The 59,009-nt window shown below is 43.8% G+C and overlaps 3 protein-coding genes and 1 long non-coding RNA gene across 5 annotated transcripts; 2 read left to right on the top strand and 2 right to left on the bottom strand.

Moving 5' to 3' along the window:
• The first annotated feature begins 453 nt into the window (after window positions 1-453).
• Window positions 454-12,140, top strand: LOC110984427 (steroid 17-alpha-hydroxylase/17,20 lyase-like). Its single transcript, XM_022244626.2, has 9 exons — window positions 454-1,062; window positions 3,466-3,645; window positions 3,883-3,976; window positions 6,037-6,195; window positions 6,374-6,585; window positions 7,101-7,226; window positions 8,101-8,340; window positions 8,498-8,596; window positions 9,503-12,140. The coding sequence occupies exons 1-9, from the start codon at window positions 912-914 to the stop codon at window positions 9,757-9,759; spliced, it is 1,518 nt and encodes a 505-aa protein (XP_022100318.2). The 5' UTR covers window positions 454-911; the 3' UTR covers window positions 9,760-12,140.
• Window positions 12,141-12,769: 629 nt separating this feature from the next.
• LOC110984428 (monocarboxylate transporter 12-like) lies at window positions 12,770-33,905 on the bottom strand. Of its 2 annotated transcripts, none has more exons than XM_087133348.1 (4): window positions 33,500-33,905; window positions 17,562-17,705; window positions 16,343-17,158; window positions 12,770-13,784 (listed from the first exon to the last, which is right to left on the bottom strand). In XM_087133348.1, the coding sequence occupies exons 1-4, from the start codon at window positions 33,750-33,752 to the stop codon at window positions 13,651-13,653; spliced, it is 1,347 nt and encodes a 448-aa protein (XP_086989474.1). In that variant the 5' UTR covers window positions 33,753-33,905; the 3' UTR covers window positions 12,770-13,650. The 2 variants fall into 2 exon arrangements, with proteins under 2 accessions (XP_086989474.1, XP_086989475.1); XM_087133349.1 differs by having other exon boundaries at window positions 17,063-17,158; window positions 33,500-33,904.
• On the top strand, window positions 30,657-31,688 carry LOC110990357 (uncharacterized). Its single transcript, XR_015424536.1, has 2 exons — window positions 30,657-31,337; window positions 31,585-31,688. It is a non-coding gene; the product is annotated as an uncharacterized LOC110990357 (long non-coding RNA).
• A 4,480-nt stretch (window positions 33,906-38,385) lies between the features above and the next one.
• Window positions 38,386-40,311, bottom strand: LOC110990356 (monocarboxylate transporter 12-like). The gene is made up of 3 exons (XM_087148697.1): window positions 40,246-40,311; window positions 39,581-39,725; window positions 38,386-39,242 (listed from the first exon to the last, which is right to left on the bottom strand). The coding sequence occupies exons 1-3, from the start codon at window positions 40,309-40,311 to the stop codon at window positions 38,386-38,388; spliced, it is 1,068 nt and encodes a 355-aa protein (XP_087004823.1).
• Between the last annotated feature and the right edge of the window lie 18,698 nt (window positions 40,312-59,009).

The following is a 59,009-nucleotide window of genomic DNA, read 5'->3' as shown; positions in this document are numbered from 1 at the left end:
CTATAAACACCATGAAGCAAAGGGCGACAGCACACGACGCATTGCGTCGCGTCGCGTTGTGCGTCGTGTCGTGCGTCGCAACTTGCCTCAGGCGACGTGATGCACGACACGACGTACGACGCGACGCACGACAGCACGACGCGACGGGCGACGGAAGGGGCGACGTTTAGGCAGAAAAAATGTAACAAGGAAAGGACCTAATTAAGACGGCACGACGTGACGGGAAAGGGAGCCGTCGTGCCGTCAGGTCGTCTGGTTGCGTCGCCTGGAGGGAGGCAATAGAGAGAGAGAAATGTTTGTCGTAAATAGTACACCATACGACGCAAGGGAGCCGTCGTGCCGTCGCGTTGTGTAGTTGCGTCGCCTGGATGGATGCTAAAGAGAGAGAGAAATGTTTGTCGTTAATAGTACACCATACACCGTAGTTCATACTCCAGCGACATTCAATGGAGTTGAACGTGTTCGACTTTTGCGCAACTTTCAACCTGCATGACGTTATAAAATCGTTTTCTTGTTCGCTTTGAACCGGTCTTTACAGAAAATGATTATACCGTGAGTTGCGAAATCCGCAATGAAAAAGGTGGCGCAAACCTCACAAACAGTTTGTGTCAATCGTATTGGTGCGTTCACCCTGTCCTTTCCTACAGGAGGATTGTCATTCTGTACAAAACTCCCGAGCTTTCTTTTGTAACAGACGCATGGGGTAAATATTGATCTTTGTGTTGAGCTTTGGTAGAGGACAAGGACGATGGTTTCAGATTGTGTAAGCTAGTTCAGTTAGTCAGATAAGGTCGTTCCCGTGTTGGGCGCTGCTGCAGGCACACTAGAGTGCAGACGGTTCCCGTCGACAGCTTCGTCAGTAGTGAAACCATATAGGAAAAGACTCAAGGCCTACGACGTGCGGTGCGGAGATGGCTGTCTTGGAGCTTATAACAGAAAACACAGGCACGGTTTTGCTGTTCGTAGTCACCTTAGTGGTTCTTCTGCTGTACCAGAACGCAAGGAGGCCGGCTGGGTTTCCCCCAGGACCCCCTGCACTCCCCATCATTGGCAACGTACTCAGTAAGTATAGTGATCGACGCTCACTAAGAAATCAGCTGAAACTCCGTACGTACGTTTCCGACCCCTTTCCTCGATTCCTTAGGGCCCCCAAGCGGGCTTTCTTGTCGACACGTAATTCAACCTATTTTTTTTCTGGATGTCATTTTGATCACCTGTGTGGGGGCCGTTGTTTTCTTTGTTCTGTGTAATTTGTCTTGTTAACGTTATATGCGGGGCTGCATACCTGCGGGTATATATAATAGTAGTTTATTTTACTTTTGCAGTCCCTGACCTACATAACTGTTATTTGTCTTGTTATGTATTCGGATTTTCCTCCCTGGTCCCTGCTACTGCTTATATTTTCTTGTGCGTGTGTGTGTTTTTGTTGTTTTTTAATATACTTTTTGCTCAATTTTGCTCTGTCTGTTCTTCTGATGGTCAAATAAATAATAATAATTGTTATGCCCTTTGCACAGTTGTTTTTCCCAAACTGCCTGAGTTGTTCTCCCTTTACACTTCAAATTCCCAAATATTTAAAGGAAGTTATCTGACAGCCACGGGTGGGCCCGCAAAATGTATGGTAACAGTCATTACAAAGTAACATACGAGTAACCGCGGAAGAACCGTTATCTTGCCCTTAGCTGCCCGCACATTGAGCGGAAAAATGTCGGCATCCGTGGCTGCTTGGTAATTTCCCGCAAATAGGGACCTGTTTATAGTGAATACTAACAACTAAGGCTAGATAAACATTTTTTACTTGTTATTTCATTTTATCAGGACCTATTTATTTATTTATTTATTCTGGTTTATTGAACTTTCTCATCGCAGCCCAAGGGCTGAATTGAGGGCAGGTTTAAAAAGAGAAGTAAAAACGTTAGTAAGGAAAACAGAGGAAATTAAAGTAATTAAAAATCACATAGAATTAAGAAATTAAATGACAAAACGCTTAGATAAAAACGAACAGACTAATACTTCACAATTACAAACAGAAAACAAAAACTTGCAAATTTAAAAAAATTCCAACAATCAAAGTTAAAACCGGAGTTAAAAAACTATCAACAATTCAACCCATGCGTGACGGCACTCTTGGGAAGAAAATTAGGGACAACATATCTTGCACGCTATCGATGATTGCGTGCCAGTTCGACAGGCCCTACACGGGTGCAATGACCTTTCAATTGTGGCGCATAATGGTGCTATGTAATACCTGGAGTAATTGGGGCAAGGTTCTCAGGTCAATCGTCAGCGAGGCATATTCAGTTGCGTGCGGAAACCGTGGATGTATATTAAAAAACCTGGACTTGCAACGCCTTTGTATGAAATAGTAGCCAAACAGGTGCCATTTTACCGAGCCAAATACAAATGCGCGGGTTGGCTCACGTCTGTTGACGCCAGGGAGAACAAAAGCGGGCATTGCCGAGCAAGCTTTGTATTCGGTTCGGTAAAATGGCCGCTAGTGGATTCAATGATCTCTATAAGCTGATTAAGGGCATTGCAAGTCCAGATTTTTTTTATAAACGTCTGTGGCTGAAACTCAAGGCATGTCACGCGATGACAGGAGTAAAATTAAAGGCAAAAACAGAAATGGCCTTGTCGTGTTACCATTTTTGTTGGAAAAGTGTCATGAAAGACTCAGGGGAATTTTGCGTTCAAATAACTTTTCCTGCATCATCAAAAACTAAAGACGGCAAGAACTCTGGCAACTCACACGTAGGGCCTAAAACCAGAAATGTAACAAAAGCAAAGACCAAGCATGCACAAACACCCCCTCCCCACTTACCAATCGGATGCACGATAAGCGCAACAGTATCAGACACACTCTAGACATCCACTGCATTTCATCGAATAACGACACCGTGATCGTCAAATTGGTGAGGCCATAACAGAAACTAAATTCTGGAATACGATATATCATATTTATATTCCGGTTTGAATCTTGCTTGCCTTGATGGGCCCCTTCAGGCTTGTAGGCCCTAATATTCTTATAAAGAGTAGGGTTTTTTGGGGGGGGGCAAGAAACAAGTCGACTTTCTGATTACTTTTATGCCTTTAATGTCAATCTTTAGGGTCTTTGTTCTGTCTGCCTCTCTGCAGTGAGTGACTAAAAGGATTACGAATGACGTTCACAAACAGACCTTTGCGTAAACCCAGTAATCCTGTCATATATGTTGCCTGTCTTTTCGTCATTCCCTCATCATTTCCTCCCGGGCCCCCATCATTTCCTCCCCCACAATCCCAATAAAACTTATACTGCCATGTAACATTTCTTGAACCTGGGGCAAATTTTATGGCATCTTAAAAACAAAGGTTGTTAATTTTTCTTAATTGTTGTTAGATGCCAAACTGTCAATTATGTCTTTCATACGGTAGCCTATAGGCCTTCTTGAAAGCACTGAATGCTCTTGTTCTTTCTCTTGTTAAAAGCTTTTCGGTCTTCAGAGCAAATCTACAAGATATTCCAACGGCTAGCGGAGCAGTATGGACGCATATTTTCCCTGAAGCTCGGCAGCTTCTGGGTGATTGTCTTAAACGATGTGGAAGACATCCGTGAGGCTCTCATCAAGCAGCCGATTGCCTTTGCTGGAAGGCCTAATCTCTACACAAGTAACAACATGTTCAATATCCTTAACCTCCAGGGTGTATGTAAAATTGTATAAAGCTTTGAGGCTTGGGGACTGTTAGGGATATTGTATGATATACCTATCGTGTTTTGTCACCCACTTGATTTGAAAAGGAACGTGTTATATGTTTGCCCTTAAATCCCCCGTTAAAATATTCGATTTTAGTCTGGTGCTCTGACGACTGAGTGACTTTTAGTTACATTGTGTTGCACTTGTACAGCAAGCATAGTGACCGATGGATTTCAAGACATTGCGTTCAGCGACTACAGTCCCGACTGGCAACTTCACCGGAAGATCGGCCACGCCGCGCTCAGGTTAGAACGACAAATAGAGGTGGATATGCTATCAGATTATGCATGTGGAACCATATTGTGTCATGTCCCATTATCCCTTAACATGCAGTGTGCAGTGTAGGAAAAATACTCCGAAATTACAGATTCCTTTTAAAGAACAGTATCAAGGTGTCAAACCGTCCGAAAGATAATCACACACCCTCAAGTCGTGTCGAAAATACAGACGTGATGCACAAAAGGCGCTAATGGGTTAAAACAAGAGGAAACGCCGTGTTGAGAGAAGACTGTTAAATGTTGCCGTTTTGGAGGAGCTTGAAAGAAGTAAGGTTAACATAACTGTCAATAGTAATGGCGTATTCCTCATGTTATTTTCTGATGGCAAATACATAATCTTCCTTTACTGCACAGCAAATTTATTGGTCAATGATGATGTTGGGCAAATCCTATTTACCATTTGTTGGTCTAAAATATTGAAAGTTGGGCAATTTATTTATTACTCAACACAGATGGGCACATGCCCATTTCTTTCTGCTCAATCATTGGTCAAAGAATAGTCTTCGGTGCCATTACGCAAATATTGGTCATTGCAAAGGCAAGTGTTGGGCATTGGAATAAACTTGCTCTCAAGTCTCTCTTTCACAAGGAAGTTTAAACACATTTTGCCACTCACAAATCGTCGTATATGTTCATCCAGGGTACTCTTAAGATTGCATGTATTTTAGGGGTGATCATAGATTTCTTTGCTGTTGCATAACTTAAAGTCGGCGCTTACATCACTACCTGCGTGACTTGAATCAAGTCTAGTAATTTTTGACCAACGCTGTGTAGCAAAGTTCCCGCTGACATGGCGCGCCCGCGTGCTGTAAGTATTGCATGACAGGTGTTTTTCGACGGCACGAAGGCGGTCACGGAGTCGACGGAACTCTCAAAACCCCTTCGAATATGAGATCTGGAAAACATTCTCAGGTAATGTGTTTACTGTGAATGTTGTTTCTGGTTACCACAGAGCTGTCTGGGCAAGGGTTGGTTTTCAGTGTTATTGGTTGTGATGACAAAAACCGTATTACATTTCCCCATTCTGTTGCCGAGTTACTCTACATGCTGCATTGCACATGATGCACATCGTAATCACATAGGGCCTAATAATTATAGGCCGACTACTTTACTCTTTTGTGCGACGAAATGTTGGTGAAGACCATCCATACGTATAAGTCTTATGAATGCATTTTGCCTATTCACGGTATATGCATCGTGTTAACGGTATAAGCATGGACTAACTGAAATACACTCCACTTGTAATCCAAGGCCACATTTTCTAAAACATCAGATAGTCTAGGCGTACAGAACTCATACTTATCAAGTATGCTTTATAAATCATGCATGTACAGGCTATATCAGGTTTACATACCATGGCAGGCGCAAGTCCAAAACTTGAAAAAAAATTAACAAAACCAAACATTATATAGCCATTCAAGACAAAGTATATTTTACCCAACAAATTCACCAATTCCTGGTCAATCACATATTAAACAGACTTTTCAAAACCTTCATCGTTTTTTGGTTTCAATTTTTTTCAGTTTTTTTCAGTCAACATTTTTCAGTTTCCTTAAAATTGACATTTTTTCTCGAACTAGCTAGGAATCAATGGGCCCATCAGTGTAAGGACTAGCTTTACTTGGATTTGGATCAATGTAACTGCACATCTAGGCTGTTTCACAGTCCACGATACATTCAATTCATACCTCAAGTAAAACATAAAATCATGAGGACTTGTGCGATTTTAACACCAATGATGGGCCCATGATGAATGATCAAAATGTCACAAGTTAGGTTTTAACTAACAGTCGTACCCAAGCTTGCTCAAGATTGCTAAGGATCATCTGAATCTTGCATAAATTCTTAAACAGTATTCAAAGGTATACATTCAACATGTCAATCAGACTGGCTTTACATCAATGTTAATAAATGATTTCGTTGTACAAACTTTGACCACTTCGATTTGCAGTGTGCAAATACTTTTCTGCCGTGATTATTGCTGCAATATAGCGAGGGTTTCTGATTTTGTTTTGTTGATTCCTCAGACACTTTGCAAGTGGTGAAAAGCTCAACAAGCTTGTGCACAGTGTGCTGCCTGGCTTCGCCAAGGTACTAGACCAATCGGCGGGCAAGCCTTTGGATCTGAAGGATGTCATTGATCGGAGCATCTACATAGTTCTGGCTAACATGTGCTATGGGAAAAGGTAGTGCAAACAAAACGTATTATTACCACTGCTGGCTATCCTATGGCTGCTCGTCTGCCCGTCCGAGCTTTAGGATGCCTGAGACTTATGCAGATACTCATGTTGGCAACATTGTGATGACAGATTTATTAATAAGCTTCGTTTCCCTGAACCTTTTTTCCCCACTGGTGCCGTGCAGTCACGATTTTGATGACCCATTCCTCACCAAATGGTTTGCCCTGAACAAGCGAGCACAGGAACTCGTAGGGGGCGGACTTCCACGTGACTACATCCATAGTCTTAGGTATCTGCCTCTCTCTTCACGGGAGAAACGAGTGAAGGAGCTTTCCAAAGAAAGCTTGGATTACATATACGACGAATTCAAAGGTCATCGTGACTCTTTCAGTTCAGGTATGACATCAAGCACTACATGTACTATTAAATAATCTTGATATACTATTACTACGGTCCGAGTAAGGTGGAGAAAATCATCACGGCACGCCATGTATTTCGCAAATACTGGCTCTAACATGCAAACAAATATGATTAAATTAAAAGCATAACGGCATATGTTGAATGGCACTTTCGTAAATTTATTTCAAACTTATAACTGATATATTACAAGCAAACTATCATTGATACATTGAATTTCAATCAGAGCTTATTTCATTATTTAACCGGTGGGCGTTTAGATATTAAGTCATATTATTTCACAATTGACTCTTCGTCAGCCACGCTCGTCCGCAGTAAGATATCCCCGTGCCAAATTAGCTCATAACTATAACGCACTTTGTTCAGTTTGAAGTTTGCTAGTGACATCCATAAGCCTCGTTTGTGTGCCGCCATATACCAATGTGAAAACACTTCAGCACGATTGTGGAAATTTGACTGTGGGTTCTTTTGTGTCATTGCTTTTATCCAACAAGATAACATAAGAGATTTGTTCGATTCGCTGATCGCCGCCCAGCAGGAAGACGCAGCGGAGACTGGATCAAACGCTAATTTCCTGACAGACACAAGGGTTATTCAAACAGTTGCAGATTTGTTTGGAGGTAAATGCATGGTTCTGTATATTCCTGCTTGCTATGATGACCTGACCAAGTGCGATCCCTGACTCGCGGTTAATGTTCGATTCATGACGTCACATGGCTGGCGTGCTTAGCAGTAAAGTGAAAATGTCTCATTCAGACCAAACGTGATTCCAGCGAAATCACGCTCCTCGCCCCCTCCTTATTATGGGGGAGGGAGGGTACATTACTGAACAGCGATGCAACAAAACCTTTTTAGTTTTTTTGTCTTTTCAGTCGAACGGATTGGGGCAAATTATATTGTGCATTATGCCCAGCACCCAGTGCCCAAACCAGGGCAACCCAAGCACGTTTACATTTGTGTACATTCGAGCGAACTTTATCGTATGCGCCAAACAGTGCGCGCTGTGCACCCCAGACATTCAGCAGTGCCTTCTGTTCCTTCGTGAAATTAAAACAGCCCGGCCGTGTTTCATTCCTTTGCTCAATCGAGTTTTACAAATGTCCAAACCAGTTCTCAATGGCGCATAATTCAGTAACATGAATTCCAATATTTGTGTATGGTGGGTGTTTATGCAAAAATACCGAGTTGCGAACTGGAAACGGATAGAGTTTGACACTTTCTGATGAGAATTTCATGTGTGGTGTAGTAGACGCAAATTTTCAGCTGTATTACTGTATTTAAGCTGTAATTGTTCATAAGCAGTTTGAAATCTCATCCCACATCAACAGCCGCGTAGGTATTATATACTAGATCTGACCAAAAATATGCACCATCGTAAAGGTGTATGGGAAATGTCCGGCATGAGATGCCCTCCTTTCAAGATGATATGAATACAGTGAACTAGGGCAAAGCTGTCGAATAAATTTCCTTTTGTCGATGTCTTTGTCTGAGAAGCTGGTACTGGCACGACGATTCCAGCGCTGTACTGGGCAGTCGCCGTCATGATTGAACATCCTCAAATTTTGGAGCGTGTTACCAAAGAGATAGATACAGTCATAGGTCCAGACCGTCTACCGTGCTTGTCAGACCGAAGCTCTATGCCCTACACCGAGGCAACCTTGATGGAAATCAACCGATACGGGGTGGTGTCGCCCATTGGATTGCCCAAATCGGTTACCAAAGATACAGTCTTTCGTGAGTATGCAATACTTTATTAATCGATGAATAGATAAACGCTTCTTTTCCCTGCACAAATTCGAAAAGCAATACGTTTAACTTACGACAGGTCTTAGTTGGAAACTTTTAATCTTCATTTTCTTTACTACTGCTACTTTATTTTTGTTGCTGGTAGGTGGCTTTACCATCCCTAAGGATACCATGGTTGTGCTCAATGTGTGGGCAGTGCATTATGACCATAAGCACTGGGACGAACCGAATAAGTTCAAACCAGGTGAGAGTATAGAATTCAGACTTGGAATGCCTGTAATCTTTGTTTGCTGCATTAATTTCTCATTTGACCACTTATTCACTCTCGTAGTATCCTCATAGCTTTGTTACAACTCTTTTTTGTTTTAGTTAAGCCAAATTTTCCGTGTTTGGTTTTGTGCACATCCGTTTTCAATACTTGCCCGGTACCGTGTCTGCCATCTTGTTCAACACCGTGTTCAGTACATTTTCTCTGGTAGCCAGGCAAAATACCCAAAAGTTCGTTTATATCCGAGCTTGGCCGTTGCTGTATCTGAGAATAAAGGACAATGACGCATCATTTTTAGTGATTTCATGGTTTTGTTCTATGAGTCTACATGCACATACCTGGCTTATGCCGCAGCCGCCAGTCAATGACCCAAATTACTATTCCCGTTTTGTGCCTTCAAATGTTGGCAACCACGTGTGCCACGTCGCAGCATGCAGACTGGGCAGAGTCTAGCACTCGATTTGATGTCCATTATCAGCCATGTGTTGTATTAGTGTGGGTGTCCTGTGGAATTATATTACCATGCAGAGATATCCCGGAGTTTTTGTCTGGTGACCATGCATAGTGACAAGCCTCTGTAAATGTGCAGATGTACTGAAGTTAGGTCATCATGTTCCGACGAAGTGTATATCCCTGGACATTCTAAGCCAACCTCGGACTAGAAAATGTGAAACCCTTTTCGAATCATGAGCTTATGACGGATGACGTCTGCTTTCTTACATGTACACTTTCCTCCCAATTCCTCTAGAAAAGTGCACTGTAAACAAAGTGTGACATTGCCAGTTAACGTGCAAGTTGAAATAATGTATATACCACTGAGATTGCTCAACGTTGGCTTCAGGATGCATGTCACGGCATTGTTATATGGTACATTTTCACCAGAGCGCTTCCTGGACGAGAGCGGGACCAAGCTGGTCAAGCCGCCAGCCAGCTTTATGCCCTTCGGTGTCGGCCGTCGCTCCTGCATCGGGGAGAACTTCGCTAGGGGTGAGATCTTCATCCTCTTCTGCTGGCTAGTCGGCCGCTATTCCTTGTCCAAGGTGCCAGGAAGGGAGGACGAGTCGTTACTCACACTCGACCTAAAAGGACCGCTTAACCATGAACCCCGCCCGTTTGAAATCATCGTCAGGAAAAAGTGAGCGATGGAAAATTTGTTCTTAGGTACGTAAGTTAATGAACGCTCAACACCGTGAATCAGTATCACCGCTTATTAAATCTAGTCAAAAACTTAAAATGTGTAATTTTTAAAATTATATTGTACATTGTGTCCGCTAAATTCACATTTTCCAAAGGTTTATACTTCGTCTGAAAGTTTGTTTCGTCCTCATCCATATGTTACTAGCAAATCGTATTGTGGTCATACATGACTGATCAGAGTCAGTCTGAATTGATGGTGCCAAGTCTGCTTTTCTTACGAGACGTGGTGAGCTCTGTTGCACATTTTTAGGCTTTTCAAATTTCGATCTGTTGAAAAACATTGTTTTCAAGCTCCATTTACATATTCGCTGGGGAATAAACATATTAGCAGAATAAGCCCTCTGTGCCCAGTCTTGTCATTAAATACGTCCTTCATTTCTTGTTCCACTGCCTTCACTGCATTACCAATCATTCCCCTCTGCAGTTGCTTCATCTTCCATAACCATTCTAACGTGCAGGTCGTCAATATTCCCAGGTGGAGAGGTATAACATGGACAGAAAATACAACATAGGTACCTAGTTTGGCGACTCAACGGTGTCTAAACGTAGGAACTCTGTCATTTAGAGTTCCTTAGCCAAGTGTCTCACTTCATGAGAGGACGCCCAACGTTTGGCCCATCATACTCCATTCTCTCCCTCCAAGTTTATTTTTGGAACAGCGTACACTGAAAATCTCCTTTGGGTTAGCTAAAAGTGTACAGCATAGCCTACTCCACATGTGTTCTGCTTATCGTGCTCGAACAAAGTAAGCTTCAGCATCACTAAATCGAATTATTTGTGATCAACTGGAAAGAAGACGCCAAGAGCTAGGGCTTGGAGACGAAGATTACACTTTTGGAAAATGTTCATTAGTTACTGAGCAATTTACCAGTTTCTTTTTATCATGACGCTCTGTACAAGTCGACTAGCTACAGCACTTGTACGTATCCACCACGTAGCACAGTGCCAATGCCGCCTTTAAAGCACTACATTATAGTCTGGTTCTTATTGATAGGTCAACACAAAAAGTAGTGATATTATATATTTGACATAATTTGCACAGACTGTTACGATAACCTTTATTCCATTTATTTTCACTCTTTGAGAATATAGGTTATTTGGCAGATGTCGAGAGGCACTCCTCTCAGCGATGGAGATGATTTTATCGTTTTAAAACCGTTCATACATGTACACGAAACAATAAAGTAAATTTTATATCTGTATCTTTACATATACAATTATATTTTCTCATATGACACGAGTGTGCTTCATGACTTGAAAACGTCATTTCTGGCGCATCACTCAACAGTCTGATAATTTCATGACAATTACTAACAATTCGCTTCTGGTTACGTCCTCAAACTTTCAAGTCAGTCTGACTTGAAATTTAGTCTGACTTCAGTCTCTGGGCATGTGAATACTTAACGCTTTATATTAGTCTTTAAGATAATTTCTTATTCGCATTAAATCGTATAGTAGGTGTAGGGGTATGTAGGCCGTGTCCGAAACGGGCTTCCAGGGCTACGGCTAGGTCTATTGTCTACACGTCTCCACGTATTTCCAATGAAGTGAAGACCTAGACCTAGCTCTAGACAAGAGATTCGGATGCAGCCTTAGATTGTGTCCTTTAATTTGTATAAATTGTAGACAGAGTGTGCCTTGGCTGCAACCATGGTGACCGAACGAGTGTCTGAAAGACCTAACTTTCTGGGGGGGGGACTCGTATACACTTTTTAATTACAAGATTACGTTAGTTCTGTGTAGTGTAAACACAGAGCTGACATGTTATATTTGTACCATGGTGAAAACACTTTTAAGAGCCCTGGGGTTATCTTATCTCATCTGGGGTTAAAACTTGAACGTGTTCTGCGAATAGTTGCGCACGCGCACTCACTCTCTCTTTCCACGTTTCTTCGAGACAACTTGACCGAGAGTTTGCTCCGAAATTGCCATAGATTTTCAGGGGTTTTGGACCTTCGAAAGTGTTATCTGGAGGCGGTGGCTCATCTGCATTTATTCAGGTTTAGCCTGGTGAAGGTTGCACGTACATGAACATGTGTACTGGTACGGAGCCCATCGCTGCATGCACCGGGTGGAGGCTGTCTAGCTGAACAGCTATAGTTGGCCTGAGAGAGGGAGCTGCGTGCTGAGAACTTATTTATCCGGTCCGGGGGAATAAGAATTGGATTTGACTTGGATTTGTTTGATTTGATTTGAACCTGGTTTTGAGCCTTATTTTAACGGATTTGAAGGGGATTTGGCTAGAGTTTGCAAGATTTGCACCTGGGTTTGATTGGGATCTTAACAGAACTTAAACAGGAATAAAACTTGGACTGGGGCGGCACATCTTTGTAATTATTGTCGTCATTTATTTTGGGGTCTTTCAACTGTCTGAATATAAAACCGGGTACACACCCAACATCAGCTTGATAGCACACACTCAAGCTACCCCTGAGGGATGCACCACAAGGCGTGCCTCGATATAGTGTAACACATGCAGTGACTGTTGTGATGTAGGATATGTTTTTACACCTAAGAGACTCATAGCACTATATTTTCTCCACACGGTTCTTGATTTTATAGCTGATTACCTTGCTCTGTTGCTGCGCAGGAAGCTGCGCCAAGTGCACGAACTCACGTCTTGATCGATAGCAATTATATCTCCACTTCCAAAACAAACAAACACAAAACAAAACACATGTGGTAACTTTTCGAAGACACAACCTTCACGTCAATGGCTCTGATGTAGATCTGTCTCGGCTAACAGCTGACTATATCGCTCGTATGCCAGTTCACTGTTCTCATAAGCTCAAGTACCAATGAATGTACGAGTGGTCCAGTTTGTGGAACCTGCATTATAGCTCGCACTTTTGGTGGGGACTGCTCTATGATAACACGATGTTAGATACACAAGGGTAAGGGTAGCACGTGATCGTTCTAGACAAATGAAAATACAGTTAAGACAGAACACAGTCCAGATTAAAATATGCGAGTAACACTTTATTGTGGTATGTCTCATTTTTGTATGCGGATTCATCTAGATAGTACTGGATATATTACGAGTTCGTTGTTATTGTTTTGAACATGTACATTGTACATCTTGTTTGCAACATAATGCGATAAATGGCAGTAGTCATTTAGACACCATCACAAAGCATGCAAAAGGCTTATGTTAAAATATTAAAATGCATTTTACAGGAAACTATGGAGGAAATAATGGGCAGGCAAAAGGAGTGCAGATGTATTAAAATGACTATAATTGCCAAAATGAAGGTGTGTGTGCATCTCAGTACACCAAAGGTCACAGTAAACATAGTAAAGATAAACATTACAAGCAAGAAAATGGAATTAATACTATTTTACTATTATAAAATTAACACAGTTGTTGAAAATTACTGGTGTCAATCCTTAAGGTAAGCTTACAATGATGTTTGAATAATGTTTAAAAGAATTTTTGATTTTCGTTCTCCTACCAAGCTGACAAGCATGTATACTGAAAACCAGCATACATCCGTTGGAAAAAATAAATAAAACTTTCGTGAGACTTCATCTACATTCTCAAACCGAACAATCTAGTCCCAAACCTCAAACATTTAACATACAGGGGAGCACTTGATGTAGGCACCAACAGAAATGCCAGGCATCTGGGCGCCATCTTTCCTTGTATTGTATGGGCTACGCTAGTTATTTTAATACATGTACATGCAAAGACGGTGAACAATGTGCGCTGGCCAGCGAAGGATCTCTCATAGTGTTGTCGTTCTGGTAAGTAAGCCGTTAATCTCTGTTCAGTTGCTTGGGCCAAGTTTCATGTAGCCGAGTAGCAGCCATAATCCAGGTGGATACTGCCCCATTCAGGAGTGTTGGCCTTCATTGCCCGTCCGGGACATATACACCAGCACAGCGAGGCCTATTAAAGTCAACGACTGCATGCAGCCAATCATGACGAAAGCAGCATCGTAGCTACCTGTCTGGTCGTAGATCCAACCTGTGTAGTGAGACAGTAAAGAATGCTTTACATTCTAGAAAGTTTCAAAGCCGATATTGCACGCTGGTGTGAATTGCCGTGGGGTTGAGCGGAGAATAGAAAAGCATTTGACAAGATCGGTGATGTACATGGGCGTCGCCAGGAGTTTTGTTGAGGGGCAGCAAAGCAAAGTCCATGATAATTTAACACAGATTGGTGATTTTCACCTCCTTTCCTCAGTTTGTTTCCAATACAAAGAGCCCCTACACGATTGAACCGTTTAGCTTGTTTCTTGCCAAGTAACAAACATAACTACAAATGAAGTTATGAATATATAAACATTTTCCAGCAACCTTTGAGGTCGAAGCTCTGGTGGTTTCATTTTTTTGGTATGGATGTCGCTTGTATCATCTTGAGAGATTCACCAATTGTGAACTGGGACCGTTTTGCCATTTATCAGATATTAAGCCAAAAATGATACCCTTTTTCTAGTCAGGTGAGTAGGCTGAAAAACCAATTATTAATTTGTTCCACGAAGCCTTCAGCTGTAGGACTCAGACGAAGCACTTCGTGACCCACAGCAACAAAACCTCGCAGTTGCTTGAACTCGCTGTGAAGTCCATAAAACTTTCGACATTCTCTTTTTATGACATTGGTAACACAAAAGCCATACACATTATGCAAGTTCTTACTGGAAGTAATCAGCAGTCAAACTTAAGTATAATTGTTCCTCAAAATATATATTTCTTATGAATCTGGCCATCGAGACACAAATGCATGAACAGCACAAAAAGATTCTGAAGGGAAAAGGTAGTTGCCTAAAAGTCTGAGGCAAAAATCCTCCTCGTAAGCACCATTTGAGGTACAATGAACGTGAGTGGTGAATTTGAGATGAATGACCTACAAGCCCTCATTGGCCTATATCAGCGCATTACACTCACGGTCATGATTCAAGACAAAACTAACTTATATTTGTGAAGGGGGTTCTCCACATTTTCCATATAACGTGAAAAGTGGGTGGCTTGATTTCAAGGGTTTAATAAGTTGATGCATCTGATACAGGCCCAGTAAGCGGGCTTCCTTAGTGATCTGCGTTCTGGCGGACCACTATCCGCAAAGTAACGGCTGGCCATACCAGTGGGCTTCCAGCGGGCAGCTATTGGACAGTGCACATGCATGTATTTCTATAAGACAGTTATCAACAATGTTAACAAGCCAATGTGTTTTAAAGTCATGTAATAAAGTCACGAACTGGAAAACGATTAGATTTAGTCATCGTTGGTGATCTCGGATCATACCTGAAAAATAAGTTAGTATGATTATTAATGTATAATCAGGCTACATCCAATGTCGATAATCTCGATTCTCTTAACCGGTGATCATAAGTTGCGATCACGATCATTACCAAATACCCAGGCTTGAAAAAGCACTGCACTTTGCATTGCTTCGCTCCTCAACTACTACTTACAGTTGATCCAAATAAAATTGTTTCCAATGCAGTTTTTTGACAAGCTGAGAAAAAATGCAAAGTAACACCGTTTCCGTCTGTCCGTCTGCATTTTATATTATAATGTTAAAGTTTTTGCTTATGGGTATATGCATTATACTGTGTATCATTTTTGCTTAGTTTTGTTTATTCAAATCTGATATTAAAATCAATTTCATTGACAGAATATTAATAATGTAGGAGTATTGCTTAAAGTGATTAATAATAAAAAAGAACCCCCGATTGTTAAAGTTGTCAACTCTTCAATGTGCATTTGTAAAGGTATACTGTGTAGTATATACGCCTGCAAGTCTTTTATTCTAGAATTAATCAGCATCAGAAATTTAGTGGAGTGGAAGGGGTGGGATAATTTCTGTACATGTACGTTCTATATTTGCCTTGGATTTGATAAAAAATTTATTTTCAATTCATTTATTGCTGCCATGTTTTATGAAAATCACAAACTCGTCATCACAAAATACTGTAGGTAAATTAAGTACAGATTTACTGCCAGCAAAGTGCAAAGTTTCACATGTTTCTTTGCATGAATTGTTGCATGCAGCTGCAGCCATATATGACAGTTGTGCTCATTAGTTGTGATTATGGATGGCTTGTAATAGAATATTTTATCCACGAGAGCATTAAAAAAAACCTTGCGTTAAGAGTGAAAAAATAGCAAAATTACTCCCACAATGAGCTACATTCCTGTGGAACCAAAGCACTTGCCTCCAAAATGGCAGCCAAGGAAACCGTCTGTTTCTTGTTTAGTATACGTAAAACATTCATTCTAGATGAGCTATTCTGATGTCAGATGGTTGAAAACACAGAGTAAAGTTGACTTGTTTGGCACTTTGCCATGTTAGACAAAGAAAAAAAACAATTAACGTGAATGGGCATATTACAGTGCTAGTCGCATGTAACGTGAAGACACGTAAATTAAACCTGATCCTAAAGTTTTCTTTTCCATATTCAGTAATGGAGTACGATATGTAATAGACATGCAGGAAATTGTTGACAATCTTCTGGGGCAATTTGAAATAGCTCCTCCAAAAGTGCTATTTTTACATCAACACGTTACTGTATATTGTCGCACCTGGAACGAAACCCAATGCAATTCGGACTAATCCCGACTTCAGTCCGATCCAGCCGAAAACATTGTCCAGTTGATCTGTTCCCAGTAACTCTTTTGTTATGACGTCAGACAGGTTAAAGCAAATGCCCGTGAATGGGAGAACCATGACCCCGCAGCATGCGATCTGCCAGTCTGAATTCATCCACGGGTCAATGATCAGGCCTGTGGTGGCAATGAACGCTGCGACACCCAGCAACGGCCGAGAGCTCATCAGACCCCTATCCACGATGGGGCCATGCAGGATTTTCAGGATCAAAGTGGTAGAGCCCGCCAGTGTGACATAAAGAGCCGCATCTTGTAGGGCCACACCTTTGGCAATAGCGTGGGGCACAAAGTAGATGCGCCATAGGCCTGAAGTTACGTGCGTCCCTGTGGAAATAACCACTGCTATCCAATAGAAAGGATTGGTGAATAGGTCCATAGTGGAACTTGTAGTCTTGTTTTCACAAAGCGGTTTCAACTCGCTAGACCGTTTGCAACCCGGGGGATTTTTGGCGAGAGTTAGAAGTGGTGACGTTTCAGGCTCTCCTTCATCAGTATGCTTGTACCTTTTTAGAAGGACACCGCATGGGGCAAGATGAAGGCAGACAGCGCCTATGATCAGCAGGTTGCCTCTCCAACCGTAGGTGGTCAGACATAGTTCAGTTAACGGTGGGATGACCACGAAAGCAAAAGAGTCACCTGTCTGGGCCCAGCCGCTGGCCATCACGTACCGCTTACTGAAGCTTGCCCCGATGACTTTCCGCGCTAAAGTGCTAACTACACTGATACCGAGACCTAAAGAGGGACAAAGAGTAAAATGTGTCGGTTGTCATTGATGAAGTATTGAAATTTACCTTAAGAATATATTTGGTTGCTGAATGTAATGAAATTTCTTTCAGTGAATAAAATGGGTAATATGGGTAATATTCAGTTCATCTTTTTTCAGACTCAAATGACTAGAGATTTTGCTGTTTCAATTCAATACAAAACTTGTGCATTAATGCCACAGCCACTTTCGGCTGTCAGTTTTATTTGGGTTGTCAATACTTATCCTATGCCGATTACCAATGATTAGGCAAACTGGCCAAATCACTTGACCAACACACTAATTAACACTTAGCACACAGTCGTGCACTGTTTCGGATATGAGATAAATTTTGTTGAAGATTGTCTCGTGAATATATCTGCATAACCTCACCTGCAGTAATCGGTAAAATAAAGGCGAGTTGGATAGCGCTGGTGGCAAAGGAAGAAGCGATGATTCCACTGCCGATTAAGAGTCCACATGCCACCACGATACAACCAGAGCCAAAGCATTTAGACAGAGGATACGTAAAGGTTCCTAAATTAAAAAAGAAAAAGAAATCAGTGATATTGTCTTCAATGTCAAGTTTGAGGCTAAGGTTAACGGTGTCTGTGTGGAGTTTTACATTTCATTAGACCTACCGGTATATGAGGATAATGGAAAAGTTCCTTGAAGTCAGTGTGCAAACGAAATTATCGGCGACAAAGATAGAGGGGGGGATGAAACTTGAATGCTGTTGCCATATTGAGTACATTTCCAGGTCTAGTTCGATTGTCATCGGTTGCCAAAAGGTAGACATAGGCTGTCTCTTGACCTAGTCATAACCCACTGAAGCCCTTTTTTCAAGATGTATTTTTTGGTGACTTTTTGAGTCGACTTTTTGTGACTTTTTCGCAAGCTCTCTGACAAGCACTGAGCATACAGTGTTTATTAATATATACGTTGCGTAAGGGCAAAACCCGTTATATAAATCACTGAAGCCCGCTCTCCGACACCAATGCGTGCGCGTAATGTGTTGGCGCTAATTAATGGACAGCGGGCTGGATGAATGATTTTTCCTGTTAACGGAAAGACCAGAGCTCACAAAGAGGTTGGCAGGAAACGCATTCATGCTTGTCTTTTGGTTTAATAACGCTGCCTTAAAGAGGACATCGTTGAGAGTCACATGTTGCGTCAGACATTGCTAAAACTGGGGCTTATTGTTGCTAAATGCAACAATTAGCATTGGTGCCAGTTTTAGCAATGCCGGTGTAAAATACCAGCATAATAACGCACACGTCATTCAATAGCACTAATAAACCAACACTCACGTGTCGTTTTAATCCAAAACACCTGTTTCCAATCAATAGGACTCGTTTCAAACTGGCACCAATGACCAAAGTTTGATCTCAACTCAGTAATTATTAAATGACGTGTAACTTTCAGTGTTCAGGTCTTGTATTCTTTGTTTAATTGTTTGGTGTCTGTGAAGCACCACAGCAGAGCCTAAAATTCAAGCAGACGTGAATCTCAGCAAATTTGGATTTTTAATGTTAAGAAATAAAAGAACAGTTGTCAGGGTTTTTACCAGTTTCTGGTCCAGTTTCTTAATATTTACCGCAGGTTAAAGGAAAAAGCCCATATTATCCGAGATGATCCAAGGAGAATTGTAGTTTCCCAAAGCGAAGCAGGAAAATGGAATGCTCCTTGGATCCCTATTTAAGGCTATAGTTTTACTAAACCACGAGATAAGGCAGTTAATATTTGGTTTATAACACCTTTCCCACAATTCTGCTTCATTAACTTGTTTTTACTACATATCAAAATATGTGTTAATAGTAAATTTTTTGAAAATTTAAAAGTACATGTACTTTTCCAAACTACCTTCTTACACAATAGGCCTATGCTAACCCAGCTCTTAGCGCCAGCGCTTCAGAATATGCGTGACGCGCAACGGGCACACTAGTACGCATTTGCACCCATCCTCGACTCCATGGCTGCGTGCGCGTTCATTTACTAGCCCCTGGTCGTGTAGAACACGTAAATGACGCTGACTGGCTATTCAGGATGAATATATATGATGTAAAGTCGGTCGCAAGCGAGTTTCAAAAATTGCACGCTTGCGCCCACGTATTTTCTTGCACGTCACGCACGCGTACATCTGCGTCGCTCGTAAACACGCTAACTAAGGTCCTAATTCATATATCCCCTATAATAGGGTGCGTTCGATTAGCTTACACGTCTAAGTCAAACTTAAGCTGCATCCGAATCTCTTGTCTAGAGCTAGGTCTTGGTATTCACTCCATTGGAAATGAATGGAGACGCGCAGAGAATAGACCTAGCCGGAGCTCTGAAAGCTCGTTTCGGGCACGGCCTTAATTACACGAGAGCGTTCATTTAGCCACCACACGATCTTCCTGCCTTTTCCCAGAATGCCTTGGCGAATACACTGTAGCGTTCAATTAGCCTCATTCGGGGCTTCCCTTGGTGTAACACTGGTGTATTCAGGGAAGCCAATCGAACGCACGCGTAGCAGGATATTTAAATTATAGGCCTACACTACCAGGGGTTAGATCGCGCAAGGCATGATGGGAACCAACATGGCACGGCAAGATCGTTCCAGTGGGAACGATGTTAATTTGCACCCAATGCCAGTGGTCATATGCGTGGAGTTCTTTTGTTGCAAAGGGTATAGTTCTTTTGGCTGTGCATAAGGAGACAGCTAAAATTGTGTAGTGCCCTGTGGTTACGTGACCGCCCTGATGGGATGAGAGCTAATTAATTATGCAGCCCACATGCCACATTGTACCTTATGCGGACAGAACCTCAACATCCACTGTAACAAATAGTCCCTCTGAGTCCACATTTCATTCCTTCAGTTAGGTTATACTGCTTTATTGATCCTTGAGTGTAAATTACTTATTTATAAAAACTGTTTCGTTGATAATCAATGCTGATTCCAGTGTATGCAATGGTTGAGGGTAATTACACTGGGCGTTTTTATGTATGGCGGAGTAATACGGCTTTGTGGCTGTGGGCGTTCGGCGCTCTCGAACTTTCCAGAGTGCTGTCTTTCATCCCCACTGCGAACTGAACAACGCCCAGGTAAGAAAGTTGCCCCCGAATTCCTTGCTCTCTGTACCTTTTCCAGGTTATGTACCCTCACTAGACTTCTATCATTGTGACCACTGATCGCCATAGGGCATATTAGTTAGTGTTATACTTGAGGCTAATGACATTTTAATTCATTTTGGGAATATTTTCTTAATTTGTGGGATTCCTTCACAATAGATTTCTGTGCCTCACACGTTACGCATAAACAATTCATGTCACGTTGCGTCAATGCGGTAGACCTCGTGTGTAACGTACGCGCTGTTCATTATAACACAGCGCATACGTGGGACTGCTCTTTATCGGCGGGGCATGACAACATCTCCGTGGTTAACTTTTTAAGTTGAGTGGGCTTTCTAGAATTATACTGTGTGCATTCCAATGCAACTATATACAGTATGCTGATGGTATATAGGCGCCGTTTATATACCCGTACTTGTACTGTTTGTCTTTTGACAGCAGCTCGAGACTTTGGGGGCTTAATTGTATGCATGCTCAGGCCGTCCCCAGTAAACCTAGCTCTAGAACTCATCACTGTCTGAGCATGGAGCTATCAAACACAAGGAGTTAGAACGAAGTCCCTACAGACCGTAATCCGATTAACTACTCCGGTCGGCTCCATAGAGAAAGCACGGTTACCAGCCCCAGTGTTTGAGACCCTAGACATTCTTTGCATACAGTGATCGCCACCGCTAGGTAGCTGGTTAGGGTGCACCCTCGTATTTAGGCCAGAAATGTGTCCGCCGAGCTCATGAATAAAAGTCATTCACTCAAAATATTCTATATTAGAGTGTCCTGAGAGCCATGGAACTGAGGAATTGAAGAAATATGAGACTGGACCTCTGGGCCGGACTCAGGGCTTCCAATTCTGAGCATTTGGATGCAATCGGGTCCGAAAGTGGCACTATTTGAGCCATTTTGCAGAGGGATGGTTTTTCAAAATGGCTACTTTTCTGGACAGGGACATTTTCTGCATTTTAGGGGTGGTCTGCTTCTGGTGAAAATTTCTCAAAAATTCATTGGGCAACCCCCCCCCAACGATTGAAAGGAAAATGAAAGAGGACACATGGAACATCCTTTTCCTGTGTAGCCTGAACACCTGTGAGAGTTGTATTTTTTTAAATACTTGTGAAGTATGGGGATTTATCACTGCTGTCTATGGGAATTTATTTCTAGTGGTGCACCCGTAACCCACAGACACACCGTGTTTCGCTTCGGCATACTGGAGTAAATAAATGGCGCAAAAGATGCACGAAGAAGATGCGCAGTTAATTCTCTGCAGAAGTCCTCGGGAGTCAGCAAATGATCTTCGCAGATGCGCTCGAAAATTCCTATAATGAGCGGTGCTTATATGGCAAAAGTCCGACGTTTTTAAAGTCAGTTATGACATTTTGCGTTTCCGACGGTAGAGAACCAATACCCAATATATGAACTGCAAAGTTTATATCATAAGTCGCAATCCTAGTGGTTCCTACGGTTAAAAGAAGGTGGAAACATGCTGAAGGAATGCATTTGGCAACGTGGTGAGGTTTCATGCCGAGACAGTTTTGGACAATGACAGAAAGGACAACGAATGTGTGTTTTTTATTTTACTCTGGATCAGCTACATTCTCTCAGTTTTCTTGTGCGTATTTGTGGAGAATTTGTATTAGTTAGTAGTTCTGTTTATTGTTAAAAGAGACGTTTTGGGGATGTAAACACGTAACCAGACTTTCATTGTCATTGGAATATCACAACAATCACTAAAATTATCGAAATTTAAGTCTCCAATTACGGTGGTTTCCGTCCCAAGGCGGCCATGTTGAACACGTGGGAAGTGTTACGGATACGCATGCGCGGTACCCATGCTCTTTTGCAAACGCAACTCCGAGCATTCCTTATAGCCCGCAAGCGGCGCGGAATTCGTTTGGTCCTTGCAACACGTGCAGTGCTGGCGGTGACTATCATTGACCCTTTTGATCTTTGTATGCACTGACTCCTTGTGTTCAATAGCGCCATGGTCTTAGCTACCACACCGGGGTAATTTATCAAAGTGCATATGTTATATTTCAGTTACATGTTTTGCAAGACCACAAATTTTGTAACTCTGAGAATAATAACTATTTTGTGACCTTATTGTACGTGTACTTTGTATGCAACATTTCTTTAGTTTAAACAGTGCTGAAATGAGACTGATGAGCAGTGTTGGAGTCGAGTACTCAAATCTGAGTACAGAGTACTCCAAGTACGTGTACTTCAGGGGCCGACGGTCCTGGGCCGAGTCCAAGTACACTGGTGACAAGTCCGAGTCCAAATCTCCGAGTCCGAGTACAATTACAAAGCAGTACAATAAGCGAATAAGTAAATAATTAAAACTGAATGACACAGGCACGTGGTCTTCATGCAACACAAATCTGCAATATTATGTGGATATTCACACCTTTTATTCATGTGAAAATGGCGATGTGTGACAGGCAATGATTATTTTTACCGTTTCTAAACAAACAATATGGCTTATGAATTCCTGTGCAGAAACCTTTACCAAAGACTTAATTAAGTACATAAGGAAACCCCGAGATATCAAAAGTGAGCAAAAAAGCAATAAACCTTAAAAAAGATATGTAATGAAACAGGAGCCTTACCCAGTCACCTGATAACCTGCTATTAAAACCCCAATGACCAAGACAGAGACCCAAACCTTAACCATCGATGCCAAGACTAAGATCAGACTAAAACCTTGTAGCTGAATCACAGAAAAAAAAACATGAGCTTTGAAGAAATGGCTTGAAAGAAATCTGAATGCACCTCAGGTTCAATTATAACTACCGGACACTTATTTTCATGTCAATGGTAACAGTGCCCTCTGAACTGGAATGATAAAAGAATGTTTACTGATACAGGAAACGCTTCACTCTATGGTCTTATAAACTAATAAGAAATCAATTTTTCTGAAGTTACGCTTCAAGAAAACAGGACTGGAAAGCACCTTGCTCGTGAGGCGGCTGCGATGGGGCCGCAGGAAAATACCACCTGTGCTGAATACCTGCTCTGGAGGCGTGATGCAACCACTGCGAGAGCTTGCTTTGCCAAAATGAACAGCCTTGGCAGAGATTTCTGATGACAATGCCAAAGGGCAGGAGGGTCGTCAGTGAAATCTTGGTCTTGGCACAGATCCAAGTAGCGGTCAAACTCAGCAGCAGTACTTGATGAGCCTCGCCCACTCCGATTTCTTCTCCTGGTCAGTCCAGCAAGCAGGCGTGGCACTTTCGCTGTGTATGGACCTTGGTCGCCTCCTTCGCTGTCAGTCTAGAATCATGGATGTCTGCCACTGGAAGTGTCTCTATGTCTGCAAATGAACATAACTTGAAACAATTTTACAGTGAGAGAAAAGAAAGTATTTCCTGCTTTTAAAATATCTGAAATAAAAGTGCTAAATGTTCTTGTGTGACAAGTTTAAAAGCCGGGCAAATTTTGGAGTAGGCTTGCCATATCAACCATGTCAGTTAACCAAAAGTGACCAGGCCCCGTATGGGACTCTTTCCAAAGTAAAGAATATCATCACCATGGAGCTATACATGAAGCTTTGGCCTGTCAGTGTACATGTACTTACGCAGTTGGATGCTTGCGACGGAGATACTTGTTGAAGTTGGACATTGTCCCACTTTGATCTGATATTCTTGATTTGCAGATCTTGCACACTGCACTGTGTTACTTTTTCCCGCTGATCTTCTCATAGTCCCATTTAATTATATATGAAATCGGCGACATATTCTGTTGCAGCAGTGCCGAGTTTTCATGGCCGTCTCGTGAGGGCACGCTTCATAAAAAGGCCACGCTTAGCGCTAACGCCTCGGTGTATACAAGTTAACAGAATTCAGAACAGGGTTTCAAATCAGCAATCATCATACATCCTAGGGGGTTCAGAAGTATTCAGTTGGGTAAGTTATCATTTGAAATCTTTATTCAGTCAAGGCCATCTTTCAAACAAATAATGTTGCCGTTTATATGGGTTATTTATCTAAAATTTACTATAGGTTATTACGCACAAATCATTGCTGGAATACCAACTCATCCCCCGGCGTGCCTTTTCATTCTATTTAGATTGAAGTCATTAGGAGAGTGTAATGATAAAAAGATCTTTATTAAACGTGCTGTTAATTATCTTTGTTTTCTCTTTACTTGAAGCTCACATATATTCAAGGGAGGGACAGCAACTACATACCGGGAGGGTTTTTTCTTGAATTTCTTCTTAAATGCAATAATAGTCTACAGAAAATTGGTCCTTCGAGCCGGATGACATCCAGCTAACTAAGAACTGTCAAGTTCAACATGTCTGTCACTACTGAAACCCAAGCTGAAGAAACCCTACATGTTCGTCGGGGGCGTTATCCGCCACATGTTCCGGATCCCCAGGGACATTATCCACATGTACCAGAAGCCCAAGAGCATTATCCGCCACATGTTCCAGAAACCCAAGGGCGTTATCCGCGACATGTTCCCGAGGCCCATGACCACCATGTCATACAGCCTTCAAGTTTTCCTCATCAACCAAGTGTTTCTCTGCCCAGGCAACCTGCGGATGCTGATGTGCCCGATACAGGACGACCTCCCTCCATGTACAGCGGGACCTCACGCAACTCCTCAGCAAGATCATCCAAGTCAAAGATCACAAGACGTCTTGCTGAACAGGAATCACGCAGGAAACTGGAGGAGCTCAGGAGGAAGGCGGAAGAGGAAAGAGCGAAAGTCCAGTTCCAAGCCAAGCAGATGGAAATTCAAATCAACTCAGATTTGAGGCGGGCAGAGATAGAACTAGAAACTGAGAGACTGAGACATGAAATTGATGTAATTTATCAGGAAGAAAAAGACCAAACAAACGTGGGTGGTCACTTACCAGGGCAGGTTGAGTCAGTTAAAGATAGAACCTTTGCTTGGGTAAATGAAGGGGTAAGTACTTCTAAGCCCTCTGTATCCATGTTGGCTGATATTGGTATGAATACCTCTGTCAATCTTAACGCGCGCATGCCCGAGCCTGTACCGTTAATGCAGCACAGCATGGCCATCCCCATGACAAGTGTTAACCCTCGTGAGGCAGCAAGTCAACACACTTCACATGTCATGTCAAGTGCATACGTTTCGCACGGGGCGGCAAGCACCTACCTTCCTGGGCCAGCAAGCGTGCACATTTCGCATGTCATGTCAGGCGCATACATTTCACACGGGGCAGCAAGCACTCATCCTCCTGGGGTAATAAATGCGCCGGTTTCGTGTGTTATGGCAGACTCGTATGTTTCTCACCAGGCAGCAGGCGTACAAGTGGCCAGTTCCTTGCCACAAGTCTTTAACCCAAATGCCTCCGTATTTCTTCCTAACACCATGTTAGTTCAGTCTTTGCCCACAGTTCGTTTGTTCAATGACATGCCAGTTTCCAAGTTCTCACCAACCAGTGGTGCATCCGCCATGGAAGGAGTGGGCAGTCAATCCCCAACCCAGCATGGTGCCCCCAGGCAGCAGTCCACCAAGAATGGCAAGGTTCCAGAGCCATCGACCTCAAGAGAGGACACAGACACTTCCAGTGGTGAAGAACAGGGCGAATCAAGTTCCTCCAATGGTGACGACCCATCAGAGAGTGATAAAGGTAGCAAACATTCACACTGTTCTAAGGGATCTTCCAAGGCTAAGGACAAATCCCCAACTCCTGCTGCCAATGCCAGTAAAGGCCCTGTGACGACTTTCGCAGGCCCGTTTGGCTATGGCTTTGGAATTTGGGATAGCCTCCCCAAGTTGGACATCCCTAAGTTCGACAGTGAGCATGATGTTAGGCAGTATGTAACCTTTAGATCTCTGTGGGACAGCATCATGAAAGGCCCCATGCATCAACTGCCAGAGGCCACCATATTCACCTACCTACGAAGTCATCTCGGAGGTCGTCCTCTAGCCATTGCTGACCGTAATCTCATCTTGGGAGATGGAGCATATGCGGCGACAATGAAGCAGTTGCATAAGGCATATGGGGATCCAGCACGAATAGTCCAAGGCCTACTCAATCGGCTAGAGGCCCGTCCTGTCCTTGCGTAGAATGATTGGTCTGGACTCCGTGACTTCTCAGATGAGCTGGCCACAGCAGTAGAAACAGCTGAAAAATTGGACTTTAGTGATGAGCGTAAGCACCACCGCTATGCCACTGAGCTTGTCAAAAAATTGCCTGAGAGGCTTCACTCAGAATTCAAGGCCATGGTATGAGATACACAGTACATGATCTTAATCGATGGTTAAAGAAGAAGACTGGCCCAGCTAGTTTGATCCTCCTAGAAAAGGCAAGCAAGTCAAAGTCCCCTAGGGAGTCTTCACAATGGCGGAGTCAGGGGCAAAAGAAGTCTCCATCCAACCAACCGTATCCATCCAGATCTTACATGGCCAAAGCCAGTCCTCAGTCAGCAGCGACTGCATCAGCAGTCAGAAAGAAGATTGCTACTGAGACCAAGGCCCCGAGTGAAAGCAATGCATCTGCAATGACTCCAGAGAGGATTAGCTGTTTGTATTGCAAAGTCAGAGAATCGGGCCACTACCTCGAAACTTGTCAAAAATTTCAGGGCCTGACAAGAGAACAGAAGTTGCAGTGGTTGAAGACAAACCAACGATGTAAAAAATGTGCAAAGAAACATGAAAAGGAATGTGTGTATCCTAAAAAGTGTAAAGAATGCGAAGGTGACCACCGCACCAGCCTCCACGAACTTTCTGAACCCATAGCTAAGGAAGCAGTAATGTGTTCAGGGGTGGGGCCTAGCCCTAGAGTGGACTACAAGCGTGATGTTTTGATTAAAGTTGTGCCACTTACATTGCATGGGCCTTCAGGTCGCATTGACACCTTTGGCGTGTTGGATGAATGTGCGGAGAGGACAATGGTCCTGCAGTCTGTTGTTGACAAGTTGAATATTCCTGGCCATGAAGAACAACTTTGTATAAGCACTGTGATGGGTGACACCAGCTGGAAGGGAAAATGTGTTGACTTCAAAGTCTCTGCTCGTGGAGACAGTGAAAGGTACGGCATACAGCGCCCCAGATGTTCAGCTAGTTGATTACAGTGTGTCTGCAGAGGATCTACAAAACAAGTGGCCTCACTTACGAGGGCTAGCATTGTTTTCGGCCCACAGGGTTCAACCGTCTGTGCTCATCGGTGCGGACCATGTCGAACTCACGCTTTCGTCTGAAGTCCGCTGTGGTCCAAAGTGTAGTTCCCCCGTGGCAGTAAACACCTTGTTTGGCTGGACTGTCCTTGGTCACCAAGGTCTCCAAATCCCTGGTAAAACTTTGGAGGGCCGAGGCATTCTGTTCACATCATGTGCTACACAGCAACCCGACCAGCAGCTGCACCAATTGATTGAGCAATTTATGACAGTTAATAAATTACCACAGGTAAATGAAAAGCAGGTAACCCGCTCGAGGATTGACAAGCTTGCCATCAACATGCTGGAAGAGAACACCAGGGAAGTTGAAGTTGATGGGGTGAAGCGGCTTGAAACTCCACTCTTGTGGAAGCCTAACCACAAGAAACCTTCCAGTCTCCCACAAGCAGTATTGGCATTGGCCCGCTCAAACCAGAGGAAGATTGAGGGAAACTCAGAGTTGGCAGATTATTGTCGCACGTACATCCGGAAACTCCAAGACCAGAAACAGGTCAGGGTTCTTGGACCGGTGGATGACTTGACGGCAGACCAACTACGAGGTTGGTATATTCCATGTCATGTTGTACAAAGTAGTGGGAAAAACCGTCTCGTTTTCAATTGCTCATTTGAGTTTGGAGGCCAGAGCCTCAATCATGAACTGGTTGCCGGCCCCACCTTGGGTCCATCTCTGTTGGATGTTCTCTTACGATTTCGTCAGGGTCGAGTGGCGGTTTCAGGAGATATAACCGCCATGTTTCATCAAGTTAGACTCCGACCGGAAGAGCGACCAATGTTTCGGTTCCTTTGGAAAGATGAGCATCTTGACAAATGGGTTGTCATAGAGTGGTTGGTGCTTCCATTCGGGGCTGCATGTAGTCCGTGCTGTGCAACATTTGCCCTTCAGAAAGCTGCTGTGGACCGGGTAGACCAGTATCCACGAGTCCAGTCTACAATAGAGAAAGAGACCTACGTAGACAACCTGCTGGCCAGTCGAGACACTGAAGAAGAGGCTATCCAACTTGTCCAGAGCACACGCAAATGTTTACAAGAAGTAGGATTCCAGATGGTGAAGTATGCGAGTAGTCACCCCACAGTACTCGAGAGTCTTCCCAATGAGGCTTGTTCGACTCGTCGGGTACAATCGTTGTCACTGGACCCACAGGGGGGCGATCCAGAGCCAGATCTTGGGCTATGCTGGGACTGGAAGAGTGATGAGCTGTATCACTCAGCCAAGGTTCCAGAACACAATTTGCTGACTAAGCGCATAGCCCTCAGGGCCCTTGCAAGTCAATTTGAACCGTTGGGGGACATTGCACCCTTCACAGCTAGAGCCAAGTTGCTTGTTCGTGATTTGTGGTTAGAAAAGCTGGATTGGGACCAGAGGGTAACTGATCCTGGTTTAACTCAGAGATGGGAAGAGTGGTGCACGGAGTTGGAGTATATCCCACAGATACGGTTGTCGCGGTGTTATACCCCACCGTCTGTTGAGACAGCCACGGCGAAGAGGTCCTTACATGTCTTTTGTGATGCTTCAGAGAAGTTGTATGGGGCAGTTGCCTACTTACGTACCACTGACAGCGTTGGGGAGATCCACACAAGCTTTGTGTTAGCCAAATGTCGGGTAGCACCAAAGCGTCTGCTATCTATGCCACGCCTTGAGCTAATGGCGGCTCTCCTTGGTGCCCAACTCGCGCAAGTCGTCCTAGAGGCTCTTACAGTTGATGTTGAGTATACTCTGATGTGGAGCGACTCCACCACTGTACTCAGTTGGGTTCAGTCAGAGTCATGCAGGTTCAAGGTTTTCGTTGGAACTCGTGTTGCCGAGATACAAGCATTGTCTGAGGGTATGGAGTGGCGCTATGTTCGAAGTGAGGATAACCCTGCTGACGATGTCACCCGCGGCTTACCAGTTTCCAAATTAGGGAAAGGCTCCAGATGGACTGATGGCCCAGGGTGGCTTCATGACCCTCAAGAGGAGTGGCAGAAGGACAGTGCATGTATCTTGGCACAAACTCGTGTCAATTCTATCGTTGAACAAAATGAAATCAAGAGTGTCTTCTGTGGTCTCACAGTGCCTACCTCAGAGGTTGATGTTGACTTTACAGCCTTTTCAAGTTGGACAGAATTGGTCGGTGCAGTTGGAAGGCAGCTGTACCCAGATGATCAGTTGCTGGATGGTATTCTAACTCCAGAACAAACCCAGGAGGTGGAGATTTTGTTGCTTCTAAAGGCACAGAGCGAGACCTTTAAGGAGGAAGTCGGTGCTCTTTTGTTCAATAGGGAGCTGTCTCGAAATAGTCGTCTTCTTGAGTTGGCACCGGAACTTGACCCAGTTAACAAGCTGATTAGAGTTGGAGGTCGCCTAAGGAAGGCTTCCTCAACAGACACTGCTTTGGTTGAGCCCCATCCAGTTGTTCTTGACCCACACCATCCTGTCACAAAACTCCTGATAAAGGATGCTGATGCCTATTTTAGTCATCAGGCTGGTACTGATCAAGTGTTCGCCCATTTGCGGCGCCGGTTTTGGATCTTGCGGGGGCGCAGTATAGTAAAGGGAATCTTGCATGCTTGCCCAGAATGCCGTCGCTGGCGAGGGACGCCCAGGGTGCCCTGCATGGGAGATCTTCCAGAATGCAAGCTGCGGCTGGAACAGCCACCCTTCTACTCTACAGGAGTAGACTGTTTTGGGCCCCTGACAGTTAAAATTGGGCGGCGACAGGAAAAACGATGGGGGCTACTCTTCAAATGCATGACCACCCGAGCAGTGCACCTCGATATTCTAGAAAGTCTGGATGCCGATCACTTCTTGATGGCCTACAGGCGCTTCGCCTCTCGCAGAGGAGTTCCCTTTGAACTTCTTAGTGACTGTGGAACAAATTTCAAGGGGGCCAATACAGAAATCAAGCAGACTTTAAAGTCAATGGAGCTGGATATTGTGCAGCGACTTGCCAAGTACAAGGTCAAATTCAAATTTAACCCCCCCAATGCGCCCCATTTTGGGGGTACTTGGGAGCGGGAAGTCAGATCAGCCAAAGGAGCTTTAAAGGCAGTACTTGGAGATAGGACCGTAACTGACGCAGTTTTTCGCACAGTGCTAGTGGAGGTTGAGGGTATCCTCAATTCAAAACCTCTGGGATACGCCTCCTCTGAGATTGCTGACGTGGATCCAGTAACTCCAAACATGCTCCTTATGGGGCGACGGGATCCAGCACTTCCGATGGTGGTCTATGACGAGAGAGAGCTGAAAGGTCGCAGGAATTGGCGGCACAGTCAAGTACTAGCCGATCAGTTTTGGCGTCACTTTGTTAGGTCCTATCTTCCTAACCTGCAAACCCGCCAGAAATGGCAAAGGGAAGAGGAAAACCTGTCGGAGGGAGATGTTGTGATGATAGCAGATCCCCAGCTCCCAAGGTCTCAGTGGCCAGTGGGGACGATTACACAAGTGTTTCCTGGTGATGACCAGAGAGTGAGGGTAGTCAGTGTTCGAGTCAACGACCGAGAGTACAAACGCCCAGTGGCCCGGCTTGTGCGACTGGCAAAGTATGATGAGGGTGATACTCCTGGTTTGGCCAATCTGTTACTAACCCAAACTCTCATTCCCTTTAGACTTTGTGGCACGAGGAACTGCTTGCTTGAGTAAGAATAAAAAAAAACTGTGTTCTCATTGCAACTGCGTTCTTCAACTTTTTATCGTTTCAACTGAAGTGTTACGTTTTTGCCATTGCCTTAACAGTTAGCAAATTTCTTGGTGAAATTTGGGGGCGGCCATGTTGCAGCAGTGCCGAGTTTTCACGGCCGTCTCGTGAGGGCGCGCTTCATAAAAAGGCCACGCTTAGCGCTAGCGCCTCGGTGTATACAAGTTAACAGAATTCAGAACAGGGTTTCAAATCAGCAATCATCATACATCCTAGGGGGTTCAGAAGTATTCAGTTGGGTAAGTTATCATTTGAAATCTTTATTCAGTAAAGGCCATTTTTTAAACAAATAATGGAGCCGTTTATATGGGTTATTTATCTAAAATTTACTATGGGTTATTACGCACAAATCATTGCTGGAATACCAACTCATCCCCCGGCGTGCCTTTTCATTCTATTTAGATTGAAGTCATTAGGAGAGTGTAATGATAAAAAGATCTTTATTAAACGTGCTGTTAATTATCTTTGTTTTCTCTTTACTTGAAGCTCACATATATTCAAGGGAGGGACAGCAACTACATACCGGGAGGGTTTTTTCTTGAATTTCTTCTTAAATGCAATAAACCAGATTGCCAACTAAACTTGGAAAATAGTCTACATATTCAATGATTGAAGAGGCAAAGAGAAGTGAAATGTCTGTCACCGTTGTGCTCACGAACTTCGGCAATGGTCTCTGCACGGCCCGTACAAAATGGGTCATCCTCACGTGTATATACACAACGTAGCGGTGCCGCTAAAACGTGGCATGAACATATTGACTCTAGCCCGACTCCGGATTTACAAATCAGTACTACATCCGCGACGTGGAGACGGGAACTAGAAAAAAATTTAAAGTTCAATCCTTGTACCCAGCGCACGTGAAGCCGCTGCGCCCAACACTGTCGATACATTCTAGAGGAATCAATTAAGCGCAAGTTCATATTATACCCATGAGTACTGGGGCCGAGTACAGAGTACTTGACGTTCGAGTACATGCAAAATTCGTGTACAAAGAATAGAGTACGGGTCAAGTCCAAATAAATTCCGAGTACTGATAGTCGAGTACGGGCCGAGTACTTGCATGTACTCGAGTTGTACACGAGTACTCCGACACTGCTGATGAGTCATTTAGAATAAATACTTCATAGCATATCCGGTGTCCGACTCATCCTTAGAGGAGTATTCTTGGTGCCTCATTATCATACACAGGAGGATGGACCTACCACCCCACCACCTGCACGGGTGACCTAGAAATCCACGTCTGGTCACAATAGAAAATGCCATGTGAATGGCTCTGGGCCAATCAAGATATAGAAGCTGTGGGTGAGGTGCTATAATGGTAACTTTCATCTGGCAAATGAGTGTTGTTGTTGTCGTCGTCGTCGTCGTCGTTGTTGTTGTTGTTGTTGAGGAGATTAGGGAAGCGGTTAATTGAAATATCCAGAATCTTTTAACCGGCCCAGTACGGAAATTGTTTCAGACAAAGCAACGTGCCATTTCATTTTATGGATCACCAATACTTGATTTAAATTTTAAATTTATTTGTACATTTTCATATAAAAAGTTTTCACTATTTATTCTTAAACAAATTAGCTTTTGGATGAGTGTATTCGACGATATTGCCAATCATTTCTTTTAATCAATTAAATTTAATCAAGTTATTTATTGTAATAAACTGAGTATTTACAGTTCTCCCCGCAAAAATTGCATTGCACATTTCGGATTTTTCACACTTAAAAAATAAGGATTTTTGCTTTAGTTCTCAACTACTGTCCTGATCTTATTTAAACCTTAAAGGTACAAGGCATCGTTGACTTTTATTTCACAAGACTGGCCGATTTGGGGTTTTGGAATTTATTGCAGCCACGATTCCACAGATTCGTTTCGTGTTTTGAGATCACTTAAGAAATATCACCGGAAAACCGTTTTTAAATGTCTTTTACGGTCAACATGATCGCAATTTGTCTTGACCACAATCCATGGATTGTAGGGCATTACGAGATATCATTTTTGTGAAGAAAATTCTCTTTTCATAAAGTCAAACGTAGAACTTTGATTAGTATTTTCCAGTTTATAATCCCCTTTTATTTCAGTTAAATAATACGCTTGGGGCATACTGGCGGCATGTTTTTACGATTTCAGTGTAGAAGTACCCATTCATTTAGACTCCAACATACAATTACAACAGCAGCACCTCACACACAAAAAAACGGACGCGATAGTTAGAAAACAAATTCCCAACAATTATTAAAAAACAAAACAGAAACGGTTCTGTTTTCTTAAAAACAATTAGCATTCTGAGCGAAATGTTAAGATATTTAGGCCTGAATTGCAAATACCATTTCCGTGATTTTACCAGTGGAGCTTTACCTATAATACAAATTACCGGGAGTTTTCACAACAAAGGTGGTTAAAATCTTACCCAACCCCTCTGCACAGCTGTCCACTATAGCGACTATCCATCCGAGCACCCAGGTTTGAGTTTGCAGCTGTACCGTGAGAGTAGGCAGCATGATGGCCAGACATTTGATTAAGGTGTCCCAGGTGAACCATGTCACCCACAAGGTAAGCACCGCCGACCAGCCGATTCGACCACCATCTTGCAGACACCAATACCCGCGCCGCTTCCTCCACCGACTCTTCTGTAGATCATGCGCCATTTCCAGAACTGTCATGCCCGACTCCAGGTTTTTATGGTTATAAAAATAATCTACAACGTGGGACTATAATATTATGCCTAGAACATATGCAAAAATAAATTCAAAGAAGCTGCGTCAACCGATTCTTTATGACAATGCTGTAAGCTGAAAAGCTCGTCATGTCACTAACGCTGGGAGGCTGACAATATTGCTAAAAATAAATTGACATTTTTTAGACTCTGGTAGAGTGATTGGGACTGGTAGTTTCTGGGAAGCTTAATTTTGACATTTACTGTATTATCGGATTGTTGGGCACATCTGACATCCCTCTGGCGTAAACTAAGCATTTCCAACGTGGTCTGGTCCAATTACGATTGAGCAAGTTGAAATATTGTTAATTTTGTATTGGACCAATGCAGCCAATAAGAAATTGGACCGATACGCGATTATTGTGCCATTAAAAATAAGTGTTACTAGATTATTCTGCAAATATCAAACTATATACATGTACAACATTAATTTGACTGAAAAAGAAGACTGTTTAAATCGCAAAATATCAGTGTGTCATTCCATGAGAGTGTTAATTAGCTTGGTATATGGAGTTTCAGCCATCTGGTAAAGGTGGTATGCTAATGTAGATTTACTGCTGGCGTTATTGCAACTCAGGACACTAATTTGGGGAAAGGACAAATTGGCAGTCAGAATGGAGTGAGTAGTTGACCGTAAGACTTCTCATATTTCGAGCGCTGGTTTCTCGAGAAATGAAACGTTGGCAATATCTTTGCCAATTCAAAGGTTTAATACACTCCTTTATGATTTAAAACAGCATTCTAAAATTACAAGTTAAAATGTGCATGAGTGGAAATGTCGATACGTGGGAGGTCAGAATTAGTATTCTGCTTTATTTCTAACGGCTATGCTTTTTCGGAGGTTAGTTTTTGTATTCGATTGGTTTTGCTTGGCTTGCTGTTTTTTCTGTGGTTGTTTGTTGATCCTTGTGTGTTTCTGTTGTTAATTTGACACTTTATAACATTTTGTGTCTGCATTTTAAGGTTCTCCATATTCAAACCGTTTCCATGTTTTTCCTGTCTCTCTCTTTTTTCACATACAGTGGTAAGAACTTTGTTCATTGTACCACTACTTTGTAAGCACGGGAACCTTTTGTCATCTGTCAGCTGTACGCCACTGTCCATTTCGGGAAACGGGAAGGTTTAGCCGTCCTGATTGGCTGGTTCAAAAGTGGCATTCCCGTTCACTTTATAGTGCTCGCCATGCATGCATACAGGTGTCTCGTTCTTTTGACGTTTTCAACTATCCATAAAATACGCCGGAGCTCTTTTATAAATAAGATCTGCAGTGATCTGTATATCTGCAGTTGATCTCAAAGCGTCAGAAAATGACAGTCACCATTGCACATGCTTGTTTTCGGTGTGCCTGGAGCCCATTTGTCTAAGTTCGCGGGAGTGTTAATTGAAATCGTGCAGGAGTGAAAAGCGACAAACGCATGCAGATGCAGGACAGAATATTCAATTTTGGAAGGCACAGCTTTGAAAACACTGAATTAGCGTGGTCCTAACATTGACAGCGATAGGTATACACTGTAGTTTTTACACTTTTACAGCACACTCTTTGTGAAACTTAAATGAACTCGAAACTTGAATGGAGAGCATTAATATCCGTTTCTATTTTCTCTGACCTAAAGTCTGGTACAAAAAAGGAGATATTTTCAAGAGTTTATGCGAAGCAGATACCAATGGCATTCTCAAAAATGGACTGAATGGTGGCTTCTAACGTTGACGTTTCTCCTTTTATAGTGACCAAACATTTTGATTATACTCTATCTAGCGCCATATTCCAACGCATAAAGCGTGAAATGTAAAAGAAACTGGTTTAATTTTGTTTTTATTCACAGGAGTGATCAAGAGAAGGGTATTCCTCAATCAAATTGTAAGTTCACTTAGATTGACAGCAGGGAGCTACCTCGTACCGCCATTGATCGTTCACACAAAGTTGGTTCCTCAAAATCGTCCACAGTGGTTCAAAAGGTTGTGGCCGGTTCGTATTTCAAAATTATCGTGGCTTTTTGACTCATGAGGGAATGAGAAAGAAGAGCGATATTTCACGACAGACGTACTTCGCGAAATTACCAGCTGTACCTAAAACTCAACAAACTTGGGTTCCGAAAATTTCAGAATGGCTAGGATCTGCCAGGTTAAGTCACGTGACTGATGAGAGTAACAGCTACCTGACACTAGGATTCGTATATTTTTTTATCAGGGTGTTGAGCATCGCTTGATATAGGAGTATGAGTTCACGATGAACTGTTAGCACGAACGGGGGAAGGTGCATTCACACACTCTTAATCCTTTGTTAGATAACACACTGCTGAAGTTTTCACGAGACAGTTTTCGATATTTACTTACTCTCGCATCACGCATACAGAGATGGCATTGTATATTGAATATGTTTCAGATAAATAGTTGATACTCGACATCTTCTCAGGTCTTGTACAGCAAATGCGTGGTTTGGTCAGACGTTCGACATTCGTATTGGTGTGTAGAGCAAATGCGTAGATTCAGCTAGACATTCGTTATGCCATAGATATATGTGAACAGCAGATGTGGGTGTTTAGTTGGACTTTTGACATTCACGCTCTGTACAGTAAATGTTAATCATCACTCATCAAAGTGTACAATATTTCTGCTTATTTTCACAGTCTTCAACTCTTTACTTCTGTTTTGGAGGTTCAGTCTAGTCTTCACTGTTTCTATCTTTTCAAGTTTCCTCTTTTTTCTCTTATTACATTACATTGTATTCATAGCTCGTGTTTATTTTACGTGTATTCTTGATTCGTATTTTAATGAAAGTATGGAAAGAAATGTTGTTTTGAATTTGAATTTCGCTAGATATGAAAGCATGTAAATACAAAAAATCGAGTAACTGTCACTTTGTCATAATTTATGATCACTGCATGTACAAAGAAACTTCTGTACTACCACTGCGTTCACGGCCGCTCTAGTCGGATTGAAGTCGGACTGAAGTCGGATTGCATAATACTGGGCAGGCAAATTCTTGGCTTTATAGAAAAGCAATAGTAATAGCAAAAGTAATAAAGCAGCCTGATATTTCATGTGGGTCATTGGCAGTTCCAGGTTTGGAATCACGTATCGGGAGCAGATATAATGACAACTATTTAAACATACTTGTCTATAACATTTGTTTTCTTTCTGTGAAAAAAATCTTTACCAACCAAATACAGAGGCAGTAGCCAGCGCATTCAGTTTCTTATAAATGGTAATATGTCTTCAGGGGAAATATGCCCCTTCCCTTTGCCAGTTACGCCAGTGTATTTGATGTTTTTACGCTTACATCAGAGCTCCTTTCCAGATACAAGGAATCCCAACTGGATCAAAGCGTTTACTTGCATTTTAATTGAATGTTTATTTTGTATATTATTGTGTAAGGTGTCTAGACGAAGCTAGTTCTGGAGGTCATTGCTCATAGTATACATCCAGTAGCCGGGTGCCAGATTCTTTTTAAAGTTGACTTTGGTCGGTCGTGCCTGTGCCTCAACGAATTTGATATAGCAGCTGTTTAACTCAGCCTACGCATTCAGCTCAGAAAACTGATAAAGAAGACGGCAAAGACTTGTTAGAAATAACATTACTATAGATGGCCTACTGCCTTTGACGTCAGAGATATCATTTTTAAGCTGTAAATCAGCGGAATTGGATCACATGCAGTCAGACATGTCTGCCATATTTTGATAGACCGTGCAAATGTTTAGTATGAATCATTATGTCACTGCTCCATGTTGGTTCCCATCATGATTTACGTGGATAGTGGATAATATGTTGTTCACTGGTGGTAGCCAAGAATGGCTTTCAGTGGGCCATCTTTTACACAGGACTTGCGAGGATATACACATGATCGTGAATAAACAGGAATACAATAAGGAATGTAAATTTTAGGAGGCTGTAGGTCAGGGGCGTAGCCACGGGGGGGGGTTGGCTGAAGAACGTGCCCAAAAATTCCTGGTGCCCCCAAGGACGACCCCCCCACTAAAAGACGAGATAATGGATGAATGGATATTGAACAAGGCTAACAAAAGATTGCCCCAAAAACCATACCACTGAAAGCTGGTGCCCTCCATAAGATGCTGGTGCCCCTAGGGTCTTGCCCCCCCTCCCACTAGTAAAGTCCTACCTACGCCACTATGGTAGGTAAACCCAAGACAAATATCCCATGGAAAATAAACTCGGGGTCTGCATGGTAGGAACAGAAAACCAAATTCCACGTGTCAGTCGCAGTGGAATTCGAGCCTGGGTTGCAGAAGTGGAAGATGAGAAATGTAAACGAACCACTTAGGCAACCGTAACTCCCTTGATGAAATAGGCATGCATGCATGTGTGGGCACCGTGTAATCACTTGTCTGGGATAACTGACATACTTTGCTTGGCGGTATCTGCTTGCCCATGATTAGCCCCCGAGAGATTCACCGGGACATCAAATTCATTCAAGTATTGGAGCGCACACCAAAATGGTTCCAATTCATTTCTTAAGCAATTGAATAATTTCCTTACCTGTAATGATATACATCACAAGGAACAAAATCATGGTGGTAGTATAAATATGCTTGCTTTCAGTAGATATAGTCAATGGCCTGTGATTAAATGTGAACGCTACTGCTGATCCACATTGTAATCATGTTTCTTGCCTTACCTGGAGCGAAGCCTATAGCAACTCGTAATGCTGCAGTTTTTAATCCTACACAGCCAAAGGCATTGACCAGTTGGTCTGCTCCTAGTAACTCCTTCGTTATGACGTCAGACAGGTTACAGGAAATTCCCTGAAAGGGGAGAACCATTATCCCGCAGAACACTATCTGCCAGTAGGAATTCATCCATGGGTCGATTATCAGGCCCGTGGTTGCGATGAGCGACGTGATGCTCAGCAAAGTCCGACTGCTCATGATATCTCTGTCCACGATGGGGCCATGTAGAATTTTCAGGACAAGGGTGGCAGTGCCTACCAGGGTAACAACCAGAGCCGCGTCTTGTTCAGCCACGCCTTTGACAATAGCGTGGGGCACAAAGTATATGCGCCACAGACACATGGCAATGTGGGTGCCTCCAGCAATTAACGTCGTGACCCAGTACAAGTGGTTTTTAAGTAGCTTCATGTTCGAACTCTTGAGTTCATCCAGCGGTTTCGACTCAGTGCGATCAGGGGGATTCCTCGCGAAAGGCAACAGCGGCAGTGATTCGGGCTCGCCTTCGTCAACTGGTTCCTCGTATCTTTTTAAAAGGACCCCACACGCGGCAAGGTGTAGACAGATAGCGCCTATGATCTGCAGGTTGCCTCTCCAGCCGAAGGTGGTGAGGCAAAGTTGGGTAAATGGTGGGATGCAAATTAACGCAAAGGAGTCACCTGTCTGGGCCCAGCCGTTGGCCATCACGTACTGCTTGCTGAAGTTTGCCCCGATCATTTTCCGAGTCAGATTGCTGGCTACACTAATGCCGAGACCTAAAAGGCAACAGAGAGTAAAGTGTTACCATGATGCCAATTAAGACAGTGAGCTCCAAAGTTACTTTCAGGTATTTGACAGTCCAAAGCAGATGAAATAATAAGGTTGCATTGGGTAGATTTGTATTGGCTTAGCTTGAGCTTTTATTTCAGATCAAACCATCATGTAGTGATAACTCAGGAACTTGTATTCAGTAATCGTATTTTTGGTATAATGTTGGTAAAAGGTTAACAGCACTGTCGTAGGCATTTTCGTAGCTTGCAGTGAGAATATCTGTTGTTGATGACATCGTCTCATGAAATGCTTTCAATTTTGGGAGAGGTTCATGTAGGCTTACTTGCGGTTATCAGTAAAATGATACCAAGCTGGATCGGACTTGTGACAAATGAGGAAGCGATGATTCCACCTCCAACCATAAGTCCCACATACCAGAAGAATACAACCAGAGCTAAAGCATCTAGACAGGGGATACGCAAGGGTTCCTATAAGGGAGGAAGAAACAAACAAAACACTGTAGTTCTTCTTGAACAGATTAGTAGAAGTTATATCCAGGCCTGCTGCATGTGATGAACGGAAGGGCTCAGAAATTTGGCCTTATTTCAAAGCCTCAATTGCAGAATTAACTCTGACGATTAAATAGAGTACGTCATTGGTTTTTGTCGTAATTTTACAAGATTGGCTGATTACGGTGATATTGAACACTGCAACTTACATTCCACTGACTCGCATGCTCGAATCAACTGCTTTGCGAAAAATAGAGAAAAATAGCGCAGCATTTCACTTATAAATCGCAGATCTTGTAATTTATCAATATTGTAACGTGTGCCCACTATAGATAGGTTCTTACACACCTGAAAAAAAATGAAGGTAACACAGGATTTTCTGGTTACAGGGGCGTCTTCTGCCGTTTATTTAACCAAGAACACACTTAGCCTTACTCTTTCCAAACACGAACTGACTTGTCCTCAGCAACGTCACCCAAAAGAAAGAAAACAAACCTACTGCACCAGCGCCGCAGGCTACGAGTTTCCAGGGCCAACCAGCAGGAGCTTCACTGCACAGCTCCATCGTGGTTCCATGCTGGTGCCTTCTACCGGCCGGTCGGTCGGTGCCAACGCTACACTGCCCCCCTAGAGGACTCTTGTTGGTCCCCGAACAACGGAGCGAGCGTCAACGACTAGTCTGGGAGAACTCCGGGGTTCCGCGGCGCCGACAGTCTCTGTGCGTTGGAGCAGTTCCTCCCAGAATCGACAAGGCACATTCTCTGGGTAGAGTGGCGGGGGGCACCCAAGGAGGCAGCAGTCCCCATGGACGGCTGGGCAGATGCAGACGGATTGACGAAGTACTGCCCGTACGGTTGCCCCTGGTAGCTCGTCCGAAGCCGCCCAGGTACTTTGTAGATGTGGGTAACTCGCGTCCGCCACAGCTGGTGTCCGTCAGCGTCGACCCCAGTGTGTGTGGTCTCCAGCCTCCACTCGTCCCTCAGGTGCTCGCACAGTGGCACTCCCTGTGAGTGCTGGCGTCTCTTGTCGAACTGGGCAGTCGTACCAAGGTGGTGGTGCCCAACTTAACCCGGGTGCCATCTGACCATCAAGCTGAGAGCCAACTGGCAGGAGGAGGGGCCTCTCATCCCATGGCAAAGCTGGAGTCACCTGAGGCACTTGGGGGCTCCGTTTGGGTCCCCCCGTCTGCCAGCACTGGACTGGTTGGGACCTCACACCCCTCGGAGTGGCTGGCCCGAGCCCTCTAACGCTGGCTGCCACTCCAATGGCGTGGCTGGGTTGTAGCCGGGCGAGGTGACAACAATGGGGCCGCTTCGGATGGCGACGGCCCCCCACCGGTTGTGACCTGGCTGCAGGGCAGGAGTCCTGCCTGGACAACTACAGTGGGGAATACGACACCTCCGCCACCCCAGGGTTGCCATGCTCCCCAGCCAATTCTGGCTCGGCATGCTCGTCATTCAGCTTGTCTCCACTGGCGTGGGAATCCAGGATGTCCTCCTCTACACCCACTGTCCCCACAAACACCCCTTTACAGTAGCGGTGATGGCGCTCTCTGACGTCCTACCGGTAGAACTGAAGGCCGCAAGCCTTGATGAAAGCGTAGGGGCGTTCCGGATGGGGCTCTGCACACACCGTCTGCAGGTGCCTGCGCAGGTTCTTCCTCTGGTTGAATGTCTTTCTGAAGTGGAGGCACTCGATCGGAGCAATCCTGCAAGCAGAGGAAGGGATAGAGAAGTTAGTAAGTTGGAGGCAATACGGGCTGGGCCGATTAGCCTTCCAACCCCCCTGGGTAACCTTACAGGGGGCGTCTGCAGCGGCCTCTGTGGCTTCTGTTGGTCCGAAATTGACGTCGAGTCCACCTTGGCCTCACTAGCTCCTGCACCGGGCCCTGGACCTGTAGTACTCTGCCTATCCGGAGAAGTCTCCGTGGGCGTGTCTGATGACAATCTCTCTGATTCACCTGGGGCCGGCTGGGGCTGGGCAGTCCCCGCTCGCCCGGTTACCCTCATTGTCTGGCAGGTTGTCTATGATAGGTGTTGGAAAGGGGCTGGGCAGCGAAGGCCCTGATGCTCCAATGCCGGCCGCTGTCCTCCTGACGCAAAGTAGTCCTTTTACGGCTCAGACTGCCGCGCCACTCGCTCCCACCAGCCCACTTCCCCGTCAGCCAAGTATGGTTTCAGCCTGTTGTAGTGGACCACTTTGGCTTGAGACTGAGGGAACTTCTGTGTCCTATATGTTGACATCATCGATCTTCTTTGCCACCACGGAGGGACCTTCCCACCAGCATTGGAGCTTGGGCAAGCGGCTCACCTTTTGGGCGGGGGTGTATAACCATACCGGCTGCCCCGGCTCATATCCGGCCCCTGCCGCCTTGCTGTATGCCGTTTCAGATACACTTGACTCTTCTGTACGTGGCGACGGGCGAACTCATGGGCACCTTCAATCCTTACCCGCAGCCAATATACGTAGTCGTGTACTGCCACTCCTGCTTGCTCCTCCAGCTGGCCCACTACCAGATCCAGTGGAAGTTCCACCTCCCGGCCAAGAGTCAGCATATTCGGTGTGAGTTTAGTGCTGCTGTGCTGGGAGGAACGGTAGGCCATCATCACATAGGGAAGGTGTTCATCCCAACCATGTTGGTTCTCGTCAACGAACAGGCTCAGCATCGTCCTCACCGTACGGTTGAACCGATCCACCATTCCAACTGGCTAGGGGTGGAAAGGTGTAGTGTGGGTTTTGTGGATGCCAAGTACTTTACAAACGCCTTGGAATGGGTTTGCCTCGAATTCCTTCCCCTGATCCGTGTGGATTTCGAGGGGGGTACCGAAGCGTGTTATGACCTGCTCGACGAGCACCCTGGCAATGGTCTATGAAGTCTGGTCAGGAATTGGAAAGGCCTCAACTCACTTGGGGAAGTAATCAGCCAAACCATAATGCTTGTATTCCCTGCGCTTGTTCATGGGAACCTACCCGTGAGGTCGGTTGCCAAGCGTTCCATCGGAGCACTCACCAGATAATGTTGAAGGTGAGCCTTCCGAGGCTGTGGAGGTGGCTTCTTGGACCCACACTTGTGGCACTTCCTGTACCATTCCCTGCCTGACGTCTCATGCCCCTCCAATACACGGGGCCTGCCTAAGCCTTGCAACCATCCAGGATACCCCTAAGTGACTCGAAGTCTTGTTGTCATGACCCAAGTGTAAGACGTACTTGACTCTAACTTGTGGAACCACGATCTTCCAGGCCGGTGGTTGGTTGTTGGGCTGCTCCCATCTGATTTTCAAGACCCTCCAAAACAGTCTCAGTGTCTCCCACGTAGCCCACCAGAACTTAGCATCTTCGTCCAGTGCAGAAACATCTCGCCAGCTAGGTTTGGGGCCCCCATCCATGAGCCATTGCACAATCCTTCCCAGTTTTGGGTCTTCATGCTGTTCCCTCTTTAACTGTTCTTGGTCCCAGGCCTCTAGGAGTTCTTCCGGTCCATTGGTCTTACGTGGGCTACCACCTGCGACCATTCCCAACAACGGCTCCTCCCTGCTACTGCGAGACTGGCCCGGTGGCGAGTCCCCCTGATCATGTCGGTCACCAGAAACTCCTCCAGTGTAGCATTCTTGGTCCAGTTCCCTTGGTTTGCCCTTCCGGGTTATGCGCCTGAGACTCTAGGAACGCCTCCATCTCAGTTGCAAGGGTGATAGCTTCGGTCAGCGTGGTCGCTCTCCTCGAAAATATGTGTCGCTGCAACTGCCCATCTCCAAGGGCATTGCGGAAGGCCTCCACCGCCAAATCTTCGCGAGCCTGAGCAAGTAGTTTCAGATAGGTCTTAGCGACTAGACGTCGGATGGATTGCCCCAGACTACTTAAGGCCAGAGCTTCTTGGGTCGTACCTTTTAGATGAGATGCCAGAAACATCGCTTTTTCCGCATCATTCCAATGGTTGATCGCTGCGGCGCTTTCAAAATGGAACAGGTAGTCAGACCATGTAGTGCTCCCGTCAAACTTCTCTGTAAGCATCATTGGTCTCCACCCCTTTGTCTTTCGAAGGTTAGCTTCTGGGGCAACTTGTTGCACGATTACTGCCCCCCAGCACAGGTGCGGCCCAATTAACAGATGTGGTACAGCCCCAATAACTTCAGTACCTGGTAGCTGCACAACTTTGACATGCTGGCCAGGCAACGCTGACTGCCCCGCCCCCTTGACCTGTGTGAGGAGCCGTTAGGCCCCATTGACTTGTGAGCGGAGCAGCTCTGGCGACTCCGCACCATTGACTTGTGTGAGGAGCCGTTATAGCTGCTCCCCTTGTATTATTTGGGAAAACTGGCGGGCACCCGTGGGTGACTGAAAGTATAGCCCCTCCCCGGCCGCTTCGACAGGCATATCTTGACAACATTCTGGGTGGAACGGAGCTGCTGTTGCGGTACTGCCCGCAATGTGGGGTGATCCTTCGGAGAATCTCGCCTGCACTTCTTCGGTGAAAAGTTTTTCCGGTTGAATCCCCGCCCCCTGCTTCCTTGACAAGTGCAGCTTGACTGTGTTCCGGATTAAACATTTTGTCCGCCGCTACACTGTCAGCAGCATAGGGCAGTTCCCCGACGAAATTACTACTGGTACCCAGTGAACTAAGGCAAAGTTTGTGGGGTGTTCCCATCTCAAGTCCCGCCCCCAATGCACCGACACGCGCAACCCGACAGCGCTCCGACTGGGGCGAACTGTCCGTCTCGCTGCCGACCACAGCATAAGGCAGTTCTCGAGGTGTACCGCAACAAGAGGCATCGACGGGGACAAAGCATGGAATGAAAGTCGGCTTTTTACATTGCTCAACTCCCACCATCCTACCCCCGTAAATGCCCCCCCTCAGTGCCAACGGTTCCTAAGCCAAAGTTGAAAAACGATTCGAGATCGTCGATTGTCAAACTGGTTTTACTAGTAATCGCCCTAGGCTGTCCTACAGACTGCAAGGCCCTGATACAACCCGCATCTCCGCCGTGTGGTGCGTCAGATGCCGACTTAATGTAGTTCGGAATATTCATAAACTGAACCAACAACAAAATTCCATGCATGCAAAATTCCTATAGACGTGTGCCGTCTATAGGTTCTAATTATACACCTCACAAAAATCAAGGTAACACAGGGTTTTCTGGCTCCAGGGGCGTCTTCTGCCGTTTATTTCACCAAGAACTTACATAGCCTTACTCTGTCCGTCCAAACACGAACTGATTGGTCCTTAGCATTGCCGCCAAAACAAAACCAAAAGAAAAAAAACCCTACTGCGCCAGCGCTGCAGGCTACGGGTCTCCAGGGCCAACCAGCAGGGGCTCCACTGCACAGCTCCATCGCAGTTCCATGCTGGTGTCCTCTACCAGCCGGTTGTGCCGACGCTACAATATCTTGCGTAAAAGCTATGAATCACAGGGCATTCGTAGTCAGCGAGCAACATCTGCGTGGTCAGGGTGGGTAAAGGCATGACAGTTTCTCTTTCCCTTAAAACAGGAACCGTTTTCAACGGCTAGGAGTAATAAGTGAATTTACCTCGGAGTAATGCGCCTCATCGAAAATGTAGCTTCACAGATTGATGAAAAACATTATCCAGGAACGCATCAACTTGTGTCCGTGACACTGAAACGAGTAGACTTATACGATAATGAACGTGTGCACGCGATTGCACTTAATGACCACACTTTCACGTCAGTTTACACGTCAGTGAAAGTCTAAAAACTCCATTCTTAGTTGACTAACTAATAATTGTCTTAAAACACAGGAGGTTTAACGTGTGAAAATCGTAACTTTTGTTGACGAAAAGCTTTCACCAAGCAGCTCGGAAACAGCCACTGTAATTGGACCATACCATTATGCTCTAGGGGTGATTTTGAATTCGCAAAGATTTTGCATTAAGAACATCCTTTTTTAAAATAAATTTAAATTCACACTGATCCAATTTATTTCCTAATTTACATCTTACACTCAGTTTCCCGTAACTTTGGTTTACAATGTGTTTGGTGATTTTCTGTTGGTATGATATTCTTTAGCTGCTTAGGTTCACCCGTTCATTAATGGAGATTCCCACAACATGTGCATACCTACAAAGAATGTAATATGCACAGTGAAATAAACTCTTAAACGATGGTCGGCCGGCCATAGTGAAAAAGAGAAGAATGTGTACACTACGTTTAAAAACATGAACTATACTATAACTATACTGTACCTTATGTCATCAAGTTCGATGACTACACTTTTACAGATGCAAATGGAATATGGCATACTGCGTGCATATCAGTGATACACCGTGTATGCACACTAATCCAAAGCCAAGGAGAATTCAGTATTCTCTCAACGTTCAGCGTTGCTGGCATGAAGTTCGCATTGCGGACTCGGCACGATTAAACTGACCGAAAATGCAATCAGATCGTTTCACGATCTTAAAGACTTCGATACGATTGTACTGCGACCTAAAATAAATTACGGTATGATGGTAACACGTTGATTGCTGCGAGTGTAGCGTGTGCAGTACGCTTGTAGCAAGCGCGTCAGTCACGTCCCCGAGCATTTCTCATTTGCTGAAAGATTGCATGCACCCCATGAGTTCTGTACCGCGTCTATGAAGATCCGCTATGATGCTGATACACCAAGACTACGTGTATGCCGTCTTTAATTTTGCTGTCACTGCGATTTGAAGCCACTACACGGTCCTGCTCCGTAAATTTTGAACATGCTCAGCAGTTGCCAGTAGTTGCAACTGAGTGCTTACTCAGTTGGATCTCACCATGATTTGCCACACTCCTCCGATCTTTTTGAGAATCTATGAAGATCGTGTTTGAGTGTGATTCGCGGGGGGGGGGGTAAATACAGACGCTTTTTACTGTAAATTCTTTGACTGGGGGTAAGGCCAGCTGTAGAAAGCACAAAAGCGTCGGCAGAGTAAAGAAATGGTTAATACGCCCTGTTTTTATTTCGTACAGTACTTTGTTCAAGTGTTGTATTGTTATTGATTGCAAGCAGTTTCCTCGTTGAATGCTACCACATTCCGATTTCGCAACACTGTCGGGAAGGAGGATTCCAATCAATCGGTGTTTTTATTTTAGACCTCCCTCATTACCACAAGTTCTGGCAACAACAGCTTCCAAAGCCAAGAAATGTTTGGTAGTTTGGGAACTTCAAAAAGTGGCCTATGCTACTGAGTATTTTGGTAGTCGTGCAGTCATGGTATATAAAGCCACAGTTTTGCATAACGTTTTCAATCATCTCAAGCTATTCAAAGGAAGTCTTCAAATTCATTCCTGGTATATACCACACGATAAAGCTCTCTCTTTATAAGATAGAAAAGCGAGTTTGTGTCAGAAAGCCTTGCTTTGAAAAAGGTACAAATCAGGATATTTCAGTCACCAGCTCCCAGCTTCGAAAAGAGTCGTGTGATGTGCCTTTTAGATCGTGCTGCATTGTAGACGAAACTGTAGTTTAAGTGTCCTGTGCCATATCGTACGATAATTCGAAACAATTGCAAGGTTAAATCGCAGGATGAGAATAATTGAAGTATATGAATTTTCATGGTGGTATTAGGAGTCCACGTTTGCGATATAGTCTGTCTGTATATTTTAACGCGAGTTTTAAATGACTATCTTTAAGCAGTTAACATTCTTAGAGCAATTTTGTTGCTTTTGTTGTTATTATTGTACCTTATTCTAAAGCTTTGTACTTGAAATCCCCATGCAATTTGCGGCCTACGCGCTACAACAAGTAAACTATTTCAAAATATACTGTATGCTAATGGAAATACCATCTTACCCATCCCCTCTGCACAGCTGTCCACCATAGTGACTATCCATCCGAGCACCCAGGTTCGAGTTTGCAGCTGTACCGTGAGAGTAGGCAGCATGATGGCCAGACATTTGATTAAGGTGTCCCAGGTGAACCATGTCACCCACAAGGTGAGCACCGCCGACCAGCCAATTCGACCACCGTCTTGCAGACAGCAATACCCGCGCCGCTTACTCCGCCGATTCTCTTGTAGATCATGCGCCATTTCCAAAACTGTCGTGATTGACTCTTTTACTTTGGGGTTGGTGGTGAAAGTATTATTTTGCAGACTGTAGAATTGGCTGCCAAGTCAGTAACTGGATGGGTGTTGTTAGCGATCTCCCCACAGCCACCTTTTTGCTGAGGCTATACCCTGGGGTGAGGGTAGTTAATGTGTTGCCAATTAACAAAGGTACAGTACACCAAGTTTAAACTACAGTTCCAGAGTTGCGACGAAATGTGATTTCGTAGAAATAAACGTTAAAATGTGCATCATGTAAAACAATTAAGAGCAACTACCCGGGCAGGGTATCAACAGATAGACTGCTGCAGTTGTTCGGAACGGCTCTGGAAGCCTGACTTCAGACTTCAGATTTTGTATGAGCTGAATTCAGTGCATATTCATGTAACTAGTTCGTACTAATTCGTGCCTTTAATCAAAGGAAATTTGACCTTTGAAGTTCCACACATGTAGATGTATAGGTTGCCCCTGTGGACAAAAATTGTGACATAATGAAGGGATACTCGTAGACCTTCTTTTAAGATGTAGTTCTCACATGTCCGTCATCATCAAATATTGTGCACAGCAGCAGTTATTGCTGGAAAACCATATTGAAATGATGAAAAATATATTTTTTAATATTGCATGAAGGTTTACCAGGAAAAGGTCAATTTGTACGTCGTAGACATATACGGACATTAGCAACAACTGCCGAAAATCCGCAATATAGGTGTAAAATATTTGGGGAATATTCTGGAACAGTTTCGTTTTTATATGTATGTGATGATTAAGGCTGTCGGCCAGAAAGATTCTCTAAAATATTCAATCCTTTGGTTTGCGAACCTTGCATTCGTATAAACATCTTGTGATATTTGGATCCTGAAATTTGAAAGACAAGATCTAATAGTAAAACTAACTCCTCACAGAGTTTACTTCTAAACGTGGCCATTTCAGTGCATGGCAAATAATGTCCCAGTTGGCTTGGTGGTGTCTGCTTAGTTTTTGTCAAGTAGGGAGGGGATGGCCTTCATTAAATAGAAACCGCTTCTCTCGATGGTATAGCTTGAAAGAAACATCCAAACATTAATTGCTTTGCACTTTACAAATTAATACATTCAGTAAGACCAGTACAGGATGCGGTGGAGATGCGACATTAACAAAATTCTTTTTTTTATGTTCTAAAAATACCAACATTTATGGCATATTTGAAGTTCTCATTATTCCAATGTAATTGTTGCTGGAAAATATAATTTCCTCAAAGTATTTCATGCATGACCCGAAAAGCTTCATAGCCATCTGGTGCGTATATTTTGTGAATTTAAATATCAAAATGCTTTGGTATATCGTGGGGTTCTGTGTAGTAATTTATGTTTCTTGATGGGTTACGGGGAACGAAGTTGTAGATGTTCATTATACTGCAGATGCTCCTGTACTACTAAGTTGCCTGAAAAAAAAATGAAATTGTCCACAGAAACTAACAAACCTGAATCCTTGTCTAACGTAGTCGTATTTTGTTGAAATGACTTTGTTAATGTTTGGCTTAGATTAAAGCAACCATGATGCTATACAAATATTTTACTGTAATGTTTGAATTGCACTTTTGTTTTTCAATTTTTCCTATATGCTATCTTTTAAACAGCATATATGGTACAATACTTGGGGGACAAGTCCTAACAGTGACACTAGCTGCTTGTCTTTGCAGCGTATGGTACATAATTTCCAAGTTGGTCTGAGGTGGGGTCTGCATAATTTTTTTTTGCTAGCGTGTGCATGGACGTCATTTAATGGACCTCAATCTGCTTCTCCTGATGGTGTAAACAAATTTCTACAATTAATTGCTTTGGAGTTCATAAAATGATACATGTACAATCAGTTTTATTGGTACAGGATGCTGTAACGGTGTGGCATTAACAAATTCTGTGTTGTCATGTTCTAAGTGTCCAAAATGTAAAACATATGTTAACATCTCACCATTCTATTGTAATTGCACCAGGGGCACATAAGCCCTTCAATTAAAGTATTTGATGCGGGGTTCAAAGAGCTTCACAGCCACCTGCTGCAAGTGTTTTGTGATTTTAAATATCAATATGCTTTTGTACCATGCAGCCCTGTGTAGATACTTACTTGTCGATGGGCTGCGGTAACGAGTCGTAAGATGTTAATTTCATCTTTTAAAAATGCAAGTGTAGCTTATTCTTAAAGACATTACCCAACCTGAATACAAAATTGTATTAATCGAAAAAGGCTGAATTCATTGATTAATTTCCGACATTGAATATGTAGGTTTAAATCAAAGGCGCACAGTATAAAATTATACTCTTATACATGTAATTCCGGAGGAAGTCATCATGTTTTATGTCTGTTCTATGGTTTTAACCAAGTTGTTTTCAGGGCGTTAGCTCCGTCGATTATCTTCCGCAGTCCCCCCAAATCAAATTGTTTTGCAAGCCAATTCAGGTCTACTTTTTGGGTGGATCCTTGTCTATTTTGGTGCTTCAAAGCCTCATCTATACTTTCATAACAAGGGTACAAGTGGACAACGATTCGTACATGGTCAGAGTCGTAGGTGTTGCTTTCCTTTGCAGATGACTAAAGACATGAAGGCCAAATTTATTTTGAAAGAACAGGAACCGAAACGGACTAACAAATTGCCTTTCTTCCACTGAGAAAAAAGCTCCTTTACAAGGGTGCCATGCCCCCCCGATTCCATCTGCCCTTTGAAGATGTCGATGAAACATTCGCTCTGTTTACGAAATAGGTCATAATTAGGATAAATAACTTTGTCTTGTTTATCCTGTCTTATGAAACTAATATTAACCCATTCTCGCAGGAGCGGATTCGTAAAGCTTCAACTCTCTTGAAAGCCTGGTGACAGATTGAACGCCATTTCCCACGATCAGCCGCCAAGGACATGGTTGGCATAAGGGATACTGTAGAGTTTGGTGTTTTATAGCCGCTAAAATTGCGTCGTGCCTTTGCGTCGTGCCGTGCCTTCTTTCTCATTACTTTTAACTGTGTTTAATGCATCACGTCTTGCTGTCGTGATGTCGCGTCGTGGCGTAGTTGCGTCGTGTCCTGCTGTCTTGCCCTCGCGTCGTATTGTCGCGTCGTACTGTTTCGTTGTGCCGTTGACCCGTTGCGTCGTGTCGTCGACCTTTTGCGTCGTTGCCTTCAACCGTCGCGTTGTATTGTCGCATTGTGCCGTCGCCCCTGTGCGTCGTGCCGTCGCCTCATGCTTTCGCCGTGAAAGCCCCTAATTGCGGGCCTATTTTGGATAGAGGCTGGCTGCTACATTTTAGAATTGAGCGCATCGTTTTACCACTATTTAGGGGGTATCTTCGGGGAAAGGCGAATAAAGAAATTCACATGGCTAACCCCTCATAAAATTGATACGAAAAGTGATCTTCTGGCCATTTGAATTTCCAGTGAAAAAAGGAAGGACAACCTCTTCCAAAGAATCAACAGGAGGCGCTATTTTAGTCTGATTTAGCACTGTTTTCTATGGGCGCGTATTAGGTGTAGTGCAACCCTATGCACGCACTATTATTTTTTGCAGGACTTGTGACATACGCCCTTTATTGGCCTAATAGTAATCATCAACAATTTTTCAAATAGTGATGCACGACGGCACGATACGCGACGGCATCAAGATACAACACGATGTGACAGCACGACGTGACGCCACGACGGCATGATGCGACGCAGAACGGCACGACACAACGCATTAAACACAGCATAAAAGTAAGGAGATAGGTTCGAGACGACGCCACGACGTGACTCCTCGACGCGACGGAGCCGTCATAGCCTCGCGTCGGGGCGACGGGACGACGCAACGCACATTTGGCGGCTATAGAAACACCTGATATTACGTTGTGCTGTCGTGGCGTCGCGTCGTATCGTATGATGCTCTTTAGCCTAAATTGCGTCGCATCGTGCCATCGCTACGACGCGACGCTATGACAGCCTCGTCGCGTTGTCCCATCACGTCGTGGCGTCGCCTCTTTTTTCATCACTTTTATGTTGTGTTTGATACATTGTATCGTGCCGTCGCGTCGTGCCGTCGCGTGGTGTTGTTTCTAGATGCCATAGCATTGTACCAGCGCATCTTGCTGACGTATCGTATCGTGCCATCTGGCTGTTGCGTCTTGTTGTCCATCGCATCGTGCCGTCGTGCCTTACTCTTTCTAAAGGGGCTAGTGATTATCAAGGCCAATAGAGGGCGTATGTCACAGTTCCTGGAAAAAAAGATGTGTGTGCAAACGGTGCATTAGGGTGCACGGAATCAGTTCAAGCTCCATTGAATATACATGTAGTGTAAAATCAACAAAATCCCTCAGGCCGCTCGAACAAAAACAATGCGTTGTTTGGTCCTGCGGATTTCATTTGATTTTCAATTTTAGTGGGTTAAATAATGAATATTTAATCATCCCCAAAAACAAACTCACCCCCCCCCAAAAAATGTGAATGTTCCTAAGTCTTCTCAACCGCCATTTTTCAAATGACACTCCACACCTTTCTCGGGCTCTTCTGACAAATCGTCAGTCACATTTTTTCTACTTTGCCCGCAGACGCGTGACCCTGAATTTACAGAGATGATCCTGCGCCATACTTACACAATCCCACAATTTCCTGACCCAAACAGACCCCTCTTTTCGAAAGAATCTGTAGGGGTACTTTTGAAGCGCCTCGGCCTCGCAGAGAATTTTCCTTGAGTTGGGACACTGCACCCATAACGCCTACAAGATGTGGTCATATTGTGATGGTATCTATAAGTAAGGTATTGGAACTGAGCTCCGTCTCTAACGGTGCCCCCAACGTCCACTAGCGTGAGGCGACGGCGAGAGCACGATGCAACTGGTCGACGGCACGACACCAAGGCAGTACGACGCGACGGCAAGACAGCACGATGCGACGTCACTACACGACACAACTTTGTCGTCTATAGAACACTATACCGTCGTGCCGTCGCGTCGTGTAGTTGCGTCGCCTTGAAAGAGGCTAAAGAGAGAGACAGAAATGTGTGTCGTAAATAGTACACCATAGTATCGCCGTGTCATACTGTCTTGTCGTGCAGTCGCGTCGTGCCGTCTACCCGTTGCGTCGTGGCTTTGCCACCGTTGCATCGTGCCATAGCGTCATGCTGTTGCTGTCTCCTCATTACTGGTAGGGAATAGGGGGCGCCCTTAGAGACAGAGTTAAGTTCAATACCAAATGATACCATTTTCATGATCAAAACTTGTAGGCCTATGGGTACATTCCACCAAATCGTTAGATTTCTGTGCGCGAGCTCATTAATATTTTGTGATCCCACGGGATTTTTATAATAAGACATGTCATAATCAGGAGGGATCAAAGAGATTGTTTCTCAGATCCCAAATTTGGGACTGGTAGTTTCCATTTCGGCGTATTCTTTCACAAAATGCAACATAAAATTGTTAATTGTGCGTGCTCAGAACAAGTGCACCCCGTGCACATGTGTACAGATCTTGGAGCTCATGTGGTGACTTCCCATCAAAAGACCTTTGTTGCATGTAAAAACACACACCCTCTCTATCTTCTTCCCACTTGGATCGAATTGGGACCGATGGCTTGGTCACTTTACTGTACCTCATAAATATTCATCAGGCAGTCACGGCATTACACGTCCATTCCAGGAATTCAACTTACTTTTCCCCACGCCTTTGTGATCGTCTGGGTGTGTGACGTGCCAAAACTAGGGAGGAATATCACACATTCTGGTCACAGAATATAGAGTTGTCGTAGTACAGCACGCGCTTACATTGTTATCAACGAAGCATTACCTTTTTGTACATACCGTAGAAATCAGTGGTGAGGACAGTTACAGTGTGTGCCAGTCTATGTATATTTGCTGCAACGCTGTTACACGTAGTAGTAGGGATTGGAGAGTTCTGGAGCACACACGCCTTTTTGCCCCGTTTTTGCCCAAAACTCCTGGGTACTACATCGACTAAAAAAATCGCGGAAATAGTTTTGACGAGAAAAAATGGGAAAAACCATAAATGACTCGAAATCCCGGGTTTTGCCCCAAAAAACCCCTGGGTACCACATCGACAAAAAGGACATTTTAAAAAAATATAGACATTCTAGGGGATAAATCTATTTTACGCGGCTCCCCTTTGCTGGTGTGTTGGGTGACCTTTGGCCTACATCCGATCTACTTGCTGGGAATTATTTTGGTGATTTAGTAGAATAACTTACAGTGTATTGAACCGCCATTTATAGGTAACTTTTTGCTTTTTATTTAAGCGGTAATGTTGGTTCTATAATAGTTCCGTCTTTAATTACTATTTTTAGAGTTTTCATGTTTAATTTTGCAAAGATCGCGTGTATTGCGCGATCTTTGTTTTTTATTTTTGAATTGTAAACCCATTCGTAAATTGAAGAATCTCTTAGTTCTTTAGATTTAATCGCGTGAAAATCATTAAAAGGATCTGGATCTAAAGCATTTTGAGCTTTAATGTAATCTTCTCTTTTAAAACCCTTTATCAGCATTTTTAAATACATTATTTATTTAAAATGAAAATCGTTATTTTTGCTTCACTGACCTTGAACTTTTGACTAGCACCGATCACACTAGCAATAACTTCACGACTTGCCCGTTATAAAAAAAACGGAATAAATAAACAAGCAATAATAAAAATAAATGGTAGATCAAACTACAAACGTGAATTGTTATTTTTGCAAAGACACGAGAAATTCGATCGACTTGATAGATTCGTACGATTGCTTTCGTTGTTTAAACTCCAAAAGTTTACGCAAATGCATGGATTGTAAAGAATGCCACAATTGTCACGAATGCCAAAACTGCGTCAGATGTAAGGACTGCTCCACCAGCGACGATTGTGGTAGATGTATAAATTGCGTGGCTTGTTTTAATTCATACGACTGCAGAAATTCAAATGCCTTGGACAGTTGCGAGGATTGTTACGAGTGCGCCCATTGTATCAAATGTTTTGGTTGTACCTACTGCACCTGCTGCGTAAATTATGTCGAGTTGGAAGGAATGGATCACGTGCTGCTCGTAGACGCCAAGCATAAAAAGCTGAGGCACGCGCGACAGAACGAGCCACTGCCCGATTCATCGACTAAACTCGACGCGGACTTATACAAAATTGGATTAATTATTAAATACGACGCTGACGTCGAACATTTAATTAAAGTAGAAATCCCACCCGAATAAAAATGAGAAAAATTTTGGTCAAAGCCGGAAAATCAGAACCATGTCAACTCAAGTATTTATCGTTTCAGACGACCACGAGCGCCTAAATGCCGGCAACTGCGATCCCAATGTTACCTATGGCCCCTTTGACCCGAGTAAATTAATCATTTCAAATCCCGTGGTTAAAGAAGGGATCTAAACTTCGCCCATTTTTTACCATCACAACGACCAAAACAAACGCCTGTTGATTATGACGACAGAACCCTGTTACGGTATAAACCCACTTTACAAATATGGCACTCGAGATAAAACGCCCGAAAACACCCAGGGCCGTCAAATTTGTTACCAGATACAATCACCTACGGCAAGCGTACTTGATCACATAAATTTGGCCGTTTATAAATTTATCGAGTCTCAAGGGTCTAATCTCCCGTCTAACACCGTAAATGCCTACAAAGCCAGTCACGATATCGATGAATTGAACAAGATTGAATATGTAGTTAAACCGCCTTATATGGCTAAAAACCAAATGTACGTTAAAATAGATCCCTTTGCTTCGCTATTTGATCACCAAAAACACTCTATCGACTCGTCAAAAATCGATAAATTTATCAATAAGAGATGCGATGCGCAATCATTTATTTGTGCAAAAGACGTATACTACGGTACCCACGGTTCACTGTCTTGCGGAGCCAGCGTCAGGTATAGAGTGACAGCGGCAATGTTGAAAATTAGAAACGACGGTCTAATTTCGAGTAAGTCGGCGTTGCAAGCGTTTAGCGGATTTGAATTAAAAGACGATTAAATTTGAAAAATCAATTTAACCACGGTTATTCCTCGGAATAACCGGGGTTAATTTTTTTTTACCTTAAATAAATAAACCCTTATATAAAAGATGACTGACGCGGAACTTTGCCACTTGCTGAATCTAAAGGAAGTACACATAGCGGGATCACAAAAAAAAAGTCAACCGATGCCCGCTTGCGACCACCAAATAGTTGAAATAAATGAAAGAAAGGCTTGTAAACATTGCGGCCTAATTTTTGGGTTTGCTTCGCTCACTTCGTCTACACCCGCCGACATGGGAGATCGGTACTTTAATCATCACGTTTGGAAGAAACCGCCACCACCAAAATCGAGAAAAACGTTGCAGAAGTATAATCTGTCTTTTAAAAACGGCGAAGCGGGTGAAATAGAATACAAGTTAAACCAAGTTTTAAACGGTAAGATCTCTCGAGGTAAACCGTTGAAGGCTTTAATCGCGGTATGTTATCAAGACGTCACTGGGGAAACCGAATCTAAAGTGAAAGACCTTTTTAAAGTCTCGGATAAGCACTGGAAAAACGCTATGGAGAAGTTTAACCTCTCCAAACAAGACGTATAAAACGTATATAATAAAATGGCGACTCACACGTTTTACTTGACCGAGAGTGAGCAGACGTTTAGATTGAAAAACGAGCTCAACAACACCAAAGGCGACAAAGTCGTCCGAGTAAAGAATATTCAGTTTGAAGCTGGATATTTTAACGTAACAAACGCCACTGAAATTGAGTGGGATACAAACTTGGACGGTAGGCCAGCGGGGGTACTTGGCGAACGACCGCCCGGTATACCCTCAGTGGAAAGAACGGACTCATCTCCCAATCTAGAATTAGTACAAACAGCTAAATCCAGATTGATCCAAGCAAATAAAAGAGGCGAGTTAGCGGAAGAAATCAGAATCATCGCTGATGAAATTGAGCAGCTAAACCAAGAAATCGCAGCTTTAGAAGATCAGTTAAACCAAAGACAACCATCAGAAACGCGAGTTCGTTTAGCTTTTGATATCGACGATCAAAAAATCAAATCAGCTTCACTGCTCGAGGGGCAAAGACAAGCTTTAGATGAAATCTACGAAGGGAATCCCCCGACTCGACCTACCACCACCACCAACTCCCCCAGGAGACCCAGAAGAGAATTAACTAAAAGACTGTTTTTGACGGAGCTAACTGGACCTATATACGACAGACTTCATTCGCGAAGCTCATCTGAACCATTACCCCAGGGCCAAAGAGGAAGCATCGTAGTACCCCCCCCGGTTATTATAGCATGGACTGGTTTCACTTTTTGTTAAACTCGATACCGGGCGTTTCTTTTAAGGTTCACTCGGGATCTAAACAGGTCACTTTGGCCACTACGAACCCCAATCTCAAGTTGCGACTAAACAAAGAAGTGTGCAAGCTACTAAACTTACCCAAAATAAAACTTTTACCCAACGTCATTTACGAAGGCAATTACGATTTAAACCCCTTGAAACTCGCATTTATTCATTGCAAACAATTAAATACATTTGACAACTTTTATAACGGGCAGTCTTTAGACTTGCTAGACGTGATAGCTACCAAGCCTAGCACCTGTAATCACTGTAAAACGCCTAAAAAGTTAATACACAGAAACATCAGTGAATTGACTTTTTCTGTTAAAAACGATTAAGGCGAGCTCTTGAATAACATCGGCAAAATTTTAATCGAGTTTGACATTTTTTAAAACGCGTAATTATAAAAGTAATAAGATGACGATTAACATATACCCAGATTTAAGTAAACACTCGGATTTGACTTTAAACTCGACTGAACAAGCAGAAACCAAAATTTGCAGACTCAGAAAGATCGAAGAAATTAAATCCCAAATCCAAAGAGAACGCGACGCGAGGGAAGCTTGCTACAAAAAGATCAAACGACTCTTAACCGCGCTCGGATACGTGGAGCACGGCGTGGAAGCGATTGGAGTCACATCGGCAGCCGTAGGCATTCCTGCCATTTAGGGCGTCGTTACCGGGCCCGTTGGACTTGTGATGGAAGGCATCGCTATCGGTGCGTTTGGCGCTTACGCGATTCTAAAATACGCCTCCCGTAGACTCACCCACAAAACTAAAAAACACGACCAAATTCGAATTTTGGCAGACGCTAAATTAAACACCATCGAGGAATACGTATCTCACGCGATTGAAGACGGTGACATATCCCAGGAAGAATTTGTCCTTATTTTATCCGAGCTGAAAAAGTTTAACGAGATGAAAGAAAAGATCAGATCGCGTACGTCTACAAAATTGGAAGCGAGCAAAGCGAGCGAAACTTCTAAAGAAGAATTCGAACGTCAAGTCAACGAAAAAGCAGAAGCGCTAGCCAACGAACGGGCGGCGGTTTTAAAAAAAGATCTTATGAAAAAACTTGGCGAATAAGTTTTACAAAGTCGGTTAAATATGAATCCACCCGCTTATCAAAACTTGGTCTGTCCAACGGCACCTCCTTTAAAATTCTTTTAAAATAAATGGGAGGCAATTTTAGTAGTCTAAATATTTTAGTAAACGAAGACAATTCCTTTACAGCCGAGTTTCCAAATTTAACGCACGCGTATAAATTACCGAAAGTAACCAAGGCGAAGCGGTCAATCGCTGGTCTACCGAGTCGATATCGTTTTACCAAAATCAATTTAATTTCGCGGTCTATTGCGCGACGACGGCCTGCGGTGTGGGCTTTGATCTGCTGTCCGACCCTAATCCGTACGTCTCGGCTTTATTTAACTTTCACGTGTATTACACCGTACGAAAAATATTTTACGACTGCGTGATGCCCATTCCGAGCGACGACGTATTTGACGCGTTACACAATAATTACGACCATCGGAGGTTTACCGACACGTGTCTTTTATACGAAGTAGACCCGAATAAATCGTATAAACAAACAAGAGACACTTTGTCGAACGGATTAGGGACAGCTTATTACTATGAAGCGGGCTATATACCCGTTCCGGGTAAAAACTACGACGCGCATGACTTACACGTGACCAACGGTAAATACGCGGGATCTACTTACATGGGATTTGGATGGGCTAAACCGCATAAAGGCTCCAGTCACGCGAGCACCTACACGGTCACCTGGATTTCACAGTCGGACGCGGTTACTTTGGCCTGGTGGGATTTTGTTCCTAAAAAGTCTCGGTTGACGGACGTGGGAATCACCAAGGTAAACGAATCAATTCGAGCTTACGTCTACGCGTTACTCGGGGCACAGGCGCAGACCAAGACCAGTGTTTTGGC

Source organism: Acanthaster planci, linkage group LG02, assembly GCF_054643075.1.
Source record: "Acanthaster planci isolate LZ-2023a linkage group LG02, COTS_SCS, whole genome shotgun sequence".
Taxonomy (NCBI): Eukaryota; Metazoa; Echinodermata; class Asteroidea; order Valvatida; family Acanthasteridae; genus Acanthaster; species Acanthaster planci.
Note: the sequence above shows the minus strand (reverse complement) of the source record. Positions and strands in the feature narration are given on the sequence as shown.

Coding starts and splice junctions, on each gene's coding strand:
- LOC110984427 (XM_022244626.2), top strand. CDS start 912: ATGGCTGTCTTGGAGCTTATAACAGAAAACACAGGCACGGTTTTGCTG. Junction 3,646..3,882: donor AAGGCCTAATCTCTACACAA/GTAACAACATGT, acceptor GCACTTGTACAG/CAAGCATAGTGACCGATGGA. Junction 8,341..8,497: donor TACCAAAGATACAGTCTTTC/GTGAGTATGCAA, acceptor TGTTGCTGGTAG/GTGGCTTTACCATCCCTAAG.
- LOC110984428 (XM_087133348.1), bottom strand. CDS start 33,752: ATGACAGTTCTGGAAATGGCGCATGATCTACAGAAGAGTCGGTGGAGG. Junction 17,706..33,499: donor CAGCTGTGCAGAGGGGTTGG/GTAAGATTTTAA, acceptor TTTTTAATTTAG/GAACCTTTACGTATCCTCTG. Junction 13,785..16,342: donor TGCATTGGGTTTCGTTCCAG/GTGCGACAATAT, acceptor CTCACTACACAG/GTTGGATCTACGACCAGACA.
- LOC110990356 (XM_087148697.1), bottom strand. CDS start 40,311: ATGGAGCTGTGCAGTGAAGCTCCTGCTGGTTGGCCCTGGAAACTCGTA. Junction 39,726..40,245: donor TAGCCTGCGGCGCTGGTGCA/GTAGGTTTGTTT, acceptor CCTCCCTTATAG/GAACCCTTGCGTATCCCCTG. Junction 39,243..39,580: donor CATTTTACTGATAACCGCAA/GTAAGCCTACAT, acceptor GTTGCCTTTTAG/GTCTCGGCATTAGTGTAGCC.